Raw genomic sequence first — 60,948 nt, 5'->3', positions numbered from 1 at the left:
TTGTGAGATGTGTAGTTAAAATGAGACTTATATTCTAAAGTGCTTTGAGTGGTCAGTGAGAGTAGAGACTAGAAAGTGCTATAGAAAGATCATCTTTGAATCGAGGAGGGGGCCTAAGGGTACATCTTTCCATATCTTACAATGCTGTGATTGTAGGCATTCCCCAACTCTCTGTGAATGTTACTCATGGCCATTAATCAATGGTCATGACAATTTGCATATTAATGATCAAGGAACTGACCTCACAGCCCATTGTTTATTTAGTGGGCGAGTTTCAGTGATTGTGCAAATGTACTGTTTATAAGGTTGGGGAAACCTGGAGTCAGCTGAGACTGAAGAAGTCACTTGGATGAGTGATGAAACGTTTCTCCCACTGAAAACACTACATCCGGATGAACAGAATCAACCTTTGGGATTTACTTACCTGGATACTGAGCATGCATCAAAATGTTTTTACATTATATTTAACATTGGTTTGTTTAAAAATTTAGTAAAAAAAAAAAAAAAAAAAAAATTCAACAAACAAATGATTTATGTTTTACAGATATGGGACAGTCTGGGCAGTGAGCTACCAGAACCTTTTCTATAATTTAATATAAATATCATGCAGAAATAATGAGATGTTCTGTTGAAAACGCACTTCTTTATCGTATACTAAGATATCTCAGGGATTAAATGTGCAGTTAAATATCTTTATGCTGAAAAGAAGTGGAGTTTCACTTGTATGGTCCCCATATGATCAAAGTGGGCTGTATGTGGCCCTCGATGTAAAATGAGTCTGACATCTCTGATGTAAAATGTTCAGCAAGTGAACTTGTGTTCTGGGGGACCAAAAATGCTAAATGATAAAGGCTACAAAGACAATATCTAACACATGGGAGACCAAAATTCTAAAGCACAAAGTAATAAAAAGTGACAAATGTCCATTTTTTGCAGTTAGCTTGTACAAGGATTGAGTTCAGTACACATCCTTCCATTTGTATAATATTATAATTTATTCCTTAATACTCAATGAGCTAATAATACAGAAGAAAAAAAATGTTCAAAAAACAGACATGCAGGATTTTTTGTGTAATAGTAAGATTAACTGCTGCTCTCCTCCCTTCTTCATATATTTCACCAAAGGTCACAGCCAGGATTGAATTAAAGGACTTACAAGTGTCATGGGGAGTTGTATGGCTTATTCATAGAATATAAAAAAAAAGAAAAAAAGAATGGTACAAACAGCAGCACCATCTTTTATAGGTCTGATGGTCTTGATTATGTTGTTAAACTGCACTGGTGGCTATGTGAAGTTCTTATGTTACAGTATAGCCACTGTGGATAGGCTTTTTCCTTTCTGTGGACCAAGACAGATTTTAACAATAAGGCTCCCAGGCAAGGCACTGAAATCGTGCTAAGACTAACACCTCTTTAAAAATGAAAGCTCTACTTATTTTTATGGCTGTATGATTGTAACCAAGGTGTTTATACACATGTGTGTGTGTGTGTGTGTGTGTGTGTGGCAGAGATGCTATCACTCTCTTATGCTAGCAGAATAGGAGAATTGGGGGAAATGAGCTTCTTGGCTGGGGTCCTCACAGTCCAGACTGTTATCTGTAACAAGAAGGCAATCTAAGTCAGTGACCAAGAAATGTGATATTAACTTTGAATAATGATGGATCAGTGCTGACGGGTCCAACAAGAAGATACTTACACTTGTCTGGGGGAGTGAGTGTGATTGTTTGTGCTGTGAACTCCTCATCAAAGTACCGGGTATCTGTCTCTGATGTTACTTGCGGTTTGAAGAGGGGGGTCAGCTGTACCAGGGATTGGAAGAGACAGATATCACTTGGTAACATGCTGGATTTCTAACATGCATGTAGAGGAGGGTCTACAATACAGTTGGCATAACTCATACCTAGGGTATCCATTTAAAATTCCTACATCACTTCGGTCTTGAGTTATCATATTCACAAACTTGGGTGTACATGCTACCAGCCTGCCGGCCTGCCCAGTAAAGTGATGACATTACCCCAATAGCCTTTTGTGGCAATGGGGTAAAAAGCCAGTACTTGACCCAGCTGTCTTAACTAATGATAGGCTGTTTATCTCAAAAGGTTTTGAAAGAGTAGCTGTGAAACAGCTAACTAATTATCTGTAGAGGAATGGTTTATTTGGAGAGTTTTAAATCTGAATTTATCACAGTACAAAAGCAGGGTTAACGAAGGTTACAAATGATCATCTTATGGCCTCATCTCTGTGCTTATCTTGATGCAGCATTCAATACTTGTTACACAGATCAGAGCATGCTGTAGTTATTAAAGTTACTGTGTAAGAACCTAGATGACCTCTAATTCAGACAAACCTAAAGTTCTTGTCTTTGGCCCTAAAAATCTTAGAAATATGATGTGTAACCAGATACTTACCCTGGATGGCATTACCTTGGCCTCCAGTAACACTGTGAGGAATTTTGGAGTTGTTTTTGACTACGATATATCCTTCAATGTGCATATTAAACAAATATTTAGGGCTGTTTCTTGCATTTCCACAATATCTCTAAAATTAGAAACATGTTGCCTCACAATAATGTTAAGCAATACTCGTGACCACCAGTGGTAGCCTCGTAGCACATACACCTATGGTCTCAACTTCAAAATCCTGCGTCGCTTTGTTTTTAAGTTATCAAAATCACAAGATTTTCAGAAAACTTGACCTCTAAACTTGAGATTAATTAAAAATTCTGATTAATTTGAAAATTCTCGGTGACTTCCTTCTTGAGTTATTGCATTCACAAGATTTTGTAATGACAATACCCAATCAGCCTTTTATGGCTAAGGGGTAAAAAACACTTGTAATCCATGCGCTAATATTTTTATTAATTTCTATTAGTTCAATTAGCTTTTTGCTTTATGCAAAAATAGCTAACAGAAATTTCCTTCAAAGAGCTACTTATTAAACTAATTATAAATTTATCCAGGAGTCTGAGAGCAAAGTGCTCTATTATTATGGCGATAGGGTACTATGAGTTCTTTAAGAAAAGATGGGGCCTAAATATTTAAGAACTTGTATGTGAGGAGAGGGATTTTAAATTTCACTTTGAATTTATCATGGAGCCAATGAAGTGAAGTCAGTATGGGAGGAATATGCTGTCTCATTCTAGTACCTGGTGGTACTCCAACTGGAGCATTTTGGATCAACACAAGGCATTTCAAAGAGTTTTTATGACAACCTGATAATGAATTTCAATAGTCCAGCTTAGAAGTAATAAATGCAAAATGTAGAAAAATACACAAATATGTAGAAAAGCAGTTCTACATATTTGTTTAATGAAGAACATATCCTGGTCAAAAACAACTCCAAGATTCCTCACAGTGTTACTGGAGGCCAAGGTAATGGCTTCCAAAGTATGCATCTGGTTAGACACTGTGTTTCTAAGATTTTTAGGACCAATGAATCAGAATTTAGACGCAGAACATTTATTATCTTAAACAGTTTAACGAATTGGTGTGTCTCATCTGGCTTCATGGACTGATAAAAGTGGGTATCAGCTGCGTAGCAATGAAAATGTATCGTATGCCTTTGAATGACACTGCCTAAGAGAGGCATATATAATGTAAACAGAATTAATCGTAGCATGAAACACTCTGGAATTCTATGATTAACCTTTGCAAGTACAGAACAATCTTCATTTACATGAAAAAATTGGAGTCTATTAAATAGATTTGATTAAAACCACTGCAGCGTACTACATTCTCTAACTATGGCATGCTCTCATCTCTGTAATAAAATCTTAGTGTCCAAAATATTAAATGCTGCACTGACAAGCACAGAGGTGAGGTAGGAAATTAGAAGTCATCCAGGTCCTTATGTATTTAAGGCATTTCTGCAACTAAAAATGTGAAAACAATCTCCCATATTCTACATTTGCCTTGACTATGGGGTAGGGTTGCAGGATGAAAGCCTTTCCTGACAAAGAAAAACATTGAAATCTGGCAAAAATTTGCAAAATATACATCAAGTATTCCACAAGCATGAGGAAACCTCTGATATGGCCTGATGAGAAGGCCGAACTTTTTGGTTGCAATTCAAAAAGTTGTTGGTGAAAAAAACAACACTTTGCACCACGAAAAGAACCTAATAACAATGGAATCTATCACATGTGGATTGGCCTGATGGCTACTTTCCATGGACATTTACCATTTATCAAAATTTGAGAACATCTAAAATCCGTGTCTGTGAAGGTTCCCAGCCATCCACCGTCATCGTAGTGTAAGGAGCTTGTCACCCCACCTCACCCAAATTCAAGTGTGTGTGAAACGTGGTTACTTTATAGTACATCTAGTGAGTGTTGGGATTCCTGATGAATGTTATTATTAATTTGGTTACTTTTTATTTCTCTCATGTCATGTTGCTATGGAGCAAAAAGAATGCTACACTGAATGCCAGAATCCATCATCTCATTTTTGACTCACTTGTAACTGCTGTTCCTGTTAAATGAAGACATGACTGATTGGACTGTCTGACTGCGCTTGATAAATAGAAATAAGAAGTTAAAAAAAGAAAGCCCCACCTTTCTCTGTTCCACATCATGCCAGTTGATGGTGATAAAAAATTTGTGAGTCATTACTTCTTTGGCATCACTGGGACCTCCTCCTAACCTGTCAGTCCAAATGAGATTATTTGAGCGTAAACTAGACATTTTTATTACAATCCATACAGAGTAGTAGTTTGGGCTAATACCTGTGCTTGGGATCCTTCTTGAGCAGGCCAGCCAGCAGGGACTTGGCCTCAGGTGAGAGGTTCCGAGGAAAGCGGATCTCCTCCATTAGGATGAGCTCAAATAAGCGCTCGTGGTCTTGGTTATAGAAAGGCAATCGGCCGCACATCATTTCATACATAACTACACCGAGACCCCACCAGTCCACTGCGCGGCCGTAGTCATTATCTTCTAGGACCTGAGGAAGAAGAGACCGATTTCTCAACAGCAGTAAAAAGCCATAACTCTGAATTGGCATACCATAGCATTTGGTGCAAATAATGGCACACTTTTGTGAGTCAAAAATATTTCTTCTTTATATGATTTTTCTTCTTTTTCTGTTCAAACTTCTTACCAGTCATCCTTTACATCACCCATTCTGTTTGAAAGAGCAGGGCTAATCTTTTCTCTTAAGTGTGTAAAAAAATCAAATGCATCATTTTCTTCCTACTCTTTAAAATAAGTGATCTGCATGGGATATTGCACATGGGATAAAGTGGCAGGAGTGTGCAGCAGTACAAACTGAGCAGTACAAGATTTTAGAGTTGCAGTTAGTACAGTATTGGACGGAGTAAGAAATTTTATTTTTATTTAAATACTAATAAAAATGAAGTGACCAGTGCAGAGTGTAGTATGTTCTTGAGAAACTTTAGGACAGCTTCTGTGTGCATCCTATGAAGTGTGGTGTCGGTATTCAAGTGTTGTAGTTGAGGTGTTGAATGGCTTGATGGTAAAAGCTGTTTTACCATCAAGACTGTTGAGTCTTGAGACTGTTGAGTCTTGCAGTCCGAGCTATTTGCCAGTATAACAGTATTGGCATTTATAATGGAAAATAAATAAATAAATAAATAAAAAACCCACTGGTGGTGGCCAGTGGTACTCCTCTTGACACAATTTGGAAATCCTATGTTGCCTTGTGCTCAAGTTGTCGCATTGACAACATTTTCAGAAAACGTGACCTCTGACCTTGAGGTCAAGGTCACTGATATTTGAACTAGTCTGAGATTATGGCATGGCATGAAACTTCTACATCACTTCATTCCCAAGTTCACAAACTGGGGTGATTGGGTGTCTTGGGTGTAGCATGATTCTTAGTGATATTGGACATTGGTCAACATATCAACTCACACCTACCTTGTTTTACTGTACACAGGAAAAACAAATAAAAACAGAATACTTTACATGGCTCAACCAAGACAGCTTCTTATGCACATAAAATATGAGTAATAGATTTACAGTTGCAGCAAATCTAGAGACAGGGGACCAAACTATGATATTAAACAAGCTATTAAACAAGCTTGACAACACAGGTGTGTTTAAAATGTGTCACCAGACAGTGCCTTACCTCAGGAGCCAGATATTCAGGTGTTCCACAAAAGGTTTTCATTGTTGCATCTGGAGTAATGCCCTCTTTACAAAGGCCAAAATCAGTTATTTTAATGTGTCCGTCTTTGTCCAGCATCAAATTCTCCAGCTGAGAGGAAAAACACATTCACATCAGATTTCAGTATAATCATACACTGCTGCCAATTCAACAGATCCACAGTTCCTGTACATTTTCTTTGTCTGTTCGCAAAACAACAGAAAAACAAACATGCTGTCTACATTAAACTACCAAAAAATAAGCCTGTATCCAGTGTACAAATATTTGTGTAACCTCATCATCTTGATCACTGAAAGAATAGTTTTGTTGTTCCTTTTTCAAAGACAGGTCGACGTCACTCGAACTCGTCCAAGAATTTTAGTAGATACTCCTATGATATCAATTTGAAGCTCCCACATCACTGTATTCTTGAGTTCTTGCATTTACAAGATTTTCAAAAAAAATTACCACCGACCTTGATATATACACATATATATATACACATATACACACACACACACACACACATATATATATGTATATATACATACATACATATATATATATATATATATATATATATATATATATATATATATATATATATATATATATACACATACATACACACACATACACACACATATACACACACACACACACATATATATATATACACACACACACACACACACACACACACATATATATATATATATATACATATATATACACACACACACACATATATACACACACACACACGCACACACACACACACACACATATATATATATGTGTGTGTGTGTGTGTGTGTGTGTGTGTGTGTGTGTGTGTGTCTCTGAAGCACGTACAAACCCCGAAGCACGGACAAACTCCGAAGCACGTAAAAACTCAGAAGCACGTAAAACAGGGGTGTCCAAACCTTTTGCAAAGAGGGCCAAATTTTATAAAGTGAAGATGCGCCAATGGTTCCTTTCAACTTTTTTTTCCATAACAAAGTTACATGAAATTTTAATGAAGAACAATTTTAATAGTCACAATTACCTTTATTTTTAAAATAGAAATGTACCTAAATAAAAGACACTCAGGCAAGCATTTACAACTCTAAAGACACAATTCTGCCTTTCATTTATATCTGGAGTCAGACAACATTGAACAAACTGTATAGAATACCCTAAGTTCCATGAGTTTGCAATCTTTGTCTATTGAACATTTAAACAGGAGTTATAAGTAATGAAAAGTGTTCTGTTATCAATAAAGTTTTTTTTAAAGTGAATTTTGCCTTTGACTTTTACAAGACCTTTCAGGAAGCCAAAATCTACTGGAACGTTGCACAACTGGAAGTTCACTTGCCGCAAGAAATAAACACATTTGTAAATTTACACAATATGTACACAACACACTCAACTATGAATTAAGAGCATAAGATCAACAGTTAAAACCAAATCTTAAGAGTTTAACAAAATACGTTTCCTTTTGTGGATTGCATTAGCGTGCTTTATGCTTTTTACTGTTCAGGAACACATGAGTAATGCAGGGATGTCACTCCTGGAGGGCTGCTCTTCATTTGATTCAACTGTGCTAAACCAGAAAGAACTAAAACATGCATAGCAGCTCTCCAGTACAGAATTTGGACATCCCTGGACTAATGAGAGGGGTGATACTGAGATCTAGATCTTAGTAAAGCAATCAGGTCTGGATTGAGGGCAGTGGTTGACATGCGTAAAATATCACACAAGTAGGAGTCACTAATCCTTGATCTCAATCGGTTCTTGTTTAAGTTCATGACAGAGAATGTTAGCTCACACAAATATGTGGAACCAAATAAGCTCAGCATTTTCTTAGCAAGAGATCGCACTTCAGGAAGCCTGCCGAAGTCAACAAAAGAACACTGCCGGTGTTTTCTGCGGCACTCATCATCACACTGCAGCTCAATGAGCTCCAGCTGAAGCTGCGGAGGAGCATCATCAGGGTCCACGGAGAAGGGAGATGAGAAAAGCAGCATGTCTTTTTCAATAGCTGCAAAGTCCTGAAAGCGTTTGTTAAATTCTCCAGAAAGAGACGCGATAGCTGTTGCGTACCTCTTCATTTGGACATTAATATCCACTGGGAAACTGTCAATAACCTCTTTCAAAGTTGGGAAGTGTGCGGTACAGGGCTCTGTTAGGGACAAGTGTTTTTGAAAAAGTTGCAGTTTGGTTCCAAAGGCCTTGATGTGAGCGTATAGTTGGCTCACCACTGCGTCTTTTCCTTGAAGATTAACATTCAGCGCATTCAGATGCTTCGTAATGTCAACCAAAAAAGCTAGATTTGCCAGCCATACAGGATCAGACATTTCTTCCATTGGTTGTCCCTTCTCATCTAAAAACTGTCTGATTACCTCTCTGAGAGAGAAAAATCACTGTAGTGCAGACCCCTGACATAGCCACCTCACATCACTGTAATAAATTACGTCACCATATTCAACCTGGATGTCATGCAGAAACTGCAGAAACTGCAGAAACTGCTGAAACTGTCGGTGGTACAGAGCTTTAGAGCGAATACAGTTGATTGTCTTTGCTACTGGTTTCATAACATCATCAAATTTGAGATGTTTGGCACAGAGAGCCTGCTGATGAATGATACAGTGAAGTTTAACAGCGTTACTTGCTTCTTCGCTGACTTTATGGCAGATCAGTGTGGACAATCCGCTTCGCTTACCAGCCATGGCAGGTGCACCATCAGTAATGATCCTAGAAACTTTACTCCATGGTAGCTTCATATCATCAACAGCTTCACAAACAGAAATGAATAAATCCATTCCTCTGGTTTGACCCTTAAGACTTTTGAGATCCAGCAGCTCCTCTGTCACGTTCATCTTGCCGTTGACTCCTCGTAAAAAAAAATCCGCAGTTGCGCGGTGTCAGATGCATCGGTGCTTTCATCGCAGGCTAATGAGAAATAATCAAAATCCACTCCTCTGTCCCGCAGCTGTCTGTGAATGTCTGATGATATATCCTCAACTCTTCGTGCCACAATGTTGCGTGCCAAGCAAACACAGAAATTCTTGCTTCTTCTCGGGGAAAATGTTCTCCATCATTTTCATGACACAGTCTTTGATAAACGTACCTTCAGTGAAAGGTTTGCCATGTTTAGCTATTAACATAGCCACTTCTTAGCTGGCTTTCGTGATATTTTCATGTGTCTCACAGGCCCGCATGAAAAATCGCTGTTGTGAAGCCAGAGCAGCTTGGAGTTGCTTCACTTTTTCAGCACGCTCACTCCCTGTTAGCTTGTTATATGTTGCAGCATGTTTAGTCTCGTAGTGTGTCCTGATGTTAAAATCCTTGAACAAGACAACAGTCTCTTTACAAATCAGGCAAAAACAATTGCCTCGAATTTCAGTAAAATTCCCACCGCTCCTGGAAGCGGTGGCCCTCACCATCAACCTTTCTCTTTTTTTGTACAGTCGCTATGGCAGAAATGAGCAGAGAAGGGCGGGCTTGCAGCACAGGTGCAAGTAGCAGACAAAAATGTGTTGAAAAAAGGAATTACACCTTTAAAGTCATGATTTATTTATTCAGACTTAGAAAGTGAGCCATAAATTATACATAATTAGACTGAAGCTGTGGGCCAGACTTTGGACATGCCTGACGTAAAAACTCCAAAACACGTACAAAACACAACAGAAGTGCTCCAGGATGCTAGGCGCAGTGTTGAGTTTTTGTTACCTAGTGGCTACACAAGCCAGCAAGTACCAATGACCGGATTTGTTGTGTGGTAGTAACAGGTAAATGAAAATTTTTTTAAATTATTTGAATATATATGAGTGCTTGTGTATAAATACACAAACAATACACATATGCTTTCAATTGTGTAATTTAAGTAATTTTAGGTAGCTCTGTTTTGGAAGTTCAGTTAACGCTAGAAATGTGTTTTGGAGTTTGTACGTGCTTTTTGGAGTTTGTACGTGCTTTGTCTCTAGGGGCCACCGCATATATTTATATATAAAAAATACATAAATAAAACCAACTTTTTTTTTACATTAGTAATTCCTTTTGTGCATAATTTTATATTATTGTTAATAATAAATTAATTACAGCAACAAAACAACCTGAAGAGTCGGTTCGGAGCCGAAGAGCCGGCTCTTTTTAGTGAGTCAAGCCGAAAGAGCCGGTTCTCTAAAAAGAGCCAGAAATCCTATCACTAGTGTGTGTGTGTGGTGTCGAGACATAGACTCCAATAGACCTTTAGTATGCTGTGGTATGCCATCATGTGATATGCTGCAGCCTGCATGCCAAATATCTTTGGGCAAGATACTAACCCCATGTTGCTCTCCAATGCATCTATTGGAATATGACTGCATGTGAATGTTAAATAGAAAGCACTCAGAAACAGTGTAGAAAAAAGTACTTGTACAAATGGGTGCGCTGCTTTTTTGCATGTAAAGCACTTTGAGTGCTCAGATAATGTAGAAAAGTGCTATATAAGAACCAGTCCATTTACCTGTAGCTTGTCTGGTTCTCAAAATCCCCAGCTTGCTTATAAGCCATCTACTGACTGGCACCGACACTATCATCGTGATTTATTGCCAAGTACTTAGCTGCTTGCCCACTGTCCTGTTCCCACCACCTTCCAAGCTCCAGTCCCTGTACTCTTTTAATCCCTGCTGTTTTATCTACTCAGCTTGCACTGTCCTGCTCCTTAAATTCACCTGCTGCCCTTTATTTATCTCCAGTGACTTCGTTTTTAAAAAAAGACAAACTTAATTGAAAACCCTATTCCTCTGCTGTAATTCAGCCTGCTTGTTGCTTCGTCTTGTAATCGGAAGGTTGCCGGTTCGATCCCCGGCTCGGACAGTCTCGGTCGTTGTGTTCTTGGGCAAGACACTTCACCAGTTGCCTACTGGTGGTAGTCAGAGGGCCCGGTGGCACCAGTGTCTGGCAGCCTCGCCTCTGTCAGTGCACCCCAGGGCAGCTGTGGCTACAATGTAGCTTGTCATCACCAGTGTGTGAATGTGTGTGTGAATAGGTGGATGACTGAATGTAGTGTAAAGCGCTTTGGGGTCCTTAGGGACTAAGTAAAGCGCTATACAAATACAGGCCATTTACCATTTACCATAACGTAACAAGTTATATTGGGCAATATTATGTTATATAAGTTATAACATATTATGTTAACTTTCTCTTCTGTTTATGAATATAAGTAACTAACGGAGATCCTCTTTAAACATTTAGATATATCTTAAATATCATTTTCCAGAGATACCTGAAATGTATTACCATATTCTTTAACAGTGTATATCAAGTCCTCTGGCTCTGATGACATTGTAGGTGGACCCGTTAGAAACATTGTGCTGGTTTCTGTGTTAATGTCCTGTGACTGAAGAAAAAAAAATCCCATCGACACAGATTATTTGTCTGCTGATATTTAGACAAATAATAGAATATAATGAATAACAAATTGAACAAAAAGAATAAAATACTGCTGACAGTCAAAGTTTACTCTTTTTAAAAATGTTATTAATAAAAAGCAAGTTGACTTCTAATGAGAAGTTAACATCTGTCAGTTATGTTCTTAAAGCTTTTATCTGTTGAATTCAGAAATTTATTATACAAGTGTTAGTATGAATGTTTAATGGTTTATAGACTGACCAATATGATGTCATTTTACTGATGAGGACAACTGTGACAGGAGAACCCAATAATAGAGACCTACTGTAAAGGCATCCCAGCCAATTTGCTTATCCTTTTGCATAATATAGAGGCAAAGAGGTTGCGCTTTTCACGTTTCTCAATTTTATGTCTCCCATCTCTACTGTATCTTGAGACTGAAACAATTAAGTCAGTTTGGCATCTTACAGGTTGTCTCATTTCCTAAAATGCATCTGGAGGGCAGAGGAGTCCAGTCAGCATCACTGTAATGATGTACGCTTTTGTAAGTTTTATCTGCAATGCATAGAAGAGGAGCTACAAAAAGTTACAAGTAATAAATAATACACAAATAATGAGATTTCTAAATTCAGCATTAATTTGTATTCTTAGTTATTTAAGATGATTAGGTATGTAGTCTAACTTTCTACCCTTCACCATTTGTAAGAGTGCCCAAAAAATGGATATCTGGACATTTGCCATGCTCATCTATCAGTAATCAGAACACACAGCAGTGCTCTGGAAATTAGACAATAGACAGATGATGCAAATGTGCCACACACTTTTTTAAGTGACTTCAATTTAACACGATGCAGTAAAGCTGTCCTATCACTACAGTGGCTGACTGGACTCCTCTCTCTCCTCATGTCTCTTTCTTAGAGGAAGGGGAGGGACTAAGACTGGAGGGACTAAGACTGCTTGGAGAGGAGGCAAGGAAAAGAACTGACAATAGCTCCTATTCCCCAGTCCATTACAACAAATACAAAAACAGCATACAGCCTTCCTGCAAACATCCACTCCATTGAAAGGGTGGACAGCAGCATGAAAGAGATACTGGGAAAACCCTTTAGCAATCAAACATATTTGCTGCATAACAATGACTTTGTATAGATTCCTTTTACCTTAATATGCATGGATAAAACAGCTTAAAGATACTGTCATTTAAAGTGTAATGTTCTGATGTCCCCGAGTGACAGTCCTGTGGTTCAGAGAGAGGGCTCAAAGATGAAGTAAAAGTCATGATTTACTGGGACAAACTGAGTGAGAGACACTGCTGGCAGCCAAAATGGTCATTCATTCTTGTTCTTGACGCTGCCCCTCATAAGGGTTGAGGATTTTTGTCCTTTGTGTTGATTTTGTCATTATTCACAGTGTTAATGTGCAAAAGCAAAGTTTTGAGGGAAACTTACCATTGTTCTGTTGTAGTGAATCCAGCATGGCATACAGAGGACAGTGAAAAATGAGACCTCTTGGTCTTCTGCTTTTGACTGGCTGACCGCTCTGTCCGCCCTACCAACACCTCTTTAGCTACAAGTACGAGTTTCGCAACACATTTACTGTAAGACGTGTTGCCAATGTCAAAGCGAGGAAATTCATGAATTTGTAACTCGAGAGGATGCAATTGAGCAGTTGTATTCACTAATTTGAGAGGTTGCAATCACAGAGCTTTGGTTGTAAGTTGTAAAAAAATACGTAAAATTTAAATTCGAAATTTAAATTTTGTTTGTGCAAATATAAGTCTATTTGTGCATGTTTATTCTGTAACTAAATTTAACACACGTGTGAAAGCACAAAATAATAATGAAAATTTCAAAATACAAGTTTAATTTTTTTCTAAACACATTTTATTCTACAAGCTCTCAAATTTCGTAACATTTCCCTTGGTGTGTGATTATCAACAAATTAAGATTCAGTTTGTAGTATGATTGCAGTCATACTTGCACACGGGGCATTTATGAAATGATGGATTTGTGTGTCGTATTCACCTTCAAATCACGGTAAACGACGTCACGTGAATGGAGGTACTCAAGTGCTGATACAATCTCAGCACCATAGAAGCGTGCCCGGTCTTCTGTGAAGACTCGTTCACGTGAGAGGTGGAAGAAGAGCTGAAGAAAACAGAGCAGAGAGAGTCAAGCACTTACCTGGTGTTACACAAGATCTGTCTACGTGTAAATGGTTAACTCTTGAACTGGGTGCATCCCATATGACTGATGAGTTGATTATGGTTGTAGGATATGGGTCTCACCTCGCCTCCATTAGCATATTCCATTACAAAACAGAGTCGATCGTGGGTTTGGAAGGCATATTTCAGTGTCTGTAAGAATGTTATCACAATGAAAAAAATATATCAGGTACATAGCGAAGAATCCCTATGTAACTACTAACCATCAGGAGAAAAACAAACAAACAAAGTAAATAGAAAGAGGCCTTTGATTGGGTTTAAGAATTTTTAAGGTTCCTCAAAAATCAATTAAAAGACTAAATTTTCCCTTGCTTCTGATTTGAAGACTGTCAGATGGTAACAAAGAGAGGGAAGGTAGTCAGAACTGAGGGGATCGATCTACCAGAAGGCAACACTGCAGACATCGAGGACAGCTACAACTACCTGAGAATCCCATAGGCAAATGTGACCCACGAAGAGGCTGCTAGGAAAGGTGCAACCACCAAGTACCTGCAGAGGGTCAGGCAAGTCCCGAGGAGTCAGCTGAACAGTAAGGACAAGATCTGGGCTATCAACACCTACAACCTGCCCGTGATCAGTTACCCTGCTGGGATAATAAGCTGGCCAAAGGAAGAGATAGAGGCCAATGACATCAAGACGAGGAAGCTCCTGACCAATCATGGAGTCCAGCGCTCTGAGGTTGTATGCTAAGCAGAAGGAAGGAGGGACTAGTGAGTGTCAGTATTATGTCAGTATTATGGTCCAGGATGAAACAGCAAACATCCATGAATACATGGCTGTAGCTCAGGTGGCAGAGCAGGTCAGCCACTAATCAGAAGGTCGGTGGTTCAATCCCAGGCTGCCTCCTGGCTGCATGCCAAATATCCTTGGGCAAGATACTAACCCCATGTTTACCTACTGGTGGCGCCAGTGTCCAGCAGCCTCGCCTCTGTCAGTGCGCCCCAGGGCAGCTGTGGCTACAATGTAGCTTGCCATTGCCAGTGTGTGAATGGGTGAATGACTGAGTGTAGTGTAAAGCGCTTTGGGGTCCTTAGGGACTAAGTAAAGCGCTATACAAATGCAGGCCATTTACCATTTACCATCACAAAGATGGCCACTGACCGCGTGCTCAGTGAATATCTCAGGCAGCAGATACCCAAGAAAGAGATGCAAAAGGAGGAAGGACAAACCCCTGCACGGTATGTATCACCGTATGTATCAGTAGATAGAGGAAGTTGCTGACATCCAGAAATCCTACCAGTGGCTTGGACAAAGCTGGACTGAAAGACAGCAGAGGCACTAATCATGGCAGCACAGGAACAAGCTCTGAGCACAACAGCTCATAACAGCAGGGTGCAAGGCAGGGCATACATGGAACGCCATAACCAAGTGGCTGGCATAGTATAAAGAAACATCTGTGTCCCGAGGAAGTCCCGAGGTCAAAATGGGATACGCCTCCTAGAGTGGTGGAGATTGACCGAGCTAAGATCCTGTGTGACTTCCAGATACAGACAGACAAAATGTTGGTGGCCAACCAATTGGATATAGTAGTGGTAGACAAGCAGAAGAAGATGGCCGTAGTGATAGATGTAGAATTACCAAATGACAGTAACATCAGAAAGAAGGAACACAAGAAGATGGAAAAATACCAGGGGCTAAGAGAGACACTGAAGAAAATGTGGAGGGTGAAGGTAACAGTGCTCCCAGTGGTAATCAGAGTATTGAGTGCAGTGACCCCCAAGCTAGGCAAGTGGCTCCAGCAGATCCCAGGAACAACAGAAATGAGATCTCTGTCCAGAAGAGAACAATCATAGGAAGAGCAAAGGTACTGTGGGGGACCATCAAGGGGAATTTTATTTCTTTCATTTTTAGTCTTCTTTTGCACTGAGAGGAACTGAACCTTAATGACGTTGTTAAATGTTTCATTGGTCCAATGACAATAAATATCTACTGTTTGGTCACTTTTTAATATTATTCTCACCGTGAGGAAAGGATGTTTGGTGTTCTGTAACACTCGGCTCTCTGTAACCGTGTGGGCCACTTCATCCTGTCAGCAAACACAATTATAATTACAAACACAAAAAACATTTTTAAAAATAGTAAAACGTTACTTAAAGCAAGAACAAACAGAGACTGAGAAGGACAGTCTGTTTGACATAATCTTTGTTTTAATGCCTTAACTTGTATCAAAGCTAAAATACAACAATGTAGCTGATATATATCACAGTCTAATTTTATTCAGCCACTTTGTTACCTAAAGATGGTCAGAGGACAGTGCACACTGCTGACACAACGAAGTCGCAAATGATGCTTGACGTTTTCATTTAGCTCATATTTAGATAAGAACATATTGTTATGGAGTTATGTAAAAGAAAATACACCTACTTTCAAGTTTTATGTATCAAGACTGTATATAGAAAAAAGTCTCTAGTCCTCACCAAGTTCTAAACTAATTTAAAATTTGGGACAAAGAACCTTAAAATGAACAACACATGACATATTTTACTGTATCATTTTTTGCACAACTTCATTTAAAATGTCCATTATCAAGAACTCAACCTGATTGAAATGGTGTGCCTGAAGTTGCAGACACACCATTTCAATCAGGTTGCTGCAACACCACTGCAACACCACTGCAACACCTTGAATCTTTTCTCTGAGTTATTCTGTTCTAGATTTACGTATGTGCTTGGTATCTTTGTCCTGTCGCAAGACCCAATGGTGGCAATTGTCAGACAGATGGCCTAAAATATGACTCTAGACCAGCGGTCCCCAACCTTTTTTGCGCCACGGACTGGTTTATGCCCGACATTATATTCACGGACTGGCCTTTAAGGTGTCGCGGATAAATACAACAAAATAAAACTAGTACCGGTACCGAAAAAAAAGAAGATTTATTCATAACACACCTGAAAAGACCCAGGAAACCGAATTAACGATCAAAACAATAACAAAATAACGCTGAAAACCGATAAAAACCTTGAAAACCATACATTTCACACCTGAGCCTCAACTCTCACGGCCCGGTACTGTTGTAAAGGCTCACCTTTCAGCACATTCACTTCACCAAATGCACCTTGTTTCTTTTCCTCACCTTTGATTGGGTGTGGTGCTTGGCCTTAATTGCACTCACCTGTCACTCGTTATATAAGGACTGCACTCACCTACCCCTCACTCTTTCTTCACTCCCACATGGGGCGGCAGCTGAGGTGAGTACTCTTTGAGTCTCCTGAGTTCATGTATTGTTTCAAGTTACTTAAATCATACTTTGTCCTTTTTAGAGATAGCAGTCCATGTGTGTCTTTCCTTCCTTTACCCATTATTCAATAAAACGACAAAACCTGTAATTGACTGCTTATTCTCATTCTACTCGGATGAGCCCATGATGATGACTACCCAACCCTGAACCTTCCTTCCTCCAAAACATGGTCCTCCGAGCCGGAGTAGTGTTAGCATCATGGATTCACAGCAGCCATTGACTGAAGATTTGAGATGTTCCGGTCGCGAAAGGCGACCTCCTGCCCACCTGCAGCAGTATGACGTTCAGTATCCTGGAAGTAGAAGTGCTAGATGTGATACAGAGAGTCAAACAGAATGCCAGCATAGTGACACAGACACACATGGGCTGCAGGATCCTGACGGGGAGTCAGAAAGTCAGCCAGAGACATCCCCTGCTCCTTTACCCACAAATCAAGATGAGGTGATGAGGGAACTCCTGATGATGATGAGGGAGATTAGGCAACTTATGATTCAATTATCTCCTCCCCATTCTCACAGTTCCTCCAGATCTTCAATTCACAATGTCTCATCTGATGAAAGCAAATCCTCTGTATGCGGTTTACAAGCCATTCCCCAAACGCATCAGCAACATGAGCAGTTCCCAGTGATTGATCCAGCAACATGTCAATCACCCTCTCAGCCCCCACAGGTTAGCCGTCACTCTAGTGCAGTTCAATCTGCTAGCCCTCCTGTCCCTAACTCAACAATATTAGATGCTGCAGTTCCTTCAAGTGGTTTGCCTAGACCAGTTTTTCCTACACCAGATGAGACTCCTTTTAATTTCCTGGCCACGCCACTGGAAGGTCCGTACCAGATTTCCTGTGTTCAACCTTCTGTTCATCTAGATGAACACCCCGCTCAACCTCTTGTTTGCATTCAAGAACCAAGGCAGCACCCTCCTGTAAAGCAGCAACCAGCTACATCTGATGGTTTGCATGCACAAAAACCTTCGGTACTCATTACTGCTAGTTCTAGTCACCCAGTTAGCACTAGAACACATGTGTATAAGCTTGAGGGTCCTTCTTTCCCAGACCTTACCAGAGAAGATGAAATCCAGTATAGGCTGTTACGAATGGCCCTTACTAACCTGCTTGACCCTCATGAGACAGAGCACTTTAAATATCATGTCCTTCTCGATCATCTGAAAGTAGACCAAGCTAAACGGTTAGCTATTTCCTTTTCCTATGCTCCTGACCCATACACTCAAGCCATCAAAGCTCTTGATGAGCGTTATGGGCAACCAAGACAGCTAGCATTGAAAGAGCTACGTAATATACTGGAGCTTCCTCCTATCAGAGCAGGTGATGGTCGGACTCTGGATAACTTTGCTCTTCGTGTGCAAGCTTTAGTTGGTTTGCTTAGCACTCTGGGTGATCAAGGACGGACAGAACTAAATTGTGGCTCCCATGTCGATCGCCTACTCGAAAAGTTGCCCGCAGAGCATTCCAGTCGCTTCAAACGGCACATTTACAGGGAACAAGGAGATATGATGTATGACTTACCTTTGTTCTCATCCTGGTTGCAAATGGAGTGCAAGTGTCAACCAAGAAAGGACAGTGCCGTTTCATCCTTTAACCAGCCACGACCTGCCCATAAGTACACCTCTCCACTCACAACAATATTACATGGGACAAATGCATCCGATCCTGTACAGGCAGCACAACCCATCATAATGACTAAGGCAAGATGTGCATATTGCTGCTCACCTGAACACCACATTAGCAAGTGCCCTGAATTCATTAACAAGACAAAGGATGAGAAAATACACTGGATAAAGAGAAACAAACGGTGCTGGCGTTGTGCTAGAACTCATCAGGCTGCAAAGTGTGATCTGAGGAAAGCATGTGCCACCTGCATGGGAAGACATCTACAGATCCTATGTGAGGTGAATCAGAGACCTAGCACTGAAGTTAATCCTGTAGTGAGGACACTGTACTTTGATAAACCTAGTGACTGTACTAGTGTACTATTAAAAGTTGTGAAAGTGCTCCTGCGTAATGGCAAAAGAACCCTGGAAACGTATGCAGTACTTGACGATGGCTCCCAACGTACCATGCTTCTGACATCAGCAGCTCAGCATCTCCACCTAACTGGGAAAGCTGAAAAATTATCACTCAAAACTGTCCATCAAGAAGTTGAAACTATTCAAGGTTCTTCTGTAAGTTTCCAGATTTCACCTATCGCACATCCAGAGAAAACTTACACAATTAATAATGCCTTCGCTACAAGTCACTTAGCACTTTCAGAACACACCTACCCCATATCCTCTCTTCAACGGAGATACAAGCATCTTCAAGGTATCCCATTAACTTTTCTTAACAAAGCAGCTCCACTACTGCTCATAGGCTCTGATCATACCCACCTTATTACGCCTATTGCACCAGTTAGACATGGACCATTTGGATCCCCGGCAGCAGTCAAAACCTGCTTAGGATGGACACTCCAAGGTCCAATCACAGACTTCCAACCCCAGAGCAGTTCCACGCATGCCCAATGTTTGTTCACATCTTCCAGATCAGGTTCAGGAGAACCACTCCAGCACATCCTTGTGTCCGCTGATGGCTCTGAATTCATTCAGCCACCTCATACTCCACCATCAGCAGAGTATGAGGTGCCCCCAGCACCTGCAAAACTGCCCGACGGTCTGCAGGTCTGGGCCTGCAGCTGCATCCCACGCGGTTGGCATGCTTTGCGGCTGCTTTGCCGCCACCGCTGGCTACATGGTCGGCCCCCTGAACTGTCTGGCCTGAGTTGTCGACCTCTAGGTCGACCCCCTGAACCTATATTAGACCTGTAGCATGTCTGATTCCTCTGCCCCCGCTTCGTGAAAAAGAACATCTCTAATCCTTTGGACATATTTCTCAGTAGAAATATGGGGGCGGCTGTTGTAAAGGCTCACCTTTCAGCACATTCACTTCACCAAATGCACCTTGTTTCTTTTCCTCACCTTTGATTGGGTGTGGTGCTTGGCCTTAATTGCACTCACCTGTCACTCGTTATATAAGGACTGCACTCACCTACCCCTCACTCTTTCTTCACTCCCACATGGGGCGGCAGCTGAGGTGAGTACTCTTTGAGTCTCCTGAGTTCATGTATTGTTTCAAGTTACTTAAATCATACTTTGTCCTTTTTAGAGATAGCAGTCCATGTGTGTCTTTCCTTCCTTTACCCATTATTCAATAAAACGACAAAACCTGTAATTGACTGCTTATTCTCATTCTACTCGGATGAGCCCATGATGATGACTACCCAACCCTGAACCTTCCTTCCTCCAAAACAGGTACCAAACGACTCACGGACCGGTACCGGTCCGAGGCCCGGGGGTTGGGGACCGCTGCTCTAGACAATTAATTTAGAGGAATTCATTGTCACCTTGATGACTACAACGTGTCAACAAGCCCAAATTATCAATCAGCAAATGCTATATCTCACAGCAACCGCGGAGGCCTGATATCCCCAAGGCTGGAATTTCCCTCTGCCACAATAATGAAAACAAAATCATCTTTAGAGCTTCTCTTCATCATCCACCACTGTTCTTGACAGTCAATATGAGATATTGTGGTGGGCGTGGTCTGCGGATGCCGTGCGGATGATCCTGCACGGCATCTGCAATCACGCCTGCCTGTTAAAACATGGGGACTCAGGTGTAAGTGTTGCATTTTGAGGAGAAATTTATTTTGCACCTGCAAATTTTTTTTACGTGCGCTCAAATTATTATTAGTTTTTTTTTTTACATGCACTTAGAATAGTGGCACAAAAATAACGCCATACATTAACAGCTCCCACAGTTTCTGTTCTCACTGCAACATGTTTTGCATTTATATGGTACCGTAAGGTACCATATAATGATAAATGAAAAATGAATGAAAACAGCAAAACAGCATAATTGGTTAATTGGTGATTCTAAATTGTGAATGTGAGTTTGAATAGCTGTCTTTCTCTATGTGTTAGCCCTGGACAGGCTGGTGACCTGTTCAGGGTGCACCCTGCCTCTCACACTAGGACAGCTCCAGCCCACCGCCTCCGCAAAACTGAATTGGATTAATGAAAAAGAATGGATGGATGAATAAAAACAACAATTGTTATGTGGTGGTCAATATTAGGGTTGGGTTTTAAAAAAATCAATTTTCAGCAGATTGATATTGATATCGATTCATTAAATCCTGAATCAATTTTTAAATATAAATGTATTTTGCCAAAAACGCCAGAATCTCAGCTTAAAGCTCACAAAACTATTTCAAGAACCACCAAACCGCTAAAACAGCAAATGAGAGCAGGTACACGGAAACGGAAAGCGCAGATTGTTCACCTGATGGCACGTATACAGATGGTGCTGAAAGCCGACACATCACAGATTCTGATGCTGCAGGTTTTGTCACTCTCCGACCAGAATTCACTGAACCCGCAACAAAAGAAAATCCAAACTACGCTTAACGTTTGATAAACATTATCATTAATTCCCTCTTACATTTGCGGTTTTGCTTCCACCACAATAAAATCACACTTCCTGCACAGCTCTTTCGCTCTCTTAGTGTACTTCAAAACCAGTTTCTATTCTCAAATCTCTGATTTCTCCATTATTCACTTGATTATCGTGCTTTCATACTTATTACACGGTTATCTACTATAAAAAGCCAAGCCAAGAAAAATCTCTTTCATGTTTTTCTGTGTTTTATCCTCAGTTACTTTGAAGCGTCAGCTGTGTTTTTATACACAGATATAAAAATAGGGATATGTACTGCTAAATGATCAGAATTATAATTCCTGACTGTCTGAGTCAAAATTAAATTGAATTGAGCTGAATCGGGAATCCAATCGAAACAGGACCTTGTGAATCAGATTCTAATTGATTATAGAAATCAGTGACGATACCCAGCCCTAGTCAGTATAGTCACTGTGGTGGGGTGTGGTTAGTTGCTCGGCTGGAAAGGAGGGATGGTGCAGTGGGTTCAGGGGGCAGTGCCAGAGGAGGTTGCCCAACACAGCCTATTTAAGCAGCATGCCAGGACCCAGAAGGGAGGAGAAATTTGGAGGGCTGGTGACAGTTGTTCTGCGTCTTGTGCAGGTTGATGGTTTCTGAGTTAGAAACAATCTAATGGCAAGAAAGGATTCAAGATCTGCAGCTGTGATGCTGGCGACAGCCTCATTGCTTCTGGACAGATAAGCTAGTGAGATTTCAACAAGATAACATTACTCTGATAGTTATTTTAAAAAAAACAAAAAAAACACCCACCATACCCACTAGACATACACTCAACACACACCTGAACAAAAGAAACTGAAAAGAACTAGGACCTGTAACAACTTGGGTATATGGACTGACAAAAAAGGACTGCTGAACACTTTTATTGCTGTAATATTGAACAAATGTGTTTTATTGTTTGTGCTTTCACTCCTGAGTCGATACCTCAAGCAAATAGGCCAACGTATCTATGTTCAGTCTTTCTTCTTTCTTCGTTTCAGTTTTATCAGTAGCATTTTCTGCTTTGGTTTTACTGCCGTAACTACAAGATAACTGCAGACCACTCGGAAATCCTAAGACAAGGGTTGTGTAGCTCTATCCTGCAACTATTGTGACTTGCTCTTTTCAGTGCAGTCAATTACTCCTCTGCATGTTTGGCTACTTTTTCTGCCGCACTGTAGCATCAATATAAGGGTTCACCAATTGCAGCAAATTTCTGAAGGGAGATTGCTGAAACTATTGGATTGAACATGTGGTTGTATAGCTCAGTGCTCTGATAGGATTACAGGGTTTCAAAAGTTCTCTTAAGTTAGGTATTGCCTAACCACTGAAAAGTAAGCAGTTTTAAACTGGATCTGAAATGAACTGAAAGCTAGTGTAAGGAGGCCAGTACAGGTGTAATGTGTTCACACCATTTCTTTCCTGTCAAAAGGCAACCTGCTACATTTTGAACAACTTGTAGGTGACGAAGTCAGAACTGATCAGAGCCAATTATAAAGAGTTATAATAGTTTTGACAAGTAGTAATGAAAGCATGAATTACTCTCTAAAAGTAATGTGCCGTAAGGTAGGCCTTCACCTTACTGAGGAGCCACAGCTGAAAGAAACTTGTCTTAACAACAGAGCTAATCTGTTTATGAAATTTTAAAGCACTGCTAAAAGGCGACCACATGCTGTATGGCTGAGAGCAGCCGGCCGGGTTCAAGTCCAAGCCACGGCCCTTTCTGCCTTTCGCTTTCCTGTCAATTCTTCACTGTACCTATCAAAGTAAAATCCGAAAAAGGCCAAAAATTAAATAGAATTATATATTTGTTAAGATTAAGAGTAAAGTAATAATCTCGATTTACAAGCACAGAGTCATCGAAAGCTGATGCAAACAAAGATGCTGTTAAAGAACTTATCATGTGCACAATCGGACCAGACACAGACTGAGTGAGAATGTTTCAATAAGCTCAATAAATTCTTTGACCAAGAGTCTGGATTCATAATGGACATGAATATTAAAATCACTGACAATCAGGAACTGATCATAATTCAATGAGCAGTGCCTTTCATAACTAATGACAAAAATATTTTAGTCAAGCCCTATAAACACTAATTTTCAAAATGAGCCAATAAACATTATACTAGAAAACAGGAAGCCGATGTTGATGCTGTGCCGCACTCCTGTCTTCACACACATTTCGCAGCATTCATCTGTTAAAGTAGGACAAGTCTTGCAGCAGCAAAATGGCAGAAATATATCAATTACAACTGCACCAATTATGTCAATACACACACTTACCTTGGCTATTATCACCATTTTGCGCAGTATTTTCATGGCATAATGTACTCCAGTTGTCTTTTCTTTGACAAGAATCACCTTCCCAAAGGTACCCTTTCCAAGCAGCTTCAGATATTCAAAGTCAGTCATTGTCTGTAAAATATACAACTCATTCATTGTGGAAGTGTGTGTACATTTTTTTAATTAAACAAAATATTCTTTTAAAGTTACGTACATTTAGAAGTAAAATATATTATGCTGTTCGTTTGACATGAAATGAAAAGTTTCATCTTTGCATCCTTGTTCCTTATGTCCTAATGCAAATAGCAGACTGCACATAAAACTATTCACCTAATCACTGTGACATATCTTATTGGCTATTATTAAGGCTTAAAGCTGAGCCTTGGTGCTTTGAAACCACACCAGTAATGAGCAAGCAGTGGCTCTGACTGTGAAACGGAGGACCTCTACACTAAATGGCTAATGACTTATCAATCACAAAGAATAAACACCTGAATAGACTGACTAGATTTCTCTCTTACTCTAATAACATTTAAAATGAACTTAACTAACAAATAAGACCATATAATTTTCAGGAAAGTATTTATTGAGGTTATACAGCAAGCAGACATGCCAAGGGGCCACTTTCCCCCACACTTGAACACTACAAGATGTCTTTTTGCTACCACTGCAGTCCCAATGAATGCTGGCATTGGGTTTACTTTCCAATTCTAAGGATAATGATTATGAGGAAGCCAGAGACAATTACATATTACGGTTTGTATGATGTAAGAAATATCCTTTCACAAATCTATACTGATATTCCTGTTTGCACAACACATTGCTTCCCTAATAGAGTTTATGTGAGACCAACTGAAACTGGCCTGACTTACAGTAAGTAGCAGTTTTTATCAGCTCAAAGCTGTATCAGCTTATTCTCTCACCACTTTGGTGCGGCTCTTGGATATAACTGCCTCCATCTCCACCAGGCTGCTTTCGTTTGGTGAGCTGAGAACATCCATTGGTTCCTCTTCCCCCTGTTCCAGCATTTTCAGACTGTTCGCTACATACTGGATTGCCCTTATCCACCCCTCTCTGAAATGTAAAAAATATCACAAATTGCCACTCGGCTATCCAATCCGTAAAACTGTGAAGAGCATGAAATCACTGTATCATATACATCAATACTGGAGAATTTGGCGTGACTTAGTAATTGTCAATTAAAAAAAACAGATGGAGTCGAAGTATTCTAAATGACAACTAATGAATATTGGATACAGGAAAATGCACATCACAGTACATAAAACACAAAAAGTGCATGCCTGGATTTGACAAGGATAGTAAGAAATGTGATTTATGGTTTTTACCTCTCTTCGTTGCTTTCTACATGAAAAGTACGTTCAATAACAGTGGTCCACTGCAGACAACGGATGACAAATGTATTAGGTCTGGGTCTTTCAGTCTTCATTAACTGGCATTCTGTAAAAAATACAATTATCATTCATATTTACTTGAAGGTGGTTAGAAGGGACCAGAACTGAAAAAACATACAGGGAGTCTTGAAAACTGAAAGGATCTGACATAAAGGATGGCCACTCTTCAACATCTTAAAAGACTAACCTGCCACTGAGAAGTTGTTCAGTGGTGGGGAAGTTTGGTCATTTAAATCTGGTTTCTCTTTGTAACCGATGAAAGAGCCATCGCTCTTTAGGATAAAATACCTAGGCCTCCATGTTTTGATATATTCACCTGGATCAAAAATGACAAATTAAATCAACAGTGCAATTATACGATAAATAACTGGCAACAGACAACAGAAGACAACAGTTTTCCCATCTTATAACACAATTTTATAACAATTTTCATGATCCATACCTCTTTTGTGAAGCCATCCCTCTCTCACTATACTGACTTCATTCATGGTAAGGGACTGCCCAGAGAGAGTCAGAAGGAGGAAAAGTAGATTCTTACTATGTTTAAGACTCAGTCAAAGTGACAACAGCACCCACTGAATGAAATAAGCAGTGCAACAAAATCAGGAATGACATTAAATATTTTCCATAGAAAAAAAAACAAAGAAAAAAATTAACATTCAGTCAACAGCTGACTAAAAAATAATAATCTTAAAATGAAAGAAAACTAATTTAAGACCTGATAATATAATATCCAGATGAGAGTATCTGGATTTCGCCAATACTGACTGCAGTCAGAGTATTGACTAAATTTAAAAAGCTTATTTAAGATATTTGTTAAATGTTTGCTGTCTTGATGTTGTAACAGACTATCAACTTTAGGATTAAACAATTTTATCTTAATTTACAGATTTAAAGCCTAAAGCCTCATATTTACTTCACTGTCAAGCTGAATGATTTATATTGAAAAAGATGGGTGTTGGAATAACATAAAAAAGACCGACCGATGATGCTCTAATATTAGAATCGCTAGAAAGAAAGAAAAATCTTCGTGTTCAAGTAATGGAAACCACACAATATTTAACAAGCTATTACAATGTTTTCAAACTTGATAAGAGATTATTGCATATTCATTGTCTATTTATTCGCTAATCGTTTAATAATTTATGATTGTCTCGACAAGTTTCTGTAAATGTATACTATTACTCTGTTTTACATAAACTTACATATCAAGGGGACGAAACCTTCCACTTTATAGAAGTGATGGTGAGTAACATTTAAAATGGCATATCTTAGCCCGTTGCAGCTAACGTGAAGGCTCCACAGAATGAGCGTTGGCTCATACGTCGCCCAGCACTAATAAACCAATCCGGAATTTTAAGTATTATTTAATAAAATAAAATAAAAAAAAAAAGGGGGGGGGGGGGGGTTGGCATATGAAATGAATGCATAAGTCTGCCGGATGTTAACGTACATTACTGTACAATCCCTGCAACGTGAGTGTGTGAGTTTATCGATAGTTTTGTTGCAGAAGGATACCAGCGGCAGGTATCACATTTACAAACATCGCGCAACATTTTAAATGAAAGCACACTACAAAACTCGCAATTTGTAGTAATTCCAGCTAAACAACACATAATACCATTCTAATCCTAGTCTCATTGTTTCTCGTCACTCGGCGGGGCAGTTAAGTTGGTTTGCAGTTAAATACTCACAGCAGATAATTTACTGTTAACATACAGCGAAGTTTGAAAGCACACGTTACAAAAAGCTTTAAGTAAAGAAATGTATATACAGTTAATAACTTAACGTATTCACACTGAATCTATATTAACAGACAAGCGAACGTCAAACAACGATACTTGTCACTTGAGTAGTGTCAAAAGTCACTTTGCTACTTATAGCTTATTATCACATATTAGGTTCTTATTTTACAGCCGTCATAGTAGTGCTTTCCATACTCGAGTTTTATGGGGCTTCACACCGAACTCTAATATTAGTAATGATTCCTTGAACTATAATAAATTCATTTTTATTTTTAATATTAGAAAAAAATATCTTACGTTAGCGATCATATGCTTTCTGGTAGGGTTGCTGAAACAGCCCTGATAGCGATTATCAAATAGCAGTTCTACCTAGCTATGAGTTAAAAGTTTGTCAGCTAATCTTTTAACTTCATATATTTTGCACAACTTAATTATGAAACATAATTTAACGCACATCTCAGTGACTTTATCCCACACAGATTTCGTTTCAATGCAGCTTTCACAGTTTAGTTCCAGAACAGGCCATCCACCGAGGAAAACACCGTGGAAGTTTCTTCTTCGTAGTTTAGGTCATATAGTTGTACCTCTTTACGCAAGTATCGCCCCCTGCAGGCAGCATGTGTGCTCGTTCGTTGTTTTGTTTTTTATGCCATTGTTCCCGGAAGTTAGTAACATACACTGGCCGCGCCATGAAGATATTGGAACACTAATGTTTGTGATGCTTTTTTGAAAAGACACACACATACCCAGATACCCAGCAATACCTAATTCACTGTAAATTATGTTCTCTTAATGTTATTTTATCCAACATAGAGAATTAGTTGTTGCTCATTTCATGGTGTTAGTGACATTATGGAATCCAGTTTTTCAGCCTGTTTAAAGTCTTTCCACTGGGAGTGTGATCAAATTAATGCTGGACTATGTTCAGGGAAAGGCTATTTCTGTTATATATGGCTATAATTATGAATTCAGAGAGGATATTTGAGATTGGAAGTAAAAAGTCACCAAATTGTTTTTTGTTTGTTTGTTTGTGTATTTTAGCTTTTTCCTGTTGACTGTTACCACCTGTATTTGGTTGCTTCTCAGCTGATAGAAAAATAAAAGTGTACTGGAAGTACAATAAAATTTAAAATATGTCACAAGCTAAACGCTTAAAGTTTTCTACCACTGTATTAGGCGATTCAACACCAAATACAATATTAAAGATGCAAGCAGCAATAAGAGGGTCCTTGCACCCTGGTGCTTGTCCAGGCCAGCCTCAGTCAACTGTGCTGAGGTCAAGCTGAGTGACTATACTCACACAGTCATGTGGTTATTTTCAGTTCAGTACGTTAACTGGGTCTGGCATCATTTACCCTACTGAATACCATCTATGGCCACTAGATGGCAATTGTCTAACCATATGTCACACTGCTGTATATCATGTATGGAACCAACAGTTAAAATTTCATTTATTTTGAATAATTATAACCTACTGCATAGTTCCCTGTTGCCACAAGTTAGTGCCATATGTGTGACACAATATTGACAAATACAATCTAAGTCGCTTGGAAAGAAACTGACTGGACTTCTTTAAGTTTCTTGAAGATGTTTCACCTCTCACCTGAGAAGTTTCTTCAGTTCTGAAAGCAACTGACCATCTTTGAACAAAGGGGGCAGCTTATGACACCAACTGGCTGCCACCTACAATGCAGTTTTAAGGTACCTTCCCAGGCACCTGAGTCCCCATTCACATCTTGTGAGCTCAATGGGTCACATAATAAGGTGGGGCAAGGTCTCACAATGGTTTCACCTGAAACCTCTGCTGTTAATCCTAAAAAGTTGATTCTGCTCGTCTGGACACTATGTAAGGATGAACAGAATCAACTTTTTGGTATTTCACTACCTGGATGATTGAGCATGCATCAAGACTGTGCAGATAATGACAAACAGTCTTTTTTTTTTTACATCTTCTTACATGTGGTGAGGCACATTATTATTGACTAATAGTGGGTCAATGACCCTCTTAAGAGACAATGCTCACTAGGGGTTAATACTTTATTTACAAATGGTTAATCCATCATTTATAAAGTAGAAAAGATAAAGCTGAAAACATAAAAAATTAAACATTTTATAGGGCCTTACTAAGCAAGACTATTCGTATACACCTATATAAGTGACATACTAAGGAGGAACAATACTTTATGATTGAGTTTTAACTAATACTTCTTTAATGCTTAATGTAGATATTATAAAATGCCACCTAGCTTTTTAAATTTTTATTAACTTCTATTTTTTTTAAAAAAAATCAAGTGTATGTGACCTACATTATATTAAAAACATTATAAATTCAGTTTTTACCCAGTTTGAATGAAAAATCATACACAAAATTTGCTTGCTTGTCACAATTTTTATTATTTTTTAACAAGATAAGCTTTATTTTTGAGTACTTTTAGAGAGGACTTTATCAGATGACAATGGAAGAATATCAAAAATAATGTTTTCACATCTGAAAGGTATCATAGTCCTACGTGGGGTCATATGGAGTTTTTCCTGGTATACCCTGAAATGTACATACATGTAAATAACTTCACTTGAGCAACGTTGTGTAATTTTAGACATTCAACAACAGCTGCTGGAATTTCCTGAAATGGAACTCCCCAGCCAAGTTCTATTCTTTTCTATTCTATTCTATTAAAAAGTCAAATTTCTGGCCCATTTTCAAGAATGTAAGTTAACATGTGCTAAAATGTATATCCTTGTAGCTACAAAACCAGTAGTGTGCACTTTTGCTACCACTTAATTTTGCAAGAACTTGAAATTGTTTGATGGTAAAAGTGGCAACAACCTGTCTGAGCAGATTGCTGTTACCTGCCACTGATAAAAATGCCTGGGCATGTCATTCATATGTCTGTTGATGAATATTACATGAAACACTAAAATTTACAACTCCTAGACAATAATTGGAATTCCATTCTGATTTCTATAACTAAGCAAGATATCGGGGAAAAATAATGATAATAATATTTTATTTGAAAATGTGTTCATGTTCATAGTCTTAGGACTGATCAGACTTTAAAGTCCATTGCATGAAAACAAATTAAACAATGTAAAATAAAATAATTTCGCCAAGTAAAACACTGTGAGCACTGCAAGATAAGCATCCATTTTTTTTCTTTTGATCAGTTCTTCAGTCTTCATCCTTGAGCTGTGACCTTTGTAGCTCCTGCATCAGAGCTAGAAAAACAGAGCAATATTCTGGTATAACACAAGATCACAACATACTGTATATGAGTAGTTTCTACATGTATGCCCTAGGTTCATCTGACATATGGATATATACGTTAGAACTCACCTGTGATAATTTCTTCCTTTACTTTGTAGAGTTCCTTTTTTATTTCTTCAAGGATTTCCTTCAAATGCAGACAGAGTATGACGTTTTGCATAAAAGAAGTACATTTTGTTTTAATAAAGAGCCTTATAACTTTATGTGTACAATAGTACAAATCCGGAAACAATGTTAGAGGCTTTGCAACTATAATTTAAGGTTCTTTAGATGAAATGGCTTTATAATGCAAGTCCTGGGAAAAACAAGCAGAGGCTTAGAACACATATTTTACATACTAAATAGCTTCTCTTGTTTCAAAGGAACTAAAATAGTTTTATGTCATCACAGAAAGTTATAGTGTTTACTAAGGAGTTGTAGGATATTGGTGTGTATTTATATAAAGATGGAGGAACAAACCTGTTTAAATTTTTCCATATCACTATCATTTCCTGTACCATCTGAGTTCTTCTTCACCACCTTCATCCTACAAAAGAAAGATACTTTATTACACTGAAGCAAACACAATCAAAGAGGTCATATTTTAGGCCAAACACTTACTTTTATCTTCATGTACGTGTTCCAATAATGTTTCTTTCTTTTAAATTAGTTTGGAGTGCTATGCTACAGAAAGTGGAACACTCACTGAATCAGTTGAGCAGGATAGTGGCAGCATGTCACACTCAATGTGTTTTTCAAAGCAGAAGCAAATGATCACTAATAATTTGGAATTTTATGTGGAAATCTCTAAAACTAAATGGAAGCAAGTTTGAGGCCACCACACTGAAAATATTAATATTTTAAATTAATTATTAAAATATCACATTTTTATATTATTATTATTATTATGTGGGGATGATGCAGATGGCATGCTTGAGGCAACTGTTGTTGTGATATGGCGCTATACAATTGAAATGAATTGTTCTGTCAGACATCAGGTGTCTGTACTGGCCAAGCCTGTTCTTGTAACACACAGTCAGCTAAGATCCCTTTTGCCTAAAATAATACAGCTTTTCAAAAATTGACATGTTTGTTGTTAATATTCAGCAAATATGAAAGTAGTATAAAAGTTCTATATGGTTTTGTGTCACTTTGCATTAAAGTACAAACCATTTTAATGCCTGTATAATACATATATTAAAATAATAAAGTAAGTTTTAATATCCAAGTTAAATAAGTGCATAGACAAGCGGACTAATTATTTGCATTGACAAATATTAATGAGTTCATAAAACTATGGCTGGGTGTAGCTCTCTGGTGTTCCTTTCACTTAATGTTTGCAGTTTTGCGATTACAACAGAGTAAGCTATTTGTACAGTCATGCTCACAGCTCTGCTGGTTATCTGTGAGAACATGTGGTTAAAAACAAAGCATTATCTTTGTCTCAAACATGAGCTGGCCAGGGGAAGCAACACACTTTGGCTACGTATACACGTACACGGGTATTTTTGAAAACAGAGATTTTCCGTTTCCGTTTTAAAAAATAATCCCGTTCAGACGTAAAGGCAGAAATGAAGGAAAACGCTGCTAGGAACATGCCAAAGCAATAAGTGGCGATATATTCCTAACCGTGCTGACATGTTGGACAATCAGAAGTCTCTAAGCCTCGGTGGGAAAAAGTAAAGAAAGCTGGGGCATAGAAGCAGAACCGAGTCGTATGTGTGGAGGGACAGTAACTGTGTGTGTATATGTAAGCATTTAAACACTGCAGAGAGTACAATTAACAGTAACAGTATTGTAGAAATTCATTTCACCAAAACAATAACGTGGCGCACGGTGTGACGTCAAAAAAGGCGCACACCTTTGACGCTGCGTTTTCTGCGTTTTTCTCGTCCACACGTAAATGCAAAAACGGAGTTTTTAAAATATCCACCCTGGCCGGAGTTTTTAAAACTCTCAGTTTTCAGTGACCAAAAACACTGATTACGTGTGGACGAAAGGTGCAAACGCATAGAAAAATCTGCGTTTTCAAAAATACCCAGGTACGTGTGGACGTAGCCTTTGTTTCAGACAGAAACAATAAAAGCAAGCAAGTTGATAGTTAATCTTATGACAGTAAGACAAAGTAGAAAATAGAAATGCAGCACACAGCAACAAACAAAGAAGTATCTCTTTCAGATTGGAATAGATCTTCATTGAATGCATATCATCTTACAAGAGAACCCATGTAGTAGGCAGAGTCAGGGGGGAGACTAGTACCTCGACACTGGAGTAGTGGCAGAGTTTGAACTTGGGCTTGAATCTTTTTGATCGGTGGTTAAGGATTTGGCTCTGTTGCAAAGAACACAGATGTTTTAGGAAAGTTGTTGATTGCTGAATTGCTGTGGATGGCTCAAAATAGGTTGTTGTTTAGTATATAATGTATTGATCAGTTGTAAAGGGAAAGTCTGAACCAGTCTCTTACCTTGGCATGGTGGCAGATTTTTCCTTGGATTGATTGATTTCTGGTGGGGAATTGTAATATTTATTATTGCATTTCATGTTAATATCCTCAAATTAAATGTTTTTGTTTCTTTCACAAAAAGTCTATGTACAATGCTGGCTGTAGTGTAAAGAGAGGCATTTATCTTTCTTTATCTACACAGATGTGTACTCACCTGCTACACCTGAGGATTTCGACACAGAGGACTCAGAATCCTCCTGTAGTTACGTATAAAGATAATTACAGTTATAATTTAATATTTAAATCTTATTAAATCTACAAATACTAAAGACCCATAAAAAATCTTATGGGTCTTCTTGAGAGCACGGGGCTTACATTGTGAGATTCTTCCTTTTTTACAGCTGGCTTATCAGCAGCTTTTCGCCTATTAAAAAAATTAATCCATTACAATACAAACAATGAGATCCTCCATATCAGACTATCACAAGTATTTCTAAGATGTATATCTCTCGATTATGACTTGCCTTCTTGCAAGGATGGCACTCATTTCTCCCATTAGACCACCTCCTCCACTTCCACCGGATGAGGACTGTGGTTTCGGGGCTGGGGCTGCTGAACCTCCCTCATCCTTAACACAAAAAAATGCACATCACTGTGTTTAAAGCCGTTTGGTCCAATGAATAGATCCTTTTGAAAAACATAAAACTAAATACAAACAGTAAAATGTGTGTGTGCATCAGGGTTTTAGAGAACACAAATACATAAATGGTCTGATATAGCACTTTTCTACTCTCCCGGAGTAGAAAAGTGCTCTATACAACAACACACTCCAATGGACGCATGGGAGAGCAACTTGGGGTTAGTATTGTGCACAAGGATACTTGACATGCAGACTGGAGGAGCCATGGCTCAAACCACTGAACTTCCAATCAATAGGTGACCTGTTCTACCTCCTGAGCTACAGCCACCCCGTATATGTATATGCATATGCATATGCATATGCATATATGTATTTGCTCATACCTTTACTGTTTTGCGCAATTTGGCTCCTGCTAGAGCTGCAGCCAGATCATTTCCACTGCCACCTCCACCTCCTCCACTGCCTCCTGCAACCGGTGGGGGTGGAGGTGCAGGTGGAACCATACCTCCAGATGGAGGTGGTGGAGGTGCAGGTGGGCATCCCCCAGAAGGAGGTGGGGGTGGACCTGGAGGTGGCGGGGGTGCTGGTGGGGCAGGAGGGGCAGGAGGTGCTGATACAGTGGCCTGGTGTTCTCGCTCCAGACGTTCTTTCTCTTGCTGTTCCTGCTTCTGACGTTCGAGTCTGGACGAAGATAGACAGATAAATTAGAGCTAAGTGCTGCTGTTTGTATATAAACTCAACAGATATAATACATGTGTTAATATTTCACTGAAAATCCATCCTTTATATTGTGTGTGGAGGTTCATAGTCGTGCAAATCGTGGTAGTTTTAAGAGGTTAGAAAAGGAAAGGAACTTGATTTCTTTAAGTTTCTGAGTATGCTTCACCTCCCATCCCAGGGTTCCAGAAACAAAAGACAAACAAAAGAATTCCAGGTATCTAACAAGTAGTGCTGTCTCCTCTGGAGGTGGTTGTTGACCTAATACAGATCATGTGAGTCAAAAAAGGCATAGGCCATTACCATCAGAAGGGGACAAGGGTGAAACCTCTGTGAGACCCACCCTATCATGTGACCTATTAAGGTCAACTGAGGCAAGGTGTAAGTTGCAGTTGAAGCGCCTGAGAACTTCGCCTTCTTCTTTGGCTCTCGGAGGAGGCGGACGCACTTTTTCTCTTCTCCCTTATCTTCCCTGCTTATGTCCTTGTCTAGTCTCGTGGGTTTTTTTGTATTTTCCCTGGAACATTCTCTCACAGTCTGTTCTCTAAAACCTAAAAGAGGAATTATGGATTGGATCAACTGGTCCCTAAATGCAATTGACACCCCTTTCTCAACGAGAAGTTTGGGCTTGGGTGAGCCTGAGTGCTGAAGATATCTACCTATTCGGAACCATGGTAACAGGGTTCTGGCTGATCGGAGCTGGCTTGGCCCTGACTTATCGAAGAATTAAGAAAGTGGATCCGGCTGTTCAAACCCCCACAAGCCTGCCTGCTGGGATTGGAACGATGGGAGAGGCGTGAGTTTCTCAAAATGGGCTCATTGAGTCAGCACGGATAAGATCTTGGATAGGCTACGGCTGCTGTGAATACTCAGAATAAGATCTCTGACTGCAGACTGGCTACATCTCGGAAGGGCTAGCCCGGAATAACATCTCTGGACGCAAAATTGGATGACATCTCGGGGAGGCACACTGCCGTGAGTTCTCAGAAATTGGCTCCTTGAGCACAAGAAATGACAACATCACAGAACGCAAGTATGGCGAAGCTCGTGGCTCTCCAACAGGAGATTGAGAGACCAGTGTTGGACTGTAGAACTGCTTTGAAATTCATATGAGCTGTTCGCACTAAAGTAAAAAAATAACATCACTTCATGCGGATACCCTCTCAGCTACAAGGCCAGAGCTGAACAAAACACCCTGATAACAACTGTGTTTAGTCTGTTCCTTCCCATTCCATGCAAGGCCACCTGGGTTGGCTGGAAGACTGTTTACTTAGCCTGGCAGGGCGAAGGACACTGTCTCAGCTGAATTATGGACACGCACACACATACATATACTGATACTGATAAGCACTCACCGACGCATCACCCTCCCTACCCCGGATCCTACGCCACCTCCAACGCTTACCTCCCCTCTGATGTGGACATCGGGTCAGTTGGAGGTGCAGTCGAAAGATTGCAGCGGTCCCAGATCAGATGTACACACTGGAACTCTTTCCCATGTTGCTTGTCTGTGTTTATTGTGCTATGGTGTGTTGATATCTGTGCATTCCTGTATTATCCTTTTGTGTTACATATTTCGATGTTTTTTTCCTCGCTACCTAGCCTGACCTGTCTCCCCTATGTGATGTTTGTGTATTGTATGTACGGTTGGCAAGGTCTGTCATCTCAGTTGTGGGCAAAAGACCTGCAACTGACAAATAAAGGCTATCTCATCTCATCTCATCTCAACTACAATATCAGTTCCTCATAGCTGGTGTTGAAAGCGACCACCTCTGTTCAATTGTAGTTGTTTGTTATGGACATGGATGGGAGGAACACTTTTCAAGTGGTAAGGGAGTATGAAAGAGAATCCAGGAAATTATATACTATAAAATTCCCCTCTGATTAAATCTGAGATGCAAAGAGTCCAGATTGGTCCCAAGAGTTTGTGGTTTTAAACTACAGTCAAGAAACATTAAGAGTTAAGCAGATCTGATGGAGTAGTACAGAACCAACTTCCGAGTAAACGATACAGGTCCTGACTGTTGGCTGTGCTTACGTGTCGAGCAGCAGGTTAGAGTATCTGGCCTACTTATAGAGGGGCTCCCCAAGCTACCCAGCTGGGGTACCCCCCTCATCACTGATCTTTGATGAGGGGGGTTGGCTCACAGTCTCTGCTCTAACTCATCTAAAAAGTGTTCTGTTGGGTTAAGATTGTTGCTCTGTATAGGCCAGTCATGTTCTACCACACCAAACTCATTAATGTCTTTATAGACCTTGCTTTGTGCACTGGTGCGTCATGTTGCAACAGAAAGGGGGCATCTCCAAACTGTTCCCACAAAGCTGAGAGCATGATATAGTCCAAAATGTCTGACATGTCGGAAGCATTAAGAGTTCCTTTCACTGGAAGTAAGAAGCCAGGGCCTACTCCTGAAAAAAGGTTGCCACATCATAATCCATCCACCACCAAATATTTATCCTTGGCACAGTGCCGTCAGACAAGTACCATTCTCCTGTCAACTGCCAAACCCAGACTCACCCACCAGATTACTAGATGGAGAAGCCCAAATTGTCAACGGTGGGTCACTTTTGATAATGTTTCCACTTCTCTAGAGTGAAGTGGTGGTGTGATGCATCCAATGTTCTGCATTACGCTTGGTGATGTAAGGCTTGGATGTAGCTGATTGGCCAAAGAAACCAATTAAATGAAGCTTTCTATGCACTGATCATGAGCTAATCTGAAAGTCACATGAAGGTCTGTAGTGATTACTATGCAGAAAGTTGCCGACTTCTGTGCACTATGTGCCTCATCATTTGATGACCCTGTTCTTTGATTTTCAAATGAGCTTTGCCTGGAGTGTGTCTGAACTTTCTTTTATGTTTAATTTACGATACAGTGAATGTGTCCATTTGCGTACGTATTTGCCTATGCCAAACCTATGGAGAGGGGTTTTCAACATACGCAAACATCTCTCGTGCAGTCTTCCAAAAACACTATAGATAGGTGTGACTAACTGGCTGACTGTTTGAAAAGTGGATCGTGGCAAGGCAGTGACAGCAGAGTTCACCACAAATTTTAGAAGCCCCAAAAAATATAAAAGCATGAAAGTGATGTGGTGGTTACAGAAGACAATTTTCATTTGTTTAACAGCTGGTTTCAGGCGTTATAGTTTCAGTTTTCTCTATGGGTGAGTGAAGGACCAGCCACAGCACAAGGAGAGTGTGCCACAGAACAGTTGTTTGTGACATTGCCCTTATTTACAGCAAACAGCTACAATATGTAGACCAGGGGGGTCAAATTCATTTTTACGTTGTGGGCTACATACAAACCATTTTGATGTTAAGTGGGCTGGACCAAAGAAACTCTCCTTTCCATCAGTCCAAGTGCTATGGGTTTTTTTAAAAAAGATTTTTGGGTTTGACTCATTTTTTAATATCTTTGTATTATAGTTTTGCTCTCCTAATCTATAGGTCTTTAGGTGCATTCTAGGTAAAGATGAGTTTTGTGTTTGAGCTCTACAGTCTTCTGTTTATGTTTTATATTTATAGATAGCGTAGTATCTATATTTCTGGTTCATGGTTCTAGTTTCTTTTTTCATCATGTTATATTTCCTTTGTTTCTAGTCTCTCTTCCTCATTTGGTTATGTATTTTTCAGTTATCATTGTTTTTGTGTTCCCTTTCTGTCACCCCAGTCAGTCATGTCTCCATGTTTGTTTATTTCCCCTTAAGTTCATGTCTTAGTCCTGGGTCTCAGTGTATTACTTCCTATTTTATTTTGATAGTCCCTCGTGTCTTGTGTTGTGTTTAGTTTTGTTTGCCCCTGTCTCATTAGTCTAATTCCATCCAGCTGTTTTCCCTGGTGGGAATATATTTTCTCCATCTGTTCTTTGTCATGTTATCCCTCAAAGTTGTGTCCTCCCTTGCAGTATTTTCTCTTTTTGTTTGTTTGTTTTTTTCCCCGTTGAGTCGCAGGTTTGATTTACCTTGTTAAATTTCTCATGTAACTTTGTGATTTGCTTTACTTTAATAAAAGCAACTTTGTAGTTTATTTTCTCATATTTTTCATATTTTATACTTTTGATTGTAGATAGTGGAAAAAAGGACATTTTATTTTTGTCATCTAACTCATCACTTTGGTGCAGTTTGGGGGGAGGTCTTTATCAGCAGAAAAAGCGTAGTCTGTCCATAGGACCACTGCAGAAGCATTCGAGATAGATTGAGGAGCTCAGTCATTCAGCAAGGGCACAAGGTAGAGTTGCTACTCCCCCATCATGAAAGGAACCAGTTGAGGTGGTTCAAGAATGTAACAAGGACACCTACAAGGTGCTTCCTAGCTGAGGTATTTTGGGCATGCCAAACTAGAAGAAGACGCCAGGGCAAACCCAGAACATACAAGCAGGCCATGAGATCATTACTTTTGGCTGGCTGGGAAACACTTTGGTGTCCTGCCGAAGAGGTCTAGGAGGTGGGTGAGATAAGCAAGGTGTAGACATCTTTGCTTTTAGGCTGTGTGCTCCAAAAATAATGTCACATCCACTAGCCTTGTTTTGGTGTCACTTCACCCAGTCATGCACTTTTCAGGCTACGTCCACACTAGCCCAGATAGATTTGAAAACGGCGTTTTTGTCTGAAAATACTCCGCATCCACACTAGCGTTTTCAAAGAGTTGCGCATCCACACTAAAACGTCCAAAAACGCTGACGTTGCAGTTCCGCGCATGCTTGAAACGCAAAACGGTTCGACCTACGTCATTTCCCTCTGCCGTTTATTTACTTTCCGGCTCTTTGAAATGTGGCAGCGAAATGGCAGGATGAAGCACCGAATTTTTAAAGTGGACTGATAATGAGGTGGAGTTGTTGCTCCGAGTCACCAACGAGTACAAGGTTTCCAAAGCAAGTGAGAACATCAACTGGGAGATAGGGCTACCAAAATTGTGAGCAAACAAAACAACTGCTGTCCGATGCCGTCCGCCATCTTAGTTTAAGTGGTCACATGACTGCATCATATGACCAACATGTGTCAAGTCTGCGTTTTCGAGTGTCCACACTGCGACGGGACAGCTCCAATTTGAAATGAAATTTTCGAGAGCGTTTTCAAAACACTGCATTTTTCCTTGGGGAAAATGCCATCTCAGTGTGGACAGGAGGCCAAAACGGAGAGAAAACAATGTGTTTTCAAACGAAAACGCATTAGTGTGGACGTAGCCTCAGCTTCTGTAACCTGGTGCATTGCACTGCTGCCGCCACAGCTAGGTTTTGACAGTCAAGTGTACAGTCATATTAGTTTATTCTGCCATTCTAGTGATATATCAGAAGGTCAGAGTTTCATAAATTCTACAGAGGGAGTGGAAACATTTTGATAACATGAGACTTTATTGAAAAATACTTGGCAATGACCTTGCTTTCAGTTTTGGCTTCTTCTCTTTCTGTATCAGCGCTGATGTGGTGGTATTGTCTAAGCAGAGAAAGCTGTTGTTCAGGAAGATAATGCAGCTGCTTTTTACGTCTTAATGGTGAGCATAAATAGAAGTGACTGTGCAAAGCAAGCAACCAGTGCAGAGTATACTAGTGCCTTTAGACTGATGAACTCATGACTTGTATCAAGGAGAAAATAGATATGCGGACTATCTGCTGTAAACAACATATCTCTGCATTTGCATTGTAGTCTTTATTAGTCTGTAATAACTGCTGAAAATGTTAATTAAAAGCAGAAACAAAACCTAAAAACCAATGACACAAAATAGATATTAGCCTTAGTATAATTAAGAATGAGCTGTACCTTCTCTGTTGTTCCAGCTGCTGTGCAGTGGGGCCGTTCTGAGCTGGGCCTAAGAAAAAGCATTAAAATTATTTAAAATTAATATATTACATAGATAATATAAAATATGCATGTATGCTTATATTAGGGCTCTCAAAGCCAATGAGATGATAACACATTCATGCAAATTCAGTTTAAAACTTCTATTTTTTGACTCTCAATTAATGTAAGTCTGCACTGTGATCTTTGATAGTTCAGGATGTTTGGAAGTGATGCATCAGTAATGTCAAAGCTATGCCAGATTGTTCTCTGGACAAAACCAAAGTTATTTGTATTTACTGTCAGTGTGGACTGAGTTACCACATTGAGTCTCAAATGCCACTTGGTGGCTAATAACAATTAAAAATTGCTATTGAGCCCTTTTGATAACTGGCAGGGAATCTTTTACAATGGTTTGAAGAAATTTTATCTCACTTTTTTTGAAGAATTGTTTTAATTCAGGCATAGAAATGTTTTTCTGTATAAGTATCTAAACAGAGTTATAGTCCAGATAAAACTCCAAAAAGTTGTTGGAATAAATGCCTAATAATCAAAAATAATTGTATTAACTAACATTTATAAAACATAATGTATAGGACAGTACACTGTCACATCCCCACCCCACCACCATACCACACTTACAGATTATTGTCAGAATATAAAGACATTGCTATGCTCCTTGTTTTAGCCTTTTCCCATGTGCCTTTTGTACCAGTTACTGTTTTGCTCTTCCCGTTTTTCTGATCAGTAATAGCTATGTTCCCTAATGTTTCCCATCTTCCCTAATTACCTTGTGTGTTTCTGGCCTTCATCTCCCCATAGCTTTTTTTCGCATCAACCTATTTCTTGTTTACTGTGCATCCTGTTCCTTATGTTCCATCTTTGTTTCCTAGCTCCCAGGGTTTTCCAGGCATTTCCGTGTGTTCTTATGGCTTTTGGTTTACCTTCAATAAAGGATTATATTCACTGGAACCTGCCTGTCTAAGAGTCTGCATTAAGGGTCCTCAGTCTTCACCAAATCTGACAGACAGGAATAATGCACGATCTGGATCTAACATGTCTTCTTGCACTGGTGTGGTTACCTGCAACTGCCGGCGCACTGACAGTATCTAAAGCATGCGTCATGGTGTTGGCAAACAGAGTAGCATCTTCTTTACTGCCGAAATTTAGCCCCCACACCTGCTTGTGATCACGCCACTGATGAAAATTTGGTGTGGCTTGATTATACTTCATTCCTTTGATAATGGGACAATTGATCACCACCTGATGAAAACAGGAAGCGAAGGATAGTAAATGTAAATTAAATATAAAGTTAGTCAGGCCAAAAGTAAATTTATTTAAATATATAATTATATGTGAGATCATATTGCTGATGCTTGGCCCACAGTAGATTGTAATATGCATGGAATAAACCAATACATGTTGTGGGTATATATCTGTTAATTATTAAGTCTGTGCAAGGTAAACAGAATACACTGTGTGTCTCAAAGTTTACATACATATATATACATATACATATATATACACATATACATATATATATATATATACATATATATACACATATACATATATATATACATATATATACATATATACATATATATATACATATATATACATATATACATATATATATACAGTGGGGAAAAAAAGTATTTAGTCAGCCACCGATTGTGCAAGTTCCCCCACTTAAAATGATGACAGAGGTCAGTAATTTGCACCAGAGGTACACTTCAACTGTGAGAGACAGAATGTGAAAAAAAAATCCATGAATTCACATGGTAGGATTTGTAAAGAATTTATTCGTAAATCAGGGTGGAAAATAAGTATTTGGTCACCTCAAACAAGGAAAATCCCTGGCTCTCACAGACCTGTAACGTCTTCTGTAAGAAGCTTTTCTGTCCCCCACTCGTTACCTGTATGAATGGCACCTGTTTGACCTCATCATCTGTATAAAAGACACCTGTCCACAGCCTCAACCAGTCAGACTCCAAACTCCGCCATGGCCAAGACCAAAGAGCTTTCGAAGGACACCAGGAAAAGAATTGTAGCCCTGCGCCAGACTGGGAAGAGTGAATCTACAATAGGCAAGCAGCTTGGTGTGAAAAAATCAACTGTGGGAGCAATCATCAGAAAATGGAAGACATACAAGACCACTGATAATCTCCCTCGATCTGGGGCTCCACGCAAGATCTCATCCCGTGGGGTCAAAATGATCATGAGAACGGTGAGCAAAGATCCCAGAACCACACGGGGGGACCTGGTGAATGACCTGCAGAGAGCTGGGACCAAAGTAACAAAGGTCACCATCAGTAACACACTACAACGGCAGGGAATCAAATCCTGCAGTGCCAGACGTGTTCCGCTGCTGAAGCCAGTGCATGTCCAGGCCCGTCTGAAGTTTGCCAGAGAGCACATGGATGATACAGCAGAGGATTGGGAGAATGTCATGTGGTCAGATGAAACCAAAGTAGAACTTTTTGGTATAAACTCAACTCGTCGTGTTTGGAGGAAGAAGAATACTGAGTTGCATCCCAAGAACACCATACCTAATGTGAAGCATGGGGGTGGAAACATCATGCTATGGGGCTGTTTTTCTGCCAAGAGGACAGGACGACTGATCCGTGTTAAGGACAGAATGAATGGGGCCAAGTATCGTGAGATTTTGAGCCAAAACCTCCTTCCATCAGTGAGAACTTTGAAGATGAAACGAGGCTGGGTCTTCCAACATGACAATGATCCAAAACACACCGCCCGGGCAACAAAGGAGTGGCTCCGTAAGAAGCATTTGAAAGTCCTGGAGTGGCCTAGCCAGTCTCCAGACCTCAACCCCATAGAAAATCTGTGGCGGGAGTTGAAAGTCCGTGTTGCTCGGCGACAGCCCCAAAACATCACTGCTCTTGAGAAGATCTGCATGGAGGAATGGGCCAAAATACCAGCTACTGTGTGTGCAAACCTGGTAAAGACCTATAGTAAACGTTTGACCTCTGTTATTGCCAACAAAGGTTATGTTACAAAGTATTGAGTTGTATTTTTGTTATTGACCAAATACTTATTTTCCACCCTGATTTACGAATAAATTCTTTACAAATCCTACCATGTGAATTCATGGATTTTTTTTTTCACATTCTGTCTCTCACAGTTGAAGTGTACCTCTGGTGCAAATTACTGACCTCTGTCATCATTTTAAGTGGGGGAACTTGCACAATCGGTGGCTGACTAAATACTTTTTTGCCCCACTGTACATATATATAAATATATATACGCACACACACACACATACACATTCCACTGTGAGAGACAGAATCTGAAAAGAAAAATGCGGTAATCACATTGTATAAACATTTTTGAACAATGTATTTGTGAATAAATTGTTCACCCTGAACTTGCAAAATCCCAGAGTGATATGTGTGTGTCTGTGTCTGTGTGTGTGTGTGTGTGCGTGTGTGTGTGTGTGTGTGTGTGTGTGTGTGTGTCCAATCAGAACATGAGAAGGCAATTGTCTGGTTTTGTGTGTATGCTTTTCTTGTACCTGCTGGTCAGCCTGCATTTTGCGTCCCACTACTCTGAAGGTGTTTGCTGAAGGGTTGTGATAAATCTGGACACGGCTTATAGACGTACTGTCAGATCCTGCTGGCACCCAGCGCTTGCTGTTGTCATCATACAGCATGACTGTTGCCCTCACCTGACAGATACTGGACTCACTGTTGGAGGGAATGATTAGGAAAAAACATGACCAGATGCAGTGCAAGAACAAAATACTAAAATGGTGTAAGTGTACAGATAAAAGAAGCATGAACATTCTTCTATAACACGAACTCTTCTGGGAAGGTTTTCCATAAGATTTAGGAGTGAGTTTACAGGAAATTTTGATAATTCTTTCAGAAGTGCATTTGTGTTCAGTTGGGTTGAGGTAGTGCTCAGGTGCAGGCCAGTCATGTTCTTCCACACCAAACTTGCTCATCAATGTCTTTATGGATATCTTGGAATGCTGAAGTTTTAAGAGTTCCTTTCACTGGAGCTAGGAGCCCAGCCTGAGCTCCAGAAAAGCAAGGCCACATCATAATACCCCTGCACCAAACTTTACACTTGGCACAATGCAGTCAGACAAGTATTACTGTCCTGGCAACTGCCAAGCCCAGACTCATCCATTGGATTGCTGATGGAAAAGCATGATTTGTCACTCCACAGAACATGTTTCGACATCTATAGAGTGTTGGTGATGCATCCAATGCTCTGCATTACGCTTGGTGATGTAAGGCTTGGATGCAGTTGCTCTACCAAGGAAACCCAGTAAATGAAGCATTAAATTAACCCATTAAATGAAACACACTATTCTTGAGCTAATCTGAAGGTCACATGAAGTTTGGAGGTGTGTAGCGATGAAATCTGCAGAAAGTTTGAGATCCCTCACTATGACTTTATGTAGCCTACCACTTCAAGGCTAAATTGCTGTTGTTCCCAATCGCTTCCAATTTGTTTGTAATTCCACTAAGAGTTAAATTTATTAATGAGGAAATTTTATGACTGGACTCGTGTAACCCATGGTGGAGGGGGTTACACGCCAAGCAACAGTTCAGAGTACCCAGCCTTCTTATGGTCTTTGAGTACTTCAAGGAACTATCTGCCTGATCTGAACCTGAGTAGTGTTTCATCATTGGAGTTTTGTGCAAACCACAGTTTGTCCATGACCAACACCATGTTAAGGGCATCCATAAGTGTAAGTGGCACCAGGACATCCTAGGTCACAGATCAGCAATCAATATTGTAATCATATCATCTGATCTGCGACCTTTGATCTGGACACTTGGATGAAGAGAGAAGCTGAGCTGTCAACTGATCACCACCTGGTGGTTAATTAAATCAGGTGGCAAGAGGATGCCTGACACATGTGGCACACCTAAACGTACAGTGAGGGTGTGCTGGCCCCTGATCCAGGAGATCTTCAACTCTCACCTCCGGCAGAAATACAACACCATCTGTGGCTGGAGAAAGAATCTGCACCTAGACTACTGAGGCAGCTGCAAGTAGATGCTGCAAGGTGATTGGCCCCTGTTATGGCAGTAACCAGATGAACCAGATGGTGGACACTAGGGATGGGCATCCATCCATCCATCCATCCATCTTCATCCGCTTTATCCGGGGCCGGGTCGTGGGGGCAGCAGCCTAAGCAAAGAGGCCCAGACCTCCCTCTCCCCAGCCACCTCCTCCAGCTCATCCGGGGGAACACCAAGGCGTTCCCAGGCCAGCCGAGAGATATAATCTCTCCAGCGTGTCCTGGGTCTGCCCCGGGGCCTCCTCCCGGTGGGACATGCCTGGAACACCTCACCCAGGAGGCGCCCAGGGGGCATCCTTACCAGATGCCCAAACCACCTCAACTGGCTCCTTTCGATGTGGAGCAGCAGCGGCTCTACTCTGAGCCCCTCCCGGATGGCCGAACTTCTCACCCTATCTCTAAGGGAGATGCCAGCCACCCTTCGGAGGAAGCTCATTTCCGCCGCTTGTATCCGCGATCTCGTCCTTTCGGTCACTACCCACAGCTCGTGGCCATAGGTGAGGGTAGGGACGTAGATCGACCGGTAAATTGAGAGCTTCGCTTTTACACTCAGCTCCCTCTTCACCACGACGGACCGGTGCAGCGTCTGCATTACTGCAGCTGCAGCCCGTCTGTCGATCTCCGGCTCCCTTCTCCCATCACTCGCGAACAAGACCCCGAGATACTTGAACTCCTCCACTTGGGGCAGGACCTCATCCCCGACCCGGAGTGGGCACTCCACCCTTTTCCGGCTGAGAACCATGGCCTCAGATTTGGAGGTGCTGATCCTCATTCCCGCTGCTTCACACTCGGCTGCGAACCGCTCCAGTGCGAGCTGGAGGCCCTCACCCGATGAAGCCAACAGAACCACATCATCCGCAAAAATCAGAGATGAGATCCTGAGGCCACCAAAGCGAAAGCCCTCCGCCACTTGGCTGCGCCTAGAAATCCTGTCCATAAAAATTATGAACAGAACCGGTGACAAAGGGCAGCCCTGGCGGAGCCCATCACCCACCGGGAACGAGTCCGACTTATTGCCGGCAATGCGAACCAAGCTCTTGCAACGGTTGTATAGGGATCGAATGGCCCGTAGCAATGGGCCAGACACCCCATACTCCCGCAACACCTCCCACAGGACACCCCGAGGGACACGGTCGAATGCCTTCTCCAAGTCCACAAAACACATGTAGACTGGTTGGGCAAACTCCCATGCACCCTCAAGTATCCTCGAGAGGATGAAGAGCTGGTCCAGTGTTCCGCGACCAGGACGAAAACCGCATTGTTCCTCCTGCATCAGAGGTTCGACTAGCGGACGAACTCTCCTTTCCAGCACCCTGGCATAGACTTTCCCGGGGAGGCTGAGGAGTGTGATCCCCCTGTAGTTGGAACACACCCTCCGGTCCCCCTTCTTAAAGATGGGGACCACCACCCCGGTCTGCCAATCCACGGGTACTGCCCCTGATCTCCACGCAACATTGCAGAGGCGTGTCAGCCAGGACAGCCCTACAACGTCCAGAGCCTTCAGGAACTCGGGGCGGACCTCATCAACACCAGGGGCTCTGCCACCAAGGAGTTGTTTAACTGCCTCAGTGACCTCGCCCCCAGAAATTGGCGGGTCATTCCCCTCATCCCCAGACTCTGCTTCCTCCTTGGAAGACGCATCAGTGGGATTAAGGAGGTCCTCGAAGTATTCCTTCCACCGCCTGACAATTTTCTCAGTCGACGTCAGCAGCGCTCCGCCAGCACTATACACAGTGCAGGTAGAGCACCGCTTTCCCCTCCTGAGACGCCTGACGGTTTGCCAGAACCTCTTCGAGGCAGTCCGAAAGTCTTTTTCCATGGCCTCTCCGAACTCCTCCCACACCCGAGTTTTTGCTTCAGCCACTGCCCGAGCCGCATTCCGCTTGGCCTGTCGATACCTGTCGGCTGCCTCCGGAGTCCCACAGGCTAACCAAGCCCGATAGGACTCCTTCTTCAGCCTGGTGGCTCCCTTCACCTCTGGTGTCCACCATTTGGTTCGGGGATTACCACCACGACAGGCACCAACCACCTTGCGGCCGCAGCTCAATGCAGCAGCTTCGGCAATGGAGGCGCTGAACATGGTCCATTCGGACTCAATGTCCGAATGGACATCGTTTAGGTTTTATCCGATACCAGTACCAAACCGGTACTTTTGAAACGGTGCCGGTACTTAAACGGTGCTCAAACTGGTGCTTAAAGAATGAAGAACACAAACTTTGTCCAAAAACCTCTCATGTTTAGCTGTTTTTTTTGTAAAAAGACAACAATGTTAGCCTTTTCTGCAGCTATAGGGGATTTATGGTATCACTCTTGGCTGGAAGCAGTGCTTAATTAATGGGGGGAAAAAACACCAACTTTGTCCAAAAAACTCTCATGTTTAGCTGTTTCCCACTTTTTCTTTGGTCATTTTAGCTTTTTTGGCCAGGGTGAAGGGAGTATCTGCCATCAAACAAGAAGACAGCCGCATGTAACTACGACGGTGTTTGCTAGTTTACCTTACGTACATTAATTTAATAACGTGGTTAGCCTACTCAACGTAAATTACACACGAACAACATTAAGCTACTGACCCAGAAAAGAACGGCTGCTGCTGCATCATCATCCTCATCATTTCTGCTACACTGGCAGGGCTAGGGGCCTGGACTCTCCTCTTCGGGTTTTTGGGGGATGTTGCTAACTCCGGGACCGATAACAGGCACCACACCCGCAGTAGATGTTCTCGATGTGAGGTCTCGCAGCAAGCTATCAAATACAGCTTTTAAAAAAATGCTATGCGTCGCCAGGTTTTTCATCAGATTCGAGGTGTTACCTCCTTTGCACAGTATCACCTTAAAGCACTTGTTGCAGGCTGTTGAGTTTGCATCTTTTGCTGTGAAGTACAGCCAGACTTTTGACCGCTTCGCCTTGGGCGTTTTTAATCTGTAGCTCTGCTCTAAAAGAATGTACGTACCTGGGCCCGCCTACTGTGCTTGCAAAGGTAAAATGATTGGCTGGAATCCAGAGTGTATGACATCTCAGGAAAAAAAAAGCACCGAAATAAAGCACCAAAATGTGCGCTGCTTTTCGGTCTGGTTACTACCGTTTATGTCAGAACCGGTGCCACTATGGCACCGGATACCGGTACCCATCCCTAGTGGACACCAGAAATGAGGAGTCCTATCAGGTTTAGTTAACCTTTGGAACTTTTGAGGCAGCCGATGGGTACTAGCATGCCAAGCAGAACATGTCTCGGGCGGTAGCTGAAGCAAAAACAGAGGATATAATCGGGTAGCGGAAAGAATACCTCCTTAATCGACTTCTGTAGAGAAAGCAGAGTCTAGGGACGAGGGAGACAACTTGACCATCACTGAAAACGAGGTCACTGAGGTCATTAATCCCCTGGATTTGATGAGCGTGTCCAAATCACATGACTGATTTAAGATGACATAGCAGTAATATGCAGCCACGTGGAGTCTATTTCTTTTTTTTGTTTGTTTTAAGAGTGTGTATAAACTATAGGTTAGTTTTTAAATTGTGTTAATAGGCCAAGTAAAACCAAGGTTATGATAAATAATTTACAAAATGCTTTTTTATGAATACGAGCCTCCCTGAGAAGATGTATGCCAGGTTGCTGAAAAAGAGTTTGTCCATTAGTCAAACCTAACTGACACACAATGCAGATCCTGTTCATGGAACACTGGACTAGCTCTTTATCCTTGGAAGAATATTTGAGTCTGTCCAATTCATCTACATGTGTTTTGGGAACTTGGAGAAGGCATTCGACTGTGTCCTTTAGAGTGTCCTACTGGGGGTGCTTCAGGCGTTGCCATTCAGTCTCTGTACAACTGTTGCAGGAGCAATGTCTGCATTGCCAACAGACATTGACAGACTCATTCCTGGTGCGTGTCTTCGCCAGGGCTACCCCTTTTCACCAATTCTGTTAATAATTTTTATGTACAGAATTTCTAGAAGTAGCCAGGTGGCAGAAGGCTTCCACTTTTGTGGAAGAATCTCAACTCTGCTTGGTACTCCAGAATCTCAACTCTGCTTGGTACTCCAACATAGTACTCTGAACAGTACCATGTTGGAATTCACTGAGCCCCTTAGACCAACCCATTCTTTCACAAATGTTTGTAGGTATATGCAACATCAGTGCCCTGTTGAGATAATAAGCTCCACTAAATAAAGGATGAGATAAAATCCACTGAGTCAAGACAATAATGCTCCTTATCATGCTTAGAGGGTATCACTAGTCCAGCACCCTCAGATTGTACGCTAAGTGGAAGAAAGGACGCAGATTAGTAGTAAGTATAAGAACCATTATTCTGGATGAAACAACAAAGATCCATAAGTACATCAAGAAGCTGGCTATAATGATCGCGTGCTTAGTGCACCAGAAACCCGAGACACAAGAGGTGCTAGAGGAGGAACCATAATGGAAGGATAGGCACCTGTTATTGAAAAATCTTACCAATGACAGGACAATGACTAAAAGACACCAGAGAGGCACTAATTATGTCAGTACGGGAATAAACTTTAAGCACAATTCAATTCAATTGACTTGAATTTAATTTTATTTATACAGCATCAAATCACAACAGCAGTCACCTCAAGGTGCTTTATATTGTAAGGTAGACCCTACAATAGTGCATACAGATAAAAACCTAATAATCATGTGACCCCCAATGAGCAAGCACTTTGGTGACAGTGAGAAGGAAAGACTCCCTTTCAACAAAAAGAAACCTCCTTCAGAGCCAGGCTAAGGGAGGGGCGGCCATATATTGTGACCAATTCGGGTGAGAGAAAGAAGACAGGACAAATGACATGCTGTAGAAGAGAGCCAGAGATTAATAACAAGTATGATTAAATGCAGAGAAGTCTAAGTCACACGATCAATAGAGGCTGGGATGTGAGGCTGGGATCCAGCACGTAACAGAAAGGTGTAAGATGCTAGCAGGCAGGGGATACATGGAACGCTATAATCAAGTGGCTGGAACAGTATACAGAAACATCTATGCCAAGTCAGCCCTGACTTAGTGGCCAAACAGAAGAAGATGGCCGTAGTGATAGATGCAGCGATACCAAGTGATAGCAACATTGGGAATAAGGAACACGAGAAGCTCAAGAAATACCAAGGGCTAGGAGAGGAGCATGAGGTGATGTGAAGGTGAAGGCAGCAATGGTGCCTCGGGGTACTGACCCCCAAACTGGGCAAGTGGCTCCAGCAGATCCCAGGAATGACATCTGAGATCTCTGTCCACAAGACCACAGTCCTAGGAACAGCAAAGATACTTTTGAGGACCATCAAGCTCCCAGGATTCCTGGTAGAGGACCCAAGCTTGAAGCATAGACCGACTGGGTGCTGGTTTAGCTCACTGGGATGAGCAGGTGACCACATGCCGTATGGCTGGGAGCGGCCGGTGCGGGTTTTAACACAACCTGCGGCCCTTTGCCTCATTTCTTCCTCTTTCTCTCCCGCTGCTTTCCTGTCATTCTTCACTGTCTCTATCCAAAAAAAGGCTGAAAAAAACCATTGTTGCTTGTTTGGAAGAGTTGCCAGGAGACAGTTTCTTCTTGCTAAAGAACATTTAATATTTGCAAAGTTTTATCTGAATAAACCACAAGCTTTCTGGAACAATGTTTTCCAGACAGACCACACTAGAGTTTGGCTATTTGGGAACTGAACCATGCAATATTTGGCAAATCCCAAACATACTATATAAGCACAAACACACTAAATTTGGGTTTTTGTTAAATAAATATGTTATAATTGTGTGATATGACCTATATAACTCCACATCCAGATTATATTAAAATTATTTTAGAACCCAGCAAAGACCTTTTTAAAAAAATAATCATATTCTTTTATATACTTTTTATTTATTATGTCCTGACACATAGAACTTTTCAAGTTCTATAAAATACATACAGGGTGGACTTTCTTTTCTATTTCTAAACTGTTCAAATTTTGTATATAAAATCAAATTAATTCCTCTAGTTAGTCAATCTGTTTAACACATTTGAAAAGTAAGTAATGCTTCATAGCTTTACAGAGGTTCAGAACCCTAAATTTGTACACTGTAAAGTAATGGGGCAAATATGTGTTTGTATTTTTGATGATTATTTCATTAAAACAATTATACATTTATATCTTTATGTATTTATCCTGTGTGGTTTGAATGTTTGTATGCAAAAATTAATGAAATAATAAAAAGACGGCATGTCTCTACAAGTCATTATGACACTGACTTATTTTCAGTCTGCTACTTGCAACGTCTGTAGCCTGTGGGAAAGCTTTACTTCCTGTCACAAAGGTTTTCATGTTTTGACCACTTCCTGTGATCAGTACAATGCCTAATATGGACTGTATTTCACCTGTCATATGCACCAAGTTCTCAAAAAGTTTTGGTTCCCCAGAATGCTTTCTTGGATTAAATAACATTATCAGAAAAAAGTAAATGCAGATACATTTTTAGTCTATGTGCAATAACTCTAATAATTGAAGCACCTGTTATAAGCTTCAGGCACTTGCAGAAAACAGGAAATGTAGTCAGAACGAAATATCTTTTCGGTAAAATATAGAGAGCACTAAGAGAGTCGGTGTTGTTTTACACATTCTTTCACGAGTCATTCAAAATTGGAATGAACATATGTTTCTTTCCTCAGTTTAAAAAAAATTGATTAATATAACTAATGTAAGAAAATGACTCACCCCATATTTCAGCTTTGGTCAATATCCAGCGCTTCACTTGTTTTTTAACAATATTTCTTCACTTCAAAATGAATCGCGTCTTTAGAACTTACTGTCATCCCTGATTGCACATCTGAGTTGCTCTCTCGCTCTGTGACTTTTTTAGCAGCAAGCATTTGCACTTCTGCCTTTGTATTGTCATTTCCTAGACAGTTTTTTTCTTTCTTCCTGTTCTCGTCTCCACTCGCTCTTTCAAATTCATATTTTCACACCTCCCCCATTTTCTGTCTCCCTGCGGTATAGCTCTGATTTCTGTCTGCTTTTTCTTTTCTATCAAGCTGTTGTTTTTAATTAGGGCGAGTCCTCTTGACATAATTATTATTACTATTTCAGATAAAGAGCACATGTGTGGTTTAATAAAGATTTCTGTAATTACGTTTGTGCAATACTGTTATGTTTGTATTCATTGTAATTATAGGTAGGTAGTAAAAATAAAAGTCATAGTAAAGTAACAGCAACAAGTTTAGGCTTCAACCTACAAATTAAAATCTAATGAGTAATCCCTCAGTCTTCATTACAACAATTCTGACTGCTTCAGATCTTGCTTTATTATCCTCTTGTTGCAGAATAAGAGTGGTGTATTCTTACCTTCTATTAACTATTATCATTAGTGTTGTTGTTGTTTGTGTTTTGGTGCTTTGTACAGCACTTTGCCAAACTTTCAACCCTCATCTACTGAAATATTGAAGTTTGCTTTTAAATATGTATTCGCACAGCTTCAGTGTTTTAGCATGTTCGCATGTGTGTTGACTTTAAATAGTTATGCATTTGTATGCACATACATATGTATGAAACCAACACCTCGTCAGTGACAAGCTTTGTTCCTTTAATAGCCATCTCTAGTCGTATTTGAATGTTGTTCATTTCCTCTTACTTTTCATGATCACTTTGCAGTTCCTCATTCTTATAATGTCTCTGCAATCCACTAGAAATTAAAATAAAAAAATGTTAAAAGAGGTTTTAGACTTGCTTTATTGATAAGCTATTACAAATAATAGCATTTTAAACCCTGTGCTGGGTCAAAAATGGATTCAGCTTTTTAGCGCTATTAAAGAGTGCATACACTCAAAAACGCAAACACTCAGGGTTACAGAGTATCCCTGTGAACTCTGGTAAAATGAACATATTAAGAGTGAAAATATGATACTAACAGAGAGAAGACATATGAAGAGGTTAGCAGAAAATAATTTACTCGGATGTATAACTATATTTAGGTGTATTTATTCAGTTTTAGCTGATCTCAGGTGTTCAGAAAGATTGTTCCAGGACAGAGAAATTGCAAAAAGAAACTGCCAAGCAAACACTCATATCCTTGGCTAACCACTTGAAGAGGTATACCACAGAGATAGAAGCCAGGGAAAATCCAAAGCCATCCAAAGGGGCTCAGTTCCAGAGGAACAATATGAGAACAGCCCTGCCAAGGCTGGAGACAGAGCAACACTGGAAGAGAATATGGGAGAAGGATGAAACATTGCTCAGTGGTTAGTGGATCTAAGAGCAGACCACAATAACCTCCTTGAACAAGATCCAGGGACCATCATTGTGGCAGACATCCATGAAAGAGTCTCAAGCAGGAAGACTAGACAGCGCTAGGCCTTGACATAATCATATGGATCGATATTTGTGATTTGGCTCAAATTTTGATTAAAGAGGAATGCATGTTTCATTTTCTTAAGGTAAGATGTCATAACATAACCAGAAAAGACAATGTATGATTTTTAAACATTGTAACAGCTTTTTTTTTACATTTAAAAAATTTGCAAATGAATGAAATTGTTGTCAAATATAAATTTCACAGTGACAAACAAATGACAAATGAACTGTAGCTCAGTTAGTCAGTTTGAATCGATATGTTTGTTAGAGTGATTGAGAGAGAGAGTGATCGAGAGAGAGAGAGAGAGAGAGTGATCGAGAGAGAGAGAGAGTGATTGAGAGAGAGAGTGACCGAGAGAGAGAGAGTGATCGAGAGAGAGAGAGAGAGAGAGTGATCGAGATCGAGAATATACAATATGCAGCAGTATATGAGAAACTGTCCAAAACTAACTGAATGGCTAAACTAAAAAAGCTCTTGTGACACAATACATATACAGTGAAAGGTAATATAAAGCCTGGGGAAGTAATTATGCAGCCTTGTACCTCATACAATGCATTAATGTCAGCTGATAAAATGTTCTCAACTCTAAATTGTGGTTTCAGTTACTAAAGATTAGTTGCTATCAATCAACAGACAAATGCACAAGCACACTTTTACATCCAACTGAAAAAGAAAACAAGGGCGTGGCTAACCACGACACACATGAACAGCTAAACTCAGTCTCTTTTACATTCATGTTCAAGTTCAGACAAGCCGTTCACCTAAATGTAAAGAAAGAAAGAAAGCTATCAAGTCTCCTCTTGTTACTGACATGAAGGTTACCTTTTTTTAATCTTCAAATGTTTTCAAGTTTAATATGCATTTGTCAAAACTTGCAACAGTGACTATCCTCTGAGGAAGGCTGTGTTTGAATATCTTAATCTGTGGCTTTTTCTTTCACTCTGTACTATACTGACACGTCAGTGAGTAGACAGAGTGATAGGTATTAGATATTATTCAAACGGACAGTTTTTTGTTTACTGCAAAATAATGTGGAGCTGCCTTGTTACCATTTAATTTTCATGCTGCTGCACACAGGCATGTGCTTTGCATACAGTTAGAGTGCAGCTTCAGAAGGGAACCTCACAGTATAGTCAACAGCCGTAAAGCACATTTAGGAAACACTAACAATACAACAATACACTAACAATACAAACACTAACATTACACAGCAAAAGATTTATTATCAAAATCTGAATTCAATTAGTCTGTCTGAAGATATTTACTTACACAAATTAATATCTTGAGTAAAGTAGGACAATATATGCTTATCCTCCTTTATAAAGTGAAATAAATTCAGACTCTGCAGTTGTGTTTTATGTAGCTATTAACAAATGTTTTCCAGATTTGCATTACATTCATCACTTTCTGAACCCTCATATTCAATGACCAATATCTACAATATAAATGCTTAGTAAGCAGTTAAAATATGGGACTTACAGCACATAAATGTAGCAGATAGGTAGAGCAGATCTGTGTATGTACTACTGTACAGTTTATACTACATGATCCTCCTGATGGTCTTGGAGTGACCTCTACTGAGATTTGCATGTTGAGGTTTAGACTCTGACTTACACTCAGAATGTTTGAATTTGTTATGCACGCCCAGTGAAATAAGATACATGCAGTTCATTTTCCTGTTAAACATACACCAACTGCAGACAATTGGACAAGAATGGGCAGTTTGCTTCTTTACCTTCTAGTGGTTCTGGCATAATTTGGGTCCATTTGTTTATCTGCAGCAAAGGGGGATTGTAAATCAGCAAAATTAATTGTTGTTACAGTTCTCACAAGACTGAGGGAAAATCTTTTCTATATGTTCATGTTGCCTATCCAGTATCTAACAGACTTCTGGATACTGGATACTTTTTTCACTGCCATATATTTCCATATAATGCTTTTCTGATCAGTGCTACAGAGGGTGTAAATTATTCCTACATTCACTGTGCAAGTACCAGGGGACAACACAAAAGGTGCCATCATATATGCAATTATGTAAACAATTCAGTCAATAGACTGCAAGTGCTTGACATCTTTTTTATTGAGTATGAATGTCCTTTGTATGTGTTCAAAGAAGCTCTTTAATTCCTTCAAACAACTGCAACAGAAAAGCCATAAAAAAGAGAAAGGGCTGATTTACCTAGCAGTTAAGGCTGTGGCTCCACTGTGCTTGCTCCTGTTACTTAGGCCATGCCCTTTGTCTGGGGCCAGGGCTTGGTCCAGATCCAAAAATTTGCATGCCAAGGGCCACTTGAATGTGAAGCTCCCCGGATTCTCACTACCTGACATGCAAAACTGGTGGAGGACCAGTTAAAATGGCACACACGCACAATCAGCACAGGTGTACTCCTGCTAAGAGTGACGCTCCAACCGCCCATCCTTTACCAGAGCTAAAACATTCACCATCCTTTCCAGAGAGTGTTATGAAAATGAGTGCTGTGATTTTACTAGGACACTCTACTTGCTGACTGTCAAAGGAGATGGTTGCACTTGTAAGAGCAGAACACTGGACATTAGCAAATTAAATCTCTTAGCACTGTGACAGGATCAGGGGGCAACGTTTAGATAAGAGACAGGTCAGGAAATAGAAGAAAACCAAGAAGTGACAGATTTAAAGGATGCCAAGGTCTTTCCTTGTGAAAAAGAAACGTGGGCCATGTGGAGCATGGCAGTGGAAAGAATCAGAACAACATGAGTGGAAAGAAGAAAATCCACAAGGTATGAATTTCAAGTGGTTTCAAGTTTAATTTCTGCTGTCAAAATGTTAAAGCCGTAACAATTAGTCTGTATCACAGTAATTTACTTCAACGTCATAATTTAGTCATGTAATCTATCTATCTATCTATCTACATAGTGAGTGAAAATATTGAAAAACAGATATCCTGCAGTCCTGGCACCCAAGACCCTGCCACCATGCCTCAGCCAGTAATCACCTCAGGACGTGATGCAACAAGAGGAATTATAGTGCCAGTACCTTTAACAGGACTGGGAGGACCAAGAGCTGATACCAGGCCGGACTGGTCTACTGTGATGCTCCGGGGCTCCTACCATCCCAGTACAATGGCACTGGTCAGCAGAGCAAAGGTGAGAAAGGTTTTCTTGCCAAAATACAATATCACTCCTTTAATGTGAACAACTAACCCAGTGTTTAGTGCATAGTTATTAGCATCATGTGACTGTTGGACTAGTGGTGGACTAGTAGGAGGTTAGAAATTTGGGCAAGGATTCTTAGGACATGACCTTAGGCAGGACCACAGACGACTGCCTTTGGAATATATGCATCATCAGACTCACATTTATTGTGATGTAAGACACAGAGTTAACAGAGGTGTTTGTTGTAACTTACAGTTCAAAAGCATGAGATGGCAGTGAATTCAATCAGCAATCAGGGAAAGGGTAATATTCTATATTACATTCTCTGGGTAACTTTTTTCTCTTCCACTTGATATATATGTGGCTTTCATCACAACTTTGTATGTTGCGGGGTGAGGGGGGGGGGGGGGGTAGATGCAGTGTGCTTGGGAAATCAGTTCAGTTCAATACAACTATAGCTACATTTTTTTTGATTGATTGAGTTCATAATAGTTATCTCAAGGCAATATATAATATAACCCCAACAATCAGAAAACCTAGTATGAGAAAACACTTGGATATACACACAAACGCAAAGCAGGATATGAAGCATCGCCAAATATGTTTCCAAACCAATATCCTTCCAAGTCAAAGACTAGAAAATATGGTGAAGCATATCTTCCTTTTGGCTTCACCTGCACAAGTGCCAAGGTAGGTCTACCCTGCCTTGGTTTTCCCTATGTTGAGATCATGCGCTGGGCTCTCCAAATCACAGACAAACAGAATCCCACATTCTTGATTTTTAGTTCACAAACACTTCTTGTAATGACTAACTACTCCTGACATTTTGGAGATGTTAGTTCTTTATACAGTAAAGTTACAGTGAGATACAAATAACATCAGGCTGATCCTGCCACAATTTGTTCCCCCTCTCCATACCACAGACAAACAGGATTCCACAGTTGTTTATGTTTTGAACCCATTTTGCACAGAGAGGCATTTTTTGAAAAATGTATTAATAGCAATGTTGAATATTATTACACAGGAAAAAAACAACTACACATAAAATAATTACACCATGATGCCTCTGCCTTTCTAAATGGAGGGACAGTAACTACATGTGTATATGTAAGCGTGTAAAACCTGAAGATAGTAAGATTAACAGTAACAGTATTTTGTCTCTATCAGCAATTCTGCAATTCATCTCATGTAAACAATAACGTGGCACACAGCATGACCTGAAAAAGGCACATGGTGGGGGGCGCGAACATTTTTCTTGTAAAGCAAAGGGGGGCCTAGCAAAAAAAGTTTGGAAACCAGTCTATTAGAGGGTTTTTGAGCATGAACCACCTTATTAAGGTCATGCCACAGAATCTCAGGTCAGGAACCTAAGAGGGCTTCAGCTTGAGGTCATGAACAGATGACCAGACATTCTCCTCCAGGATGTTTTGGTAGACAGCAGAATTCATTTTCCATATATATATAGGCAACAGTGGTAATCGGAGTGGTGACCCTCAAACTGGGCAAGTGGCTCCAGCAGATTCAAGGAATGACATTTGAGGTCCCTGTCCAATCATGCAAATAGATAAGATACTGTGCAGGATCCTCAAGCTCTCAGGCCTCTGGTAGAGGACTTTCAGGTCATTTTAGATGTGCTCATTATTTGACCTACAATGTGGAATGCTCCAAGTTTATGTAACACATCTGATACATTTTCCATTTAACTAAAAAACAACCATTTATTTCAAGTTCTTTAAATTAGTTATTAAGATTAAAAATCATATTTTTCATACAACTCTAAGGCAGTAGGTAAGTCCAGGAATATACACATAGGCAGATATGTTGGAGAGGGACAGAACTACTTTACATGTGAGAAAAATACTGCCCTATGAGGTCATAACCACTAAAAAAGGGGGAAAGAAACTCAAACACAGGACCCTTTTGAACTTCCCATTTATTTTGTTAACAGAAAATCTGTTAAGCATTTGTGACAATTAATAGAACAGCTGACTTTGTGATTTTTACTAGAGCTATTCTCAGTACTCCCTAACTACTGAACACGGACACATGGCTGGCAATTTCATCTGCTTTCATAGATGCTCATACTGTGAACATAATCTATCAAGAAAAAGGTGCCATATTATGCAAATCAAATTGTAAAACTATCCATTTCTTATTCACTGGTCTTCTGTGCACTGGTCTTCTGTGCAATCAAGTTTGAGTTCAGTAGACTGACATTTGTGCTCCCTTTAGTGGCCAAGAAATTCATTATTCATATAGGTCTGTTGATTGCATTGTACATATCTCTTATGATTTAATGGCTTATAAAGGAACTATTTGCATGGAAGGTGTACTGGTGTCTTGGTACACTGTACCATGTATTAGCAATTTGTAATCCTGTTTGTTACTTGTATGCTAAACAGAGCAGAGAAAAGATGATTGTTACAGTGAAGTTTTGTCATATTTATTCAGTAGTTCTCTTCCCATCAGCCACGTCCCCGTACTTCCCCTGTCTCAGGTGACTTTGTTTGCTCAGTGTGCCACAAGATCTTCCCTCTACAACGCATGTTGACCCGCCACTTGAAGTGCCACAGCTTGGTGAAGAGGCATCCTTGTCGGTTCTGTGGCAAAGGATTCAATGATACCTTCGACCTAAAGAGACATATGCGAACACACACAGGTTAGGAATGTTCTAAATGTATTTTGTTGAATCCACTAATCTTTATCAAATTAAAAGAATCACAATCAATTTTATTACAAGGGAGTACATTTTATTATATATGTTACTGATAATATAATAATATATAATTAAGGGATTAATGGGTTTGCTGTGTATCATTAGTTGCACTTGATTGAAATGTAGGTTCTTAGTCATCCAGTTCATGATAATCTAAGGAGCTTGGAAAGAAAAGTGACTGGACATCTTCAAGATTTTTAAAGACCGTTCACCTCTCATCCATTTAAATTAGCTGTGTTGGTTCAAGGACACATCTAAAACCTGCAGGACCCCAGCCGTTGAGGCCTTGGGTTCCCCACCCCTGCGCTAGGGTTTAAATACCTGGGAGTCTCCATCATTTGGTTTTAAACCTAAAGAAGCTTTGTGGATGACAGATGAAACGTCTTAAAAAAAACTTTAAGGAGTCCAGTCACTTTCTTTCCAAGCTTTTTACAATTGGTTGAAATCTGCAATCCCTTTGTGGGATTTACAGTAACTTTAAAGTGACTGGCATTAATGGAAATCAACAACAAAAAATTTAAATAAATGGAAAATCTGCGTTCAGTCATTACATGAGCTCTCTGACAATGTCAGCCTTGGTGGAAAGCTTAAAGGAGAAACTGTCTTTTGTCTCTCACTGCTACAGGTATCCGTCCCTACAAGTGTGAGCTGTGTGAGAAAGCTTTCACACAGCGTTGCTCTCTGGAGTCTCATATGAGAAAGATTCATGGTGTACATCAGCAGTATGCTTACCGCCAGAGACGCTCCAAGATCTTTGTGTGTGAGGATTGTGGTTATACATCAAGCCGGCCTGATGAGTACTTCCTCCATGTGAGACAATGCCACCCTGGCAGCCCTGCTCTCCGCAGGTACTACCGTCGTCAGGCTCATGAGAACAGCACCTTTCCATCAGAAGATCGTAAACTCAGTCCCTATTTGCTGTACCCAGCCTCTGCATACTACATGTAGGTTTTATTCTAATGCTACATTATTTCGTAGATATTAGAAAACTATTCAGAAGTAAGTATTCCCTTGTGTAATATGTAGGCCATGTGTGTCAGTATACTTGCGCTAATACCCTTTTGTGCTTATTTACTTTTTTGGTTTTAGCAAATGCTTTTAATCAAAACCTTAAAATAAAAATGAAGGTTTGTACATTATTCTTAATGTTTTTCATCTATCTGTAATCCACTAAGCCTGACCTGTTAAGTTAGCAGTACTAATAAAGAAATTCCAAATGTTTGCTAGGAAAAAATAAATACTTTTCATTAACAGTTAGGTAGGTACTTTATGTTGTGTTTTCTTTCAGTTATTAGAAAAGCAGCCTTGCAAAACTGATTTTATTGTCATTTATATTTTTGTAATAGGAAGAACCACTGAACTTATATATATTTTGGAAATAAAACTAAATTTACCCTTACCTTAAGGTGGTGCAAAGTTCCTTTTACTGCTACTACTTGGATAAATCTAATATGCACCTGTGATTGTGGGTTGTTTTCTGATGTCCCTTATCCTGCACTTCTCTATAGTTGGTGCTACCAGCAGTGAGGACTTTGCTGTATCTATTTTTACTTTATTTTTTTCTCTCTGTGAAAAGAACGGTAGGGATGGGGCTGGTTGCTTTAAGTGATTTGGTTGGGCAATTCAGCATTACTAATGAAAAGTAAAGAACGGGTTGCTGTCAGTGCTGGTGCACAACAGCCCTTCAAGCTGGCACATAGCCTACATAATTATATAAAATTATCCATCCATTCACTTCCACTTATCCTTTTTAGGGCCGTGGGGGGCGCTGGAGCCTATCCCAGCTGTCTTAGGGCAAGAGGCAGGGTACACCCTGGACAGGTTGCCAGTCTGTCGCAGAGCTAACATATAAACAGGAGACAACCAGTCGCACTCACATTCACTACCACATTCACACCTGTGGGCAATTTAGTGTTTCCAAATAACCTATCCACACTAACTGCATGTCTTTGGACTGTGGGAGTACCTGGGAGAAGCCACACAAACACAGTGAGAACATCCAAACTCCACACAGAAAGACCCTGGCCTGATGGGGG

At 40.3% G+C, this 60,948-nt stretch overlaps 3 protein-coding genes across 5 annotated transcripts; 1 reads left to right on the top strand and 2 right to left on the bottom strand.

The window, feature by feature from the left end:
* Window positions 1-554: 554 nt before the first annotated feature.
* On the bottom strand, window positions 555-27,425 carry LOC102795216 (RAC-beta serine/threonine-protein kinase-like). Of its 3 annotated transcripts, none has more exons than XM_006800533.3 (14): window positions 27,315-27,425; window positions 25,558-25,690; window positions 25,303-25,431; window positions 25,050-25,161; window positions 24,627-24,777; window positions 23,704-23,835; window positions 15,661-15,726; window positions 13,764-13,832; window positions 13,501-13,623; window positions 6,084-6,212; window positions 4,723-4,937; window positions 4,553-4,640; window positions 1,697-1,799; window positions 555-1,596 (listed from the first exon to the last, which is right to left on the bottom strand). In XM_006800533.3, exons 2-14 carry the CDS (start codon window positions 25,601-25,603, stop codon window positions 1,517-1,519), a joined length of 1,443 nt encoding a protein of 480 aa, XP_006800596.1. In that variant the 5' UTR covers window positions 25,604-25,690; window positions 27,315-27,425; the 3' UTR covers window positions 555-1,516. The 3 variants fall into 3 exon arrangements, with proteins under 3 accessions (XP_006800596.1, XP_006800595.1, XP_006800597.1); XM_006800532.3 differs by having other exon boundaries at window positions 25,558-25,612; XM_006800534.3 differs by lacking the exons at window positions 25,558-25,690; window positions 27,315-27,425 and having other exon boundaries at window positions 25,050-25,099; window positions 25,303-25,332.
* Window positions 27,426-29,238: 1,813 nt separating this feature from the next.
* LOC102794930 (vasodilator-stimulated phosphoprotein-like) lies at window positions 29,239-51,572 on the bottom strand. The gene is made up of 13 exons (XM_006800530.3): window positions 51,432-51,572; window positions 43,217-43,388; window positions 40,764-40,944; window positions 39,664-39,712; window positions 33,571-33,868; window positions 33,072-33,175; window positions 32,923-32,971; window positions 32,762-32,804; window positions 32,569-32,608; window positions 32,364-32,435; window positions 30,585-30,651; window positions 30,195-30,252; window positions 29,239-30,076 (listed from the first exon to the last, which is right to left on the bottom strand). Exons 1-13 carry the CDS (start codon window positions 51,434-51,436, stop codon window positions 30,030-30,032), a joined length of 1,185 nt encoding a protein of 394 aa, XP_006800593.1. The 5' UTR covers window positions 51,437-51,572; the 3' UTR covers window positions 29,239-30,029.
* A 4,149-nt stretch (window positions 51,573-55,721) lies between these two features.
* zgc:171929 (putative transcription factor ovo-like protein 3) lies at window positions 55,722-59,860 on the top strand. Its single transcript, XM_006800529.1, has 4 exons — window positions 55,722-55,821; window positions 55,958-56,187; window positions 58,666-58,855; window positions 59,538-59,860. Exons 1-4 carry the CDS (start codon window positions 55,722-55,724, stop codon window positions 59,858-59,860), a joined length of 843 nt encoding a protein of 280 aa, XP_006800592.1.
* The last annotated feature ends 1,088 nt before the right edge of the window (window positions 59,861-60,948 follow it).

The sequence above is a fragment of the Neolamprologus brichardi genome, chromosome 10 (assembly GCF_056152115.1).
Source record: "Neolamprologus brichardi isolate AB-2024 chromosome 10, ASM5615211v1, whole genome shotgun sequence".
Classification (NCBI taxonomy): domain Eukaryota; kingdom Metazoa; phylum Chordata; class Actinopteri; order Cichliformes; family Cichlidae; genus Neolamprologus; species Neolamprologus brichardi.
The sequence above is the reverse complement of the archived record's forward strand: the minus strand, read 5'-3'. Positions and strand labels throughout refer to the sequence as shown.

What these genes read in the sequence shown, in the direction of transcription:
- LOC102795216 (XM_006800533.3), bottom strand. Translation starts at nt 25,603, where the DNA reads ATGAATGAAGTCAGTATAGTGAGAGAGGGATGGCTTCACAAAAGAG. An exon ending in GGGATGGCTTCACAAAAGAG is followed by an intron (nt 25,432 to 25,557) that starts GTATGGATCATG and finishes TTTTTGATCCAG; the next exon opens with GTGAATATATCAAAACATGG. An exon ending in GAACAACTTCTCAGTGGCAG is followed by an intron (nt 25,162 to 25,302) that starts GTTAGTCTTTTA and finishes TATTTTTTACAG; the next exon opens with AATGCCAGTTAATGAAGACT.
- LOC102794930 (XM_006800530.3), bottom strand. An exon ending in AAATGCAGGCTGACCAGCAG is followed by an intron (nt 40,945 to 43,216) that starts GTACAAGAAAAG and finishes TGTTTTCATCAG; the next exon opens with GTGGTGATCAATTGTCCCAT. An exon ending in AAATCTGCCACCATGCCAAG is followed by an intron (nt 32,436 to 32,568) that starts GTAAGAGACTGG and finishes TCTTTGCAACAG; the next exon opens with AGCCAAATCCTTAACCACCG.
- zgc:171929 (XM_006800529.1), top strand. Translation starts at nt 55,722, where the DNA reads ATGCCAAGGTCTTTCCTTGTGAAAAAGAAACGTGGGCCATGTGGAGCA. An exon ending in GAAAGAAGAAAATCCACAAG is followed by an intron (nt 55,822 to 55,957) that starts GTATGAATTTCA and finishes CTATCTACATAG; the next exon opens with TGAGTGAAAATATTGAAAAA. An exon ending in CACTGGTCAGCAGAGCAAAG is followed by an intron (nt 56,188 to 58,665) that starts GTGAGAAAGGTT and finishes TCTTCCCATCAG; the next exon opens with CCACGTCCCCGTACTTCCCC.